The sequence below is a fragment of the Sorex araneus genome, chromosome X, assembly GCF_027595985.1.
Source record: "Sorex araneus isolate mSorAra2 chromosome X, mSorAra2.pri, whole genome shotgun sequence".
NCBI lineage: Eukaryota > Metazoa > Chordata > Mammalia > Eulipotyphla > Soricidae > Sorex > Sorex araneus.
The window spans coordinates 57382116-57454204 of record NC_073313.1 but is presented as its reverse complement, the minus strand read 5'-3'; the positions used below and the strand labels follow the sequence as shown (position 1 = coordinate 57454204).

General features: G+C 39.3%; 2 protein-coding genes across 2 annotated transcripts; one reads left to right on the top strand and one right to left on the bottom strand.

Moving 5' to 3' along the window:
- The first annotated feature begins 21781 nt into the window (after positions 1-21781).
- Positions 21782-52110, top strand: ALAS2 (5'-aminolevulinate synthase 2). The gene is made up of 10 exons (XM_004606482.2): positions 21782-21811; positions 27728-27923; positions 28730-28852; positions 35473-35695; positions 36460-36644; positions 39054-39233; positions 42252-42416; positions 42960-43228; positions 44454-44616; positions 50543-52110. The coding sequence occupies exons 2-10, from the start codon at positions 27743-27745 to the stop codon at positions 50704-50706; spliced, it is 1653 nt and encodes a 550-aa protein (XP_004606539.1). The 5' UTR covers positions 21782-21811; positions 27728-27742; the 3' UTR covers positions 50707-52110.
- A 112-nt stretch (positions 52111-52222) lies between these two features.
- Positions 52223-65808, bottom strand: APEX2 (apurinic/apyrimidinic endodeoxyribonuclease 2). Its single transcript, XM_004606481.2, has 6 exons — positions 65580-65808; positions 64526-64609; positions 63769-63949; positions 62912-63058; positions 62213-62282; positions 52223-53681 (listed from the first exon to the last, which is right to left on the bottom strand). Exons 1-6 carry the CDS (start codon positions 65734-65736, stop codon positions 52764-52766), a joined length of 1557 nt encoding a protein of 518 aa, XP_004606538.1. The 5' UTR covers positions 65737-65808; the 3' UTR covers positions 52223-52763.
- Positions 65809-72089: the final 6281 nt, after the last annotated feature.

The following is a 72089-nucleotide window of genomic DNA, read 5'->3' as shown; positions in this document are numbered from 1 at the left end:
ATAAGAAATGGTAATTTACCTGCTCAAACTCATGTAATCTGAACTACAGAGTTGGTATTTGCATTCAGTACCCAACTAATCAGCTTGCCTCTTAATCCAGTTTACAGAATATAATACACTTTATACAAGAGTCAAACATACAGAAATGGTTGTGTTCTGAGGTATATTGACCACTTCATGAAAATAGTTTGCCCTAAATTAAAAATCAAAATGAACTGAGACCTGGTGAGTAGATTTTTAAATCTCTTGGATTTCTGAGATATAATAAAGGTGTAAGGGTATAAAGGTACAAAGGTATGAGAGATGTAACAAAGGTCAGGAAGATTTGTCTTAAAAAACTCTGACCTTGAGCATGTAACTTGTCCTTTATCCTCACACTTCACATGAGGAAAATAATCTTTGGTTTGCAGGGCTATTGAAAGCACTAGGGAATCTGGCACACAAGAAGTACTCAATTAGCAGTTATTGCTCTTATTGCTGCCCCAGTTCTCACATTAGTGCAGCCCTAACTCCAGATCCCAAGCAACTGACATGACTGGCACCCTGCCATGTTTATGCCTATGTACTTACCCTATCTAGGCTGCCATCAAGCCAAATTTAAGTTAACTAATCTTACTTTGGTAAATATTTTGCAGTGTATAAATATCAAATAACTACAGTGTATGCCTTAAACACATGCACTATTTTTCCCCAGGTTTAGTAAGGAGTTACAGAGTCAGCAACAGAGTTAGTTGCCCAAGATTGGTATTCCTAAATTCAGAGATAAATTTTTTCCTTTTTTTTCTTTATTTATTTTTAATTAGTGAATCACTGTGAGGGTACAGTTACAGATTTACTCATCTTTGTGCTCTTTTTTCCCTCGTACACAGTTCAAGAACCTATCCCTTCACCAGTGCCCATTCTCCACCACCAGTAAACCCAGCATCCCTCCTACCCTCCCCAATCCCATCTCCCCCAAACCCCACCCCGCCACTGTGGCAGGGTATTCCCTTTTGTTCTCTCTCTCTAATTAGGTGTTGTGGTTCGCAATAAAGGTGTTGAGTGGCCACTGTGTTCAGTCTCTAGTCTACATTCAGCCCGCATCACCCTTCCCCCGCATGGCCTCCGACCGCATTATACTTGGTGGTCCCTTCTCAGACATAAATTTTTAATGCTTACTGGTGGATGAAGTATGTGGATAAAGTTTTCTTTTGCATATATTTTTGCAATATTTTTTTTAATTTAAATTTTATTGAATCACCATGTGGAGGGTTACATAGTTCTCAGGATTATGTCAGTTATACAATACTCAAACACCCTTCCCTTCACCCGTGCCCATATTCCATCACCAACCACCCCATTATACCTCCCGCCCCCTCCCACCCTCCCCGTCCCCGCCCTTGTACGTGATAAGTTTCACTTCGTTTACGCTTTATCTTGGTTACAGTCCATGTTTCAACACATAACTCACTATTGTTGCTAGGGTTTCCCCCCAAAAAAGAGAAGACAGTCCCACTGTCAAGGAAGCATTTGATGGCTCTCCATTGCTGAGAATGTAGAGATATTAAGTACCGCTGTTTGTTACATAACTTTTCTATTTTTTTCCCCCCTCGTCCCGCGCCACCGAGATCACGCCTGCTTAGTAATCACCACGCTGCCTGACAAAGGGAAAACAAACCAAAAAAGATGGTTATTTCCCGTCATCAGCCGGCGTGGGGCTCTGGCTTAGTTGATAGTCTGGTAGAATGTCTGCAAGCAGTTTCTGGAACCAAAAGTAATACACTGGTATCGGCCCCGGCTCGAGATTCCACCAGCGTCCCGCTGTTCCAAGTACATAATAATTTATTCCCTTGTATCCCATTCCCATGCCACCAGGTCCGTGTCAGCTTAATGGACATCATACTATGGTTAACGCCACACCGCGTTTCTTCCCGAGAAAGAAGGATATTTCTTCTCAGCCGGCGTGGGGATATGGCTTAGTTCAGTCTATAGAGATGGCTACCACTTTGGTAGCCTTCAATATTTCAGCACAAGATTTACTATTCTTGTTAGGATTTCCCACCAAAGTCCAACCTGTTAAAAAGGGAACCATTTCATATTGGTGATGATTAAATGACAATAGGTTGCGCGGCCATGGCAGCGGCCTCGCGGCTTTATATTTCTGTATAAAGTCCAGGGAAAGTACAGCCAGAAATTACACGTTGCTACAAACTTTAACCCTATTATGGTCCCCCCAAAGTCCAACCCATTACAAATGAACCATTTCATATTGCTGATGATTAGATGACATTAGGCTGTCGCAGCCGCCCGGTTTTGGGTTTCTATATAAAGTCCAGGGAAAATTCTGCCTACAATTCTATCGCTACAATCTTTTACCTTCAACAAAAAACTCAGTACTATTGTTTGGAGTTACCCCCCACGGTAAGCCCTGCCAAAAAGGAACATTTACTCGTTGCTGACAATCAAGAGATATTAGGTCGCGCGGCTGCTATTGGATTTCTATATGAAGTCCAGGGAAAATTCTTTTGGTAATTGCATCACTCGCTGGCAGCGCCTGGGCCAGAAGCTCCGAGCACACAGTTTGGAGGCATTTTGGGGGCGCCGCTCGTGTCCAAAGTGGTTCAGTTGCCTCCGGAGTCGATCTCGCGCGGGGCTGGAAAGGAGCGTCCCCACATAGCTCTGTGCTTAAAAAAATTTTTGCAATATTTTTGTATTACACTTCTTTTTTATTGAATCACCGTGATATATAATTACAAAGTTTTCATGTTTGAGTTTCAGTCATACAATGATCGAACACTCATCCCCCCACCATTGCACATTTTCCACCACCAATGTCCCCAGTGTCCCACCCCATCCCAACCCATGCAATATTAGGCCAGTTATATTCCATATTTTTTAGGAAAATGGGGTGTTTTTCATCTACATTACATGTTTGGTGATAAAACGTTTTCTGGGAAACTTCCTTTCATGGAATTTGGGGTACATGACCAGACAACCACTTCCTAAAGTAATATATTTTAGTTCCAGGCATTGATCCCTATCCCCACAACTAAAGCAAGTGAAATCCCCCTATGTGACATAGTAGTGTGACAAGGTTCACAGGAATAAGGGAAATTAAATAAAAATAATGAAAACTTCATGAAGCAGTTACTATAGTTTTTCCTCATTTTATATAAGAAAACTTTAGGAAACTTACTCAATACCATAAAGTAAAAATGTGGTAGAGGATACAAAAAGGAAGATATGTGATTACCTCCAGAGGAAGAACTTTACAAAAGAACACAAATGCTTCAAGAAGAATACTGAAATATTGTCAGGAGTATGTGAGCTTCAACCTTACCTAACCCACAAACAACCATAAATTAATAATACACGAGTTTTTTTGTACTTTACTTTCTTATTAATCTAGGGTGATCACAGATATTTTGCATCCATAAGAATACAGAGGAAGATGAAGGCTACACACATTTTGTCTTCTCATTTTGGAACATAAAGAGTGTTCTAAAGTGTTATTTACAGCAATTATGTAAGAGTTTGCAAACTCTTAGATAATTGTGCCAAAGTTGCCACAGTAGTAACATGTACAATGTGTTTGAGCCTAATAAGAGCAGAATAGAAATTATTTTAGAAAAGTTAACTCTATTCTTCATGTAAGATAGCAGGAAAAAAGTCATTATGAATATCCTTACACACTTTTCTATACCATTGGAAACCTGTTTAGCTTGGAGGTGTAGGAATTTTCAGAAGTTCAGACTGTGAGTCCTTGTCAAGAACTGGGGTACTTGAATCGTAAGCTCCTCCATCCTACATAGTGAGGCCCTGAGACTCAGTTCCCCTCTCCTTACATCTCTGCTATGTGGAAAATACAGGGATTCATATTCCCTGGCCTGGAAAGCCCTTAACCCCATGTTCTGAACAAGCCACATATTAGGGTAGAGGGAATGGGTGCCAACATTCCTAGGACTATAGACCATTCTATTCCAGGAACAAGTTGTATGATAGGAACAGTAGCATGTCTTTTCCATCTTCTATTTTTTTTTCGTATTCAATACTTGGATGCTTGTAATAATAAAAGAAAGTTCCTCTGAGCTAAGCAACTTACAGTAATAGAACAGAAAGCTAAGGTCAGTTCTCAGGTCAGTTGCAGCAGATGATACCAGCAATGTGTTTTCACCCTCTAGTGGACAGTGCAGAAAATAGTATAGATCTGGATGGGTTCATGGAGTTTGTTGAGGAGGAGATGGTTTAATTAGTCCACCGCTAAGTCTCTGAAGAATACCCAGTTACCATTAGAAAAGCAAATTTCATTTTATACACTACAGTAAATAGATAGTAATGTTTTTGCTTATTTACATTATGAACATATTTCACGTTGCGTTTTTTATTTCAATGTATTCTGAACAGAAATCTTGGTCAAATATATGATGTGCAAATATCCTCTGCTTGTTTTTAACTTACCTTTTTATGATATGTTTTACAAACAAGTTTTTTTTAACTTCATGAATTTCAATTTATCACCTGCTTCTGTTATGGATTGTACTTTTGGTGCCAAGCCTAAGACCTTTCACTAAATCTAAATGTCTCACTTTTATTTTCCTGTCAATGAATCTCAAATTTACAAAGCAAGTCATATCAACCATCTATCTGAGGGTAAGAAAAACATCAATATGACCAAAATATTGATTAGTTTCTAATTTTATTAAAATAGTATTTTATTATTGTTATAACCTGTATCTTTAGCAAGACTAAACATTTGGAGTTATTCTTTAAACTGTTAAGCAAACATTATTCAATAATCATAGAAGATCCCAAGAATCCACATTATAAAAATTTATGAAAATCTAATGTAACTGTACTTACATCAGACAAAACAGAATTTTTTAAAAGGTTACAGTAAAAGACAGTAACAACGATTATATAATGATCAAGGAGACAATCCATCACTATTCCATATCAGTATGGAATAGCAATAGTACAGCGGGTAGGGCGTTTGCCTTGCACGCGGCCGACCCGGGTTCGATTCCTCCGTTCCTCTCAGAGAGCCCGGCAAGCTACCAAGAATATACTGCCCACACGGCAGAGCCTGGCAAGCTACCCGTGGCGTATTCAATATGCCAAAAACAGTAACAAGTCTCACAATGGAAACGTTACTGGTGCCTGCTCGAGCAAATTGATGAAAAACGGGACGACAGTGCTATAGTGCTACTAAAATTACTACACAAACTAAGCTGTTTTATAAATTCAATTCCACCCCCAACCAAATTCAGATGACATTCCGCACCTAAAAAGAAAATAATAAAGTTTGTGTGGAATCAAAAGAGACCACAAGTAGCCAAAGTATACTGAAAAACAAGAATTTGGAAGGTATTCCCAGACCTAATTTGGAACTGTTTTAGAAAGCTATTGTGATCAAAACTACATGGTACTGGAATAAACATAGGTCCTCTGATCAATGGGTCAGAATTGAATACCCAAAACCATAACTTCGTATTTTTGAACAGTTAATTTTCTATAAGGGAGCTGAGAATGTAAAATGAGTCAAGATAGCCTTTCAACAAATGGTGCTGAGAAAACTGGATAACTGTGTGTACAAAATTAAAGCTGAATTTACACCTCACACAAAACGCAATTCAAAGGGGTCTCAAGAAAACTGAAAACATAAGATCTAAGCCACAACCACTGAAACTTCGTAATATGCCTGTGAAATTGACACACAAGGATGGCGTGTGAGTTGGGGTAGGGAAGGAATATGAGAAAGTTGATGGAGTGAAGTTTATACTGATGGTGGGATTGGTGTTTGAAATATTATGTGCCTAAACTCAAGTATCAATAACTTTGTAGACTTAATAGAATAAATAAAATTTTTGAACATCAGAGATATATCAGTTATAAATATGTTGCACATTACAAAGAAGCTCCTAAATACACAAATAAAATATAAACAGGCCTAAAAAACAGTGATACAATAATAATAAAAGATTTAATTTTTTATTTTCAGTCTCATTGTTCTTCTTACAGTGCTTTTATTGATTTGTTTTAATTTTTACTGAGAAATAACTTACAATAGTATTGAATTGATTAGTTTTCAGTTGCAGTGCTATTTCACCAATCCCACCACCAGAGATTCAAGATCACTTCACCACTGTTCCTCAATTCCTATTACTTCCTACCTCCTAAGCCCCTTTAGTTCCAGGTTCACTTGATCGCAACTTAGGACTTGTTTCCAGTGGGGATCATCGAATCCATTTCTTTGTTTATTTTTTGTAACTTTATTTAAAAATCATGGTTCACAAAGTTGTTTTAAGCATTCGAAGTTCCAACACCAATCCTGCCACCAGTGTAACCTTCCCACGACCACTATCCCCAGGTTCCCACCCACCCCCAGAGCTCGTCCCTTAGCAGACATAAAATAATTTATCTTATACTGATTGTTAAAACAAAACGGTAAGTGGAACTATCAAAAACAATCCACTAAAAAAATTGAGAAAATGGTTATATCTCACAATACTGTTAGTGAAGTCATTATCTGGGGATTTATTGAGCTGTTTGTTTTTAGTTGAGCCTTATATGCTATTGTTTTCACTTATTGAGCTTCATGGGCATGCAACTTTCTCATCTAATGTGATGTGCTCCTACTGGTCTGTCAATATTGTGAAAATTGGAAGTTTCGCTTGGCTAATTATGTGTCCTCCCACTCCAGGATCTCAATCCAGGCTCTGTAAAACTGGAATGATTTTCATGGGATTAGATAGGGAGGTAGGGCATTTGCCTTGCACGCACCCAACCTGGGTTAGATCCCCAGCTTACCATATGCTCTCCTGTGCATCCTCTGTCCCCTGACTGCAGAGTCAGAAGTAACTCCTGATCATCGCCAGGTGGTACCCCAAAAGACAATAAATAAATAAATAAATAAACAAACAAATAAATAAATAATAAAACTGGGATGGTTCTCGACCTACCTCTGTCCCTAGGAGGCCCTAGAAGACCAGTGTACCTGTGAATTTTATCTGCTCAACACTTCTGAGATTAGTTGTAAAGCTTGAGTTAGTGGTATCTCACTACAAGAAATAAGTCAGAAAGAAAAAAGGCAAATGCATACCAGATGATCTAGCCTATATGTGGAGTGTAAAGAAGAAAAGAAAGAGACTAGATAGTCTCCAATGTAAACAAACACTGACATACTACCAAAGGAGTAACAAACTAATGCTGTCAATAGGAATCTGTGGGATAAGGGAATCTCAGGAGAATGGTGGGGGTTTATTGACACTGGCTATGGAACTGGTGAAGTAGCATTGCAAATATAAAACAAAACTCGAAAGCTTTTGTAGTCCACATTACCTCATAAAAATAAAACAGGCCTACCAGTAAAAGTTTTCTATGGCTGCAGTGCAATGCATATCAAAATTCCAATGTCACTTTTCACAGAAAAATAACTTAGAATACTAAAATTTTTATGGAACTAGCTGACACCCTGAATAACCAAAGCTATCTAGAGGAAGAAGAAAATGTTGAGGAGATGACATCAATCACTGAATTCAAGTTATGTTACAAAGCTATCAAAACCAAATCAATGTGTTATAGTGTAAAGCAGACACATATGGGGGCTGGAGAGATAGTAAAGTGGATAAGGAGCTCGCTTTGCATGCAGCCAACCCGGGTTTGATCTCCAGCAACCCATATGATCGGTCCTCTGAGCCCTCTAGTAGTTAATTCCTGAGCACAGAGCCAGGAGTAAGCCCTGAGTACTACTGGTGTGACCCCCAAACCAAACCAAACCAAACCAAGCAAAAAGGCAGATACATCTATTAATGAAACAGAAAAGAGCACAGTTAAACCCAAGAATAAATTAATAAGCCAAATTAATTTGCAACAGAGGAATGGAAAATATACAATGATGAAAAGGACAGTACTTTCAATAAGTGGTGCTGGGAAAATTGAATAGGCACATGTAATAAAAAGAATCATGACAAAAATCAACTAAAATTGGTGGATTAACTTGTAAGTCCTGAAACAATGAAGGTGCTAAGCTGATCTATGTTGATTTTTTTTCTAACTCACAGTTCCAGAAGGCCGAATCTAAAAGTTGGACATGGGAATCTTCCAGTGGACAGTTCCACAACAAAATTGACTACATCATATTCAATTGCAGTTTTGCCTGACCGATGTCTCTGTTGCCCCAAAATTCCAAATGGGATCAGACCACCATCTCCTTTGTACAAAATTCTACTTCACGGAGCGGAGAGAAAGGGCTGCAAAGTTTAAGAAGAGAACTCCCAGAATGACCACCAACTGGGAGCTCTTTGGAACTATTGCAGTAACATGGGAAGATGCTATCGTTGATAACATCGATGAGGAATATGATAGACTGGTTCAGCATCTCCATGTTTGTGCGAGGAATGTAAAGAGAGAGAAATCCACAAAAAGAAAGACACCTGTCTGCGGAAACTCTCAAGCTCATTTGCCAACGTGGCTTGGTGCGAGCCTCAGACAATCACAAGCTAACATCCGAGCTCTCAAATCAGTGTAGAGAAGCGATAAAGGAAGACCTCAAAGAGAGAAGAGCAGCAGTGCTGGCCAATGCAGCAGAAGCCGGGAAAAGTATTTGCAACGCCTGCCTGTCCTTTGCCAACTATAAGACCAAGATCACTGCCCTCCAATGTCCTGATGGATCTATCACATCTTCCAGAAGGGCAATGGAGAAGATAATCCATGGCTTCTACTTGGATCTCTTCGATAGCCACGTCCACCTGCCCACATACCAAATTCTGCAGGATGGATATGTCGTTCCCAATGTTCTCCATTCTGAAATCAGACATGCCATTTTGTCGGTAAAGAAGCGAACAGCACCTGGCCCAGACAAGGTCAGACATGAACACCTGAAGAATATGCCATCAGTACTTATCAATACACTGACTTGGCTCTTCACACACTACCTGTCTGAATGCAAGGTTCCTACCCAATGGAAAACCAGCAGGACCATTCTATTGCACAAGAAGGGAGACATCCACGACATTGGCAAATATTGCCCAATCTGCCTTTTTTCCGTTGTCTACAAGCTGTTCACTCAAGTCATCCTGAATAGAATTGGCAGAACACTAGATGAAGGACAACCATGCAAGCAAGCTGGGTTCCAAAAAGGATTCAGCACGATGGACCATGTCCACATGGTGACCAAGCTCATTGAGGTTTCTCGGGAGATCAAGATGCCACTCTGTCTAATGTTCATTGATTTAAAGAAGGCTTTTGATTTGGTTGAGACTGAAGCAGTCATTGAAGCCCTTGCCAAACAGGGCATTCAAAGTCAGTACATCAGGATCCTCCATGAGCTGTATTACCGAATCAGCACCAGGATCTCACCATTCTACAAGAAAGTGATCATTGACATTAAGAGAGGGGTTCGGCAGGGTGATAGCATTTCACTGAAACTCTTCAGTACCACCCTTGAGGATGTCATGCGACAACTGGAATGGGAAGAGATGGGAGTGAAGATAGATGATCAGCAACTACTCCACCTCTGCTTCGCTGAAGACATCGTTCTAATAACACCAAACATTAGTCAAGTGGCACAAATGCTGGCCAACTTCGACCATGAGTGTGAAAAGATAAGACTGCAGCTAAATCTCACGAAGACAATGTTCATGAGAAACGGACTAGTTCCTGACATTCCATTTGCTCTCAAAGGAATGAACATCTCTGAATGCAGCAGTTATGTGTACCTAGGTCGAGAACTCAACATGACAAACAACCTGGCACCTGAGCTATGCAGGAGGAAGAGAGAGGCATGGAATGCCTTCAAGAGCATCGAAGAAATAGCTAAGAGGACAAAGAACCTTTGGCTCCGGGCACATCTCTTCGACTCCACCATTATTCCTGCACTAGCATAAGCCTCAGAGACCTGGGCCCTACAAAAACAGGATGAGAACACTATTCGGGCCTCCCAAAGAGGAATCAAAAGAGCTATGCTTGGAGTATCACACTTCACTCAAGTGAGAGAAAGAATCCCGAGTTCCGACCTCCGTCGATGATTGAGAATCAGGGACGCTGTCTCGTTTGCCACTGTATCACTGTATCACCGTCATCCCGTAGCTCATCAATTTGCTCGAGTGGGGACCAGTAACATCTCCATTGTGAGATTTGTTGTTACTGTTTTTTTGCATGTCAAATACACCACAGGTGGCTTGCCAGGCTTTGTCGTGTGGGAAAGATACTCTCAGTAGCTTGCCTGGCTCTCTGAGAGGGATGGAGGAATCGAACCTGGGTCGAACAATGTGCAAGGCAAACACCCTACCTGAGGTATAAAGAAAAATTTGCACAACTACAGTAATAAGCTATTCTTGTTGGAGGTGAGGCAGCTCTTCCCATGACAAAGGCAAGGACGGATACAGGTATAGGTGAGTTTATAACTAAGTGGGAAAGCAGAAAGTTCAGGAACAGCTTACCAGAGACTTCATTTTCTCCATGAGTGGGAGGCAACAGAATTTACTGGGGTGAGTAGGGCAGAGGGCCGCTTGGCTCTGTGCAGAAGATATACCATTTAATTTTCCCAATGATTTTGCATCTGCTAGCTCTGTCAGTATCATATTATATGACAACTATATCTAACTTTTAAAAATTATCCTATTTTACTCATTCCACAGGAATAAAATGATCTCTTAGTTGGATAGCTACAAGTTACAAGAACAAAAGCTAAATTTTAAAAACTCAAGAGTTTTGAATTCATTGGTACATCTAATACATTGGTCTGTGGGTTCTTAATTAAGTGTGTTAAGTGTGTTCTTAGCTCTATGAAAATGTTACACAATTTCCTAGATATTTTATTTAAAATTTTTCATAACATTTTTTTTCTGGTGCTGGGAATTGAACCCGTGGCCTCACAATTGCAAGGGCTGAGATACAGCCGTGATGCTAAGATTCTAAATTCTACAGCAGAAGGAGCTCACTTTAAGTTTTGAAAGTGGGAGAGGAGGTTGCAATTCCAGAGAATACTCAATCTCTCAATTAAAGAAGACACACTCGAAATTTCTGAGAGGCTACACAGCAAAACTTAGTTGATGGGAGGGACTGTGGGCCACCTTAGACTAATTCCAGCACTTGTTTGAAATGAAAATTTCGACCTGAGCATAAACTATTAGACAAAGACCTCTTTTTTCCGGTGTGGCCCTATGCAAGTCTACATGTGAAGATACTCATTTTCAATTTGAGGGCATAAATAATCTGGCCCTCTACTCTCATATTTATATGGCTGTAGCCTGCGGGGCAAATGGTATAGTTATTTTTCTCTGCAACTAAACAAAGTAAATAAATGTGATATATTGGCACATTGCCCCTGATATGGATGTGGAGTTTGAATAATGATCCCTCAGCATAGAGCCAGGAGTACACTCTAAGCACCACTGAGTATGGCACCAAAATAAAACCAAAAGAAATCCAGGGGCTGGAGCGATAGCACAGCGGGTAGGGCGATTGCCTTGCACGCTGTTGACCTGAGTTCGATTCCCAGCATCCCATATGGTCCCCCGCGCACCGCCTGAAGTGTTTCCTGAGTGCAGAGCCAGGAGTAACCCCTGAGCATCGCCGGGTGTGACCCACAAAGCAAAAAAAAAATCCATGAGATATCTGAGCTCAGTATGATGATGAAATTTTGTTAAGTGCCACATTAGATACCCTTGCCTATAGTCATTCTCCTATGAGATGCCACGAGATTGAGTTATTTTAGTAGATAGTATTTTCAAGGTTTTTTTCTCCCATGAGCCTCTTATACATATTTATTTATATAATTAAAACTGTTTGTTTTTCTAAATAAGGAAGCACATACTATCCTCTTCCAAGCCGTCACTCTGCCTTGCCTTAAAATGCAAAAGTTAGGGTCTGAGAGACAGTATTTGCTTTACACAGGATGACCCTGGTTTGAATCTCAGCACTCCATCTGGTATCATGAGATCTGCCAGGAGTGATACCTGAGGACAGACAGAGGCAAGAGTAAGTGCTGAGAACTGCCGGATATGGTCATAAAACAAATAAAAACCAAAAATTGTTCCAGAGTTGGGAATCTGAAGGAGCACACTGCTGGCAATATCCCCTGAAGTTACTCTCTGACTGCATAACCTTCTCTGGAACATAATTTTTATACTGTAAGTCTCATCATTAAAAAAAAACTTGGGGCTGGAGTGATAGCACAGCGGGTAGGGCGTTTGCCTTGCACGCAGCCGACCCCGGGTTCAAATCCCAGCATCCCATATGCTCCCCTGAGCACCTCCAGGAGTGATTCCTGAGTGCAGAGCCAGGAGTAACCCCTGTGCATCGCCGGGTGTGACCCAAAAAGCAAAAAAAAAAACTTACTATACAATATTTGACCAATTTTTACTGCCAACTCATTCCAAAAAATGAGAAAAGAACTAGATATGCTAATTCACAAGAGGAGATACATAAATGTCCATGAAACATAAATGCACAGATGCTCAATTTGATCAAAGCAATACTCTCATATATTCTAATGACTATAAAATAAAAATAATTTTTGAAAATTTATGAATTTAAATAAACTTTAGTAAACTTATTTCTCTTTGAAACTCAGCACTGTCTCTACAGAAGCATTTGAAGAAAAAAATGAAGACTGGAGACCTGAGAACTAAAAATAGCTACCTAGGATCCTAAATGGATAGGACTCTTTAGGAATAGGAACACATGCTTGGAGACTGAGAAAGATGCCCAAGTCCAGAATACCTAAATAGTGTCAGGAATTTTATTTTAATTGTGAGAAGAGTAAACAAGAAACAAAAGTATTTAATATTCCTTTTTCTTACATGTCTTTACGAAGCATTTGTAGAACTACTGCTATATTACAAGCTCACTTTAGATACTAAAGATAAAAATAAAGTAAAATAACATAAGAACCCAGACCTGCCCTTCAAGAACTTGATGTCTTATAGAACATGCAGGCACATAAACAAAGAATCAAGGAGGCACATAAATCTACACCTGTTAATATAATTGCAGACAAGTTAAAAAAGACTTCTAAGGTAGGTGATAAGGTGAGTTGAATCTTAAAGAACAGAGTTAATAAGCTAAAAGAAAATAACAAACAAAAATGGGAGGGGTTGGAAAATTGTAGAGAATGATAATTCTAGATAGAGATAAGAGTAAAACGATCAGAAGAAAAGAGAGTACAGGCTAAAGAAAATTTACACCGGTATGCTAACAGAATACAGATGGAAAGAGAAACAACTTTGTGAAGGGCTTTTTAGACCCTTTAAAATGACTGAGCTCTTTTTCTTAACTATGGGAAGCCATTGAGGGACTCTTAAGTATAAGAGTTACATGTTAAGATTTCTGGTACAGAAAGGTAGGGAAATACCCAGTGTAGTGGGAATATGATGAGTGAGTAATCCTCACTCACAATCATTGGGAACATTGGATGGTTCAACTTCTATGAAACTAATATAGAGATTTCTTTAAAATGCATTATTCAAACTCCCATATGACCTAATACTACCACTTTATGGCATTTAACTTAAAAAATGAAAAACTTTAATTCAAAAGGATATATGCATACCTATGTTCATTTCAGCACTTAGTACAATAACCAAGATATGGAATCAATCCAAATGTCTAACTACAAATGAATGAATCAAAATATATGGTATATATACAGAGTGGAATACTATACAGCCATCAAGTGGATTAAATAATGAATTTCCCCACTATGTGGATAGAATGAGTGGATATGTGGTATATATACAGAGTGGATTACATACAGTTATAGAGCTATCAAACGGATTAAATAATGAATTTTCCCACTATTTGGATAGAATATGTGGATATAATGAGTGGAGTCAGAAGGAAAAGGTCGGATACAGAGTTACCTCTCTCATATGTGGATATAAAGAATTACACCAAGGAAGCAACAAATGGCCAAAGAAATTGGAGATTGGCCACCAAAACTAAGTTTATGGTGAGCAAGGAGGGAGTGGTGACAGGGGACAGGTACTCTTGTGTTAGGCGTAATGCTGAAAAGGTATTTATATGAGATTATATTAACAGTACTGTAAAACACAGTCCCTCAATAAAGATGATGGGGGTGAGGAGAGATCATGCCAGCAGCAGGAGAATACAGATTATGATGTCTTAATTGATAATAAACCTTCATGAGAAACAAAATTGACTAGAAAAGCATATATAATTGAAACTAAATGAACAGTAAACTTGTTGACTGCTTGTTATATGTCAAGCATTATAATATTACATATATTCACTCTTTTATACATCATAAAACACTAAGCATCAGTATTTCCATATTATCGACAGCTAAATAAAAGCTAAAAGAGATTAAGTAATACATAAAATTTCATACTGTTACTAAGTGGCACACACCAGGCACAATGACTCTAGTATGATCAATGTTTGTGACCACTATTCATTCTGCTAATGACACTTAGAAGAAGTTGAGGTCTTATCCTCTAGAAAGTGACTAAGCAACTAATTCTCACTGTTTTGTTCTCTCAACATCTAGATTTAAGATGTTTACTGTGCCTGAAGTACAGCAAACATCTTAAATTTCTCTTCTGCCTAGATTCCTTCTCTACCTTTTCTCTGTCTACATATTCGTGCTTCAGCACTCAGTTGAAATATCATCTGATATAACACACTGGTAGAATTTAACAAGAAAAAATCCAGCCCCATCAAAAAAATGGGAAGAAGAAATGAACAGAAACTTCCTCAAAGAATAAATACAAAATGATCAAAAGGCACATGAAAAAATGTTCTACATCATTAATCATCAGGGAGATGCAAATCAAAACAATGAGATATTTTCTCACACCACAGAGACTGGCATACATCAGAAAGAACAAGAACAACCAGTGCTGGTGCGGATGCGGAGAGAAAGGAACTCTCGTTGTTGGTGGGAAAGCAGATTGCTCCTGCCTTTTTGTTAAACAATATGGGCATTCCTCAAAACACTAGAGATTGAGACTCAGCAGTGAACAAAACCGGTGGATACCACAACATCGAAGAATACTCCAGGCTCCATACCGAGCCGATATCCCTGGGATCCCTAGATAGAGCAGGTGCTGTCTCCCCGTCTTCTCCAGATGGAATCCCGGTGACCATGAGCATGGCTCAGGTATGTGACTACAGGACTATCCCTCAGAACTGCATGGTGGTGCTGGAACTGGGAAGTTCCATCTGGCTCCTAACCCACCCCTGATGCTGGGAGTCACGCCCTCACCCTTCTCCGGCGCCATCTTGCCACACTCAGCACAGAAGAAAACCGGAGGGCACCAAAACACCGGAGAATTCTCTGGGCTCCATACTGAGCCGATATCTCTGGACCCCCAGATGGAGCAGCTGCAGTCTCCCTGCCTTCCCCAGATGGAATCCTGGTGACCATGAGCTTCTACAAGCATGGCTCCAGTATGTGGCTATAGAACTATTCCTCTGAAGCTATTTCGTGATAATACAAAGTGAGCAATGGAAAATAAATGATCTAGCGTCTGCCCCTGCCCAAAACTAGAGAGAGCGGCAACACGTGGGGCCTCACAGGATGGAGGGTGGAACCGGCCCCTCTCCCCACCCTGACAAGGCCCCGAGTTGCTGCCCACAAACGGCTCCTGGCTCCTGAACAGTCATGATCCCAGAGGCACACAGACCAACATCAGAACCCAGCAGCTTCTGGCAGAAATGCATCTTTACTGAGCACTAACCTATGGCGCCGTGCCTCCCCAGGTGGGGAAAGGTGTCTGTTCCTTCTGCCTTTTCTCTCCAGTGGTGCGATGGCTGCCACCTTTTCAGAGCCTACTGGACATCCAGGTATGAGACTGCAGTGATGTGACATGTGTGGCTTCATGGGATGGGGGAGGTGGAACCGGTTCCTCTCCCCGCCCCAACGAGGCCCGGAGTTGCTGTCCACAAATGGTTCCTGGCTCCTGAACAGCCATGATCCCAGAGGCACAAACCAATCTCGGAACCCAGCGGCTTTTTGCAGAAATCCCTCCAGACTTATTACTAAAATATCTGAAATCTAAAGCGCTCTTCATATAAGCAATAGAAAACAAATTATCTAATGATGCCTTTTTGGCAGGTCTGAATGTTGGGGGAAATTCCAAATAATAATGGTGAATATTTTGTCGAAATATCAAATGTGATCAAAGCGGAGAGAGAGTAAGGTGGAAATCATCTGCCACATAGGTGGGGGGAGGGGTGGGCTGAAGTTATACTGGAGTTCTTGGTCGTGGAGGGTGTGCACTGATGAGGGGATGGGTGTTTGATCATTGTACGACTGAAACTTAGTCTGGAAAGCTTTGTAACTGTTCTCATGGTGATTCAATTAAAAAGAAACACCTAGAGATTGAGCTTCCTTACAACCTAGCAAGATCACTCCTGGGAATACACCCTAGGAGCCCAAAAGCATACAGCAGAAATTCCATCTGGAACAACCCAATTTCAAGAGAAAAGATGACCGGATAAAGAAACTGTGGTAGATCTACAAAATTGAATACTATTCAGTCACCAGGAAAAATGAAATCATGAAATTTGCTTATATGTAGATAGACATGAAGAGTATCATGTTGTTTGAAATGAGTCAGAGGGAGAAGGACAGACATAGAATGATTGCACTCATTTGTGGGATATTAAAAAAACATAATATGAGGCTGATATCAAAGGACAGTAAAGTCAAGGGTCAGGAACATTTCTCCATGGTTGAAAGCCTGCCTCATGAGCTGAGGGAGAAGATAGCTGGAATAGAGAAGGGATCACTAAGTCAAAGATGGTGGAGGGATCGATCAGGATGGGAGATGTGTGCTGAAAGTAGATAAAGGACCAAACGTGATAGCCTCTCAGTATCTGTATTGCAAATCATAATGCCCCAAAGTAGAGAGATAATATGAGGTAAATTTTCTGCCATAGAGGCAGGGGGAGGGGTGGGATGGGGAGAATATTAGGGACATTAATGGTGGAAAATATGCACTGATGTAGGGATGGGCATTTGATCATTGTATGACTGAAACTCAAACATGAAATCTTTGTAAGTGTTGCTCACAGTGATTCAATAAAATAAAATTCTAAACTGTAAGGGAACACAATGTATGAGTATACATATTAAAATACTGACATAAAAATATGAGTAGCTTTTCTTGTCATATATTAAAATACTATTGTAATAATAAAAATAAATGTTAAAATAAAAAAAGGGACCACTATTACTATGATAGTTGGAAATCATCACTCTGGATAAGAACTCGGTGCCGAAAGGAGGAAAAAACGGATATACATGATAACATTTCAATACTTGTATTGCAAACCATAATTCCCAAAAGCAAAGAGAGAAAGCAAGAGATAGAGAGAAGAAAAGTGTCTGCCATCAAGGTAGACTGGCAGAGTGGAGCGGGCAGGGGGGAGGGTAACTAGGAACACTGGAGTTGGGAAATGTACACTGCTGAAGGGACCCGTGTTGGAAAATTGTATGACTAAAACCCAATCAAGAACTACTTTGTATTTCAGAGTGATTCAAGAAAAGAAAAATGTGAAATATATCATTTGGTAACTGTAATGTTTTCTGAAACTTACTAAGCACTTTTATGCTCTTTTGTTTTGTTTAAACACATTGCTGCATCTACCCATAAATAAAGGCTGAGAAAAAAACATGGTTATTGACTAAAGTCTTGTAATAAAAACTAAGAAGATGCAATATAAAATACAGATTATTATCATGTAATTTCTATGTTGTTTCACATTACATGTCACAAAGTAGTGTTTTTGTAAAATATGGCTACATTCTGATCTCTCTAGTCTATGGGCTTAAAGATACACAAAGAGATAGCAACAAAGGTACAAAGACAGCATAGTGGAATACTGATCCACACAATTGAGCTGTGATGAGAGGAAAGGGTATTGGGTTCTTGGATGAGATGGGTACACTGGTGATGGGTATGGTGTTGGAATTATGTTCATGAAAAACCATTATTTATATTATTGTAAACCATATAATCTCAATTTAAAAAATAAATTTAAAAATAAGTCAATTCCTGAAAAAATGCATACACATTCTTTTTGCCATGATAAGCAATGTTACACTGAAAATTCTTATTACTAGCTCACTGATAATATCATAATAAAAGGTCAAAATGCAGCCATTTTAAACAGTTAACTTTACAATATTAGCATCCTTCCCATTAAACAGTCACATAGGATTTTAGAACTACAATGAAAACACAAGTTTAGGAATTTTTCCAAAATGTACTGAAATTTAACATGAAAATATATGAGATTTTGTTGTCCACTTGACAGTACTGAGAATGAAACATTTATCGGATATATTCCAGGGCACTTCTGTATTCCCAATATAGGAAGATATTATTAAGCATATATATGGTTATATATCAAATAAATCATATGATTCTGACATTGAACTTTTGTTTTCTAATACTAAATATTAGAATTCATTAAATACTCCAAAGGGGGAAAATGGACATTAGAATTTAATATTTAGCAATCATAAGAGAATCTTCTATTTTTAACCTAGGAATTACTAACTTCACCATGGAAATGAGCTAAAACCCATATTAATAAGTACCTATGGAATCTATCAAAAAAGTTATCTAAAAATATACCAAGCACTGGGGCTGGAGCGATAGCACAGCGGGTAGGGCGTTTGCCTTGCACGCGGCCGACCCAGGTTCGAATCCCAGCATCCCATATGGTCCCCCAAGCACCGCCAGGAGTAATTCCTGAGTGCAGAACCAGGAGTAACCCCTGTGCATCGCCGGGTGTGACCCAAAAAAGCAAAAAAAAATATATACCAAGCACTATCATCAAATAATTATAAATGATTATAGGCACAAATAATTATACTGGCTGATTCTACGAGTACTAACAAAAAGAAGTGTCATTTAAGTTAAACTAGAAATTGAAAACCAGTCTTACAAGAAGAAGGAAACTCAGCACCTCTAGGTTATGACTCGCAGAAACCATGACAATATATAATGCTCACTGAAAGACACTCCCATATCTGGATAACAGGGGAGAAATTCTTTTAGTGAGAATGACCCTTCAGAGAATAACCTAACAAGTTGTGTGTCTGTTCTTTAACCCCTACTGTCATAGAGGGTTGGGCCCAAAATTACCTGATCAGAATTTTAGAGAAGGCTTTGATAATATGCATGAAAAAACCCCTTACAAATCACACATAGTTTGATCAAGTAATTCCATTTCTTTTAAAAAAATCTGTATTCAATAGCTGTGATACTTGTACTACTCTGTAAACATACAAATGTAATCACTGATTATACACTTAAATTGGCAAACTTTATGGTATATAAGATATACCTCAAGATAACATTTAGGAAACAAATGCTAAGAAAATAAACTAAAATATATAGTCAAAGCTTTAAGCACCATAATACAGTACCACTGCAAAGTGAAAAGTTGTAATACCTAAATTATTGAAGCTAAACATCATATGATGTCAGGTTGTCACTAAACATGAAGAAATGAATCAGATTCTCACCACAGGGACTTTGCAAGAAGGTCAGTCAAGCCACAAATCAAAACAGATAGAGAATGTAGAGGGGGAAATAGGGAAATGTTTTGAAAGATGCTGCCTGAGCACTTTTAACTCACTTCCCCGGATTATATTGCTTCTCATGGAGATCATTCCTGTACATCTACCATCCAAAGAGAAATATTCATCCCTCAAAGGAGACGTAATATCAGGTCCAACCACAGCCACTTATTAATGTGACTATATGCCAGTATAGATTAGATATAGTACCGGGAAGCACAACCTGGGAAGCCTCAAACTCTTTCAGGTACCTAATGTACATTTCTAGAATATGTTGGAGGTTTGCCATTACCAATAACAGGTTGTTTTTTTTTTAAATCTCCCAGATCCTTACCTGGCTATATACACAGAAGTTCATAGATCAGAAAATGTGCAAATACAAGTATATCTAATAGCCCCTCCTGCCATTGGTTCAGATTCTTATTCTCAAATTTCTTAAGATCTGATCAGGGGGCTGGAGTTATAGCACAGCGGGTAGGGCGTTTGCCTTGCACACGGACTACCAGGGTTCGAATCGCAGCCTCCCATATGGTCCCCTGAGCACCGCCAGGGGTAATTCCTGAGTGCATGAGCCAGGAGTGACCCCTGTGCATAGCCAGATGTGACCCAAAAAGCAAAAAAATATAATCTGATTGGGGAGAATGCAAAGACAAGGCACTGATACAAAAGTTTAGTAAGTGATGTTGGCAGGAACAGCAGGAATATGAAAGTTAAGAAAAGGCCCAGACCTAGTGGGGGATAGGATTATAAAGTTTCCAAGAGGTGATGAGCTCAGTTTCCAAAGTGGCAAATAACTTTCTGACGAATTGGATATTGAAGCTATTGCAGATTAATCTGAAATATCTTTCAGAACTAGAGACAATCTAATATTTAGAAAGATATCTAAGAACACTGTGCTGTATGCACTGTCTCTAATTGTATGTAGCTGTATCCCATGAACCTGATAAATAGTAGATAATCAATCTGTGGAATGAATAAGTGGGTCCCGATGGAGCAATTATTTTCAGAGGAAAATAGGCCTTCTCCAAATAAAATGTAAACTACAAATAACAGTAGCTACATTCATCTTAACAATAATCTTATGGGATAGATTCTGATGATCTCATTTTAAAGAGAACTCTGGAATTTAGTGAATCACACAGCTTCTGATTAAGGTAATAGATGTGAATTATCTTTTGGGTGCAACTGACTCCAGACCTTATACTTTTAACATGCTACTCTTTACTTCCAACTCATTCCAAAAATGAGCAAAGAACTAGATTTGGAAATTTACAAGAGGAAATATGCAAAGGTTCATGAAACATAAATGAACAGATCCTCATTTTGATTAGAGTAATACTCTGATATATTCTAATGACTATAATATAAAAATGATTTTAAATTTATTAAAACTGGGCTGTAGAAAAGGTTTAATAGACTGAGCGCATGCTCTGCAAGCGGGAGGCTTGACTTCACAAGACCCAGTATTGCATAGTCCCCCAGAAACCACTAAAAGTGAAACCCAAACATAGAGTCAGGAATAGCCTCTGACTACCACCAGGTGTGGCCCAAAACCAGAAAACATTTTGGGCCAAAGAGCCAGTAAAGAGATTAAAGTACTTGCTTAGCATGAGGCTGTAGTCACAACCTTGGTTCAAATCCTTATACTGGATAGGGTCCCATAAGCACTTGGGGAGTAATCCTTGAAAACAAAACCAGGTGTGAACTCTGAGCACAACCAGGTGCAGCCCCAAATAACTGACATTTATAAGTTGGTGAGTGAACTATTTCTTTGATATACAGCATATTTATGGGGTAAAATGGTATAAAGTTTAAATGATATGGGATCATTACCTTCCATAGTCCCCCCTGCCCGCACCAGGAGCGATCCCTGAACACTACTGTTTTTTGATATGATGTTATTGAACACTGACCTGAATGCATCTATGGAAGCTATGAGAGACTTTTCCACATATTATAGTTACTTCTGAGTTTAATTGCCTTCAGAAAGGTGGTTTTACTCCAGGTTCCCTAATCACATATAGGTGGTTGGATTACAAAACACAGAGGAAGGAGAGAGAAAATTGAAAGGAGAAAGCTAGTACTGGGTGAGGGGAAGAAAGAGAAGAGAGGATTTTATCTTTGGCAAGAGCCTATGATACCTTTGGGGTTAATTTAGGGCCAGGAGATCAGAAGGCGGGTGGGTGGAGTCGAACAAGTGGAAAAGGGATAAGAGCCAAACCCTGACATACAGCACACACCCATCATCCGTTCGTCCTCAGTGCAGGGCAACAGGTAAGAGGGGCTTGTGTTTTGTGTCTTGTTTCTGGCCTGCCAACATAAAGGCTGCTTGTGATGACTCCTGACTGTATTCATTTTTTTCTTAGAACGTATCTCCCTCATATTCTGTCACCCGCCTCTCCTATGTGTCTTCTACTTCCCTGTTTTCAGGTTTTCTTTTTCTTTTTTCTCCCCTTGTTTCTTCTGTTACTTTTTAAAATCACTCATTTCACATCCTCTCCTTGACACTAACTTTGTATTACTGTTCCTTCATCCAATCTCTCTCTCTTTCTCTCTCTCTCTCTGTCTCTTCTCTCTGCCCTTTTTCTCTTCTCAACATATCTACCCTGTACTCTGTATCCCTCGATCTGTCTTTCTCTCTCCCCTTCTCTTCCCCTGTCCATTGAAAATGTCTTGAAATTGATTCCAGGAATTCTCTATCTTTAACTCCTTCTCCTTGCTTGGCTGACAGCAGATTCAGTGCCTGGGAGGTAAGGATGGAAAACTTACAGAATATGAAGATGATAGGAATGAGGAATTGGATAGGAAAATAATTAAGAAATTTAGAGATATAAAAAATATAACAACAGTAATATTGTGTCATTACAAATATGAAATAGCCCCAATTTTGAAGTCATTATATTATATTATATTAAGTACTCTCATTTTAATTAATGAGACTAAGAGAGCTAAGCCATTCATCCTCTGGGGGAAAAAAGAGTTTGAACTACGGGTTTTTTTTGTTTTTGTTTTTGATTTTTTGGTCACATCCGGCGATACACAGGGGTTACTCCTGGTTCACGCACTCAGGGATTACTCCTGGTGGTGCTCGAGGGACCATATGAGATGCTGGAAATCGAACCCGGTTCGGCCGCATGCAAGGCAAACTACCTACCAGCTGTGCTATTGCTTCAGTCCCTGAACTATGATTTTCACAATGTATTCTGGTTTTTGTGACCTTTAAATTTTTTCTTATCCTAAGAATTTCAGATTCCAAAAACAAAGTTTTTTCTCTAACTTTTCCATGGTAATGAGACGGTACTAAGAAGGGAAGTAGATCTGATATTTCCAACTGATAAAGAGAAGTGATCATATCTCATCCATACCAAATTTACTTTTGTAAAGAAGGATCCTTGCAATAGGAAGAGAGAAGATAAGAAATTACTTAATGAATGCTTTCTTACTCTGGCAAGCAATAGTGTTGTGGTTTCCTCTTCTGGTCTCTGGAACTGAAGATTGGTTACTGACATGAGAATATTTTAAGGTGCAAGAAAAAACCCAGTTACGGTCCATCACTTTGCCTGAAATTTGAGTTTCACCTTTTGAGGTGAAAACAGTATTTTAGCAGGTCCCTGATAAAGACTAACATAAGACACATACTTAAATTTTTAAATAACGGAATGGGTGAATGACTGAATGTTCACCAGTGCCTTAAACTCTACTTAAGTTAAAATGTTATTTTTGTGATGGTATTTTTAACAGTCAAAATCAAATATCCGAGAAAGAAGCCTACTAGTGCAGCAAGGGGAAGGGGGGCAGGTGTTAATATCTGACCAGACTTTTAGTAACATCTACTAATATTTGAGTCCTAGATCCACAGTGGTTAACTTAGTATGCTCCAGAGCCAAATTACTTGCTGTAAACTCCTAGTTTTCCTGTGTTCTTTCTCTGTGACCTGGTCAGGTTATTTAATCTTTTGGTTTCTCAGTTTCCTCAACTTTGAAATAAATTTACAAATAATATCTATCTCATAGAATTGTGAATATGATGAGGATTTACTATGGTATTGCATGTGAAACATTTTAAAACAGCATCCAACCCAGTTTAAGTACTCTATGAGTATTTGACTATCTGACCGAGATGTAATATATTATATAGAGAAAATTAGGCCCAGAGTAAAGAGGCAGAATATAAGCTCACATATAAAGTTGTGATGGGATAAAAACAAAAGGACTGAAATAAGAAACAGCTACTCATACCTGGTCTAGTATATTTATGTGATGACTTACCTATACCTTCCTTTAAATTTCCTTGACATCTCCTTTAACTTATCTACATAAAAATAAATAAAATAAAAAAGAACAGCTAAAACTTTTAATATTTTTTCTGGAATAAGCATTTTCTGTATATTTTATATGTATTACTTTACCTAGTCTTCACAACATCCATCTGAATTATATATCCTTACCATCTACATTTTACAGATATAAGGCATAGAGCAGATATGTGACTTTTCTAAGTCTCAGAGATAGGGAGGAGTAGAATCAGAATTCAAACCCAAGTAGTCTATCACCAAAGCCTATGTTTTTAAATACCCTAAATTTTCTAAGATAATTCCTTCACTCACTCCAGTAATATGTTATGAAGTGGTATGAGATGGAAACAGAGCCCAAGATGACTAAGACAAAAAAGATCTTAGTGCACAGACACTAATGTGGGGAAATTTCTTGGAAAAAATTATCAAAATAGCAGAAATTGGCATTAGAGCTTGAAAGACCTTGTTAACTCAACAAGGTCAAATCCAAGAAGTATAGTATTTTTTTTCCAAATGTCTGAGAAAATCATAACCAAAAATCCCTTGGAGGAAGTGAGAGACAGCATTTGTTATTTTTTCTGAGGCCATAACAGCAGTGCTCAGGACTTCTTTCTGGCTCTGCACTAAGGATACTCAGGGGACCAAACAACATATATATGTACATATATATATATGAATAATATACTAAACATTAAGGCAAACTGACTTTGCCTTTAATGTTGGGAATTTTTCTTCTCATTCTATACCCACATGTCATTGTTGTTGTAAGTGTTGTAAAGGATTTTCAGGAACCTGAAACCTGGCCATGCTCCTTGTTTGCCTTTCCTTATGCAATCCAGCCCTCTCTTGCCATCAATAACCAGAGTCAGCCTCAACCAGATGCTCAGGAGTGATTCTTGGAAGGAGCACCACTTCTCTCCCACACCCTGATCTCAGCTTGGAGAGTGGTCAGACCTTAATGAAGATAAACTTGGGGAGTGAGCTTTAGAGCTTTATCTGTGTTCTGCAGGCTCAACCACAAGCACTTTAGTCTTTTCAGGCAGACAAGGTAAAGGAAACATCCCCAGATATAATGCACAAACTGAGTTCATTTAATTACCTATCATATGAGGTAGGCACAAAGAAAGTAGCAGATATTTGACAGCAGATAAAAACAAAGACTTAGAGAGGAAATGTGGTTTTCCAAGAACATTCAATAGGGACTTGACATGGAACTTAAATTAAAAAGACTAACATTTATTGAAAACCTTTATGCGTCAGGCCCATAAATACTTAAGTGCCATTTAGTCCTTTCAGTATCTCTCAGCCTTTCCCAATTCAGGGCCTACATATCCTGGTCAATACACTAATCCATGCCTGTGAGAATTACAAGGAGTTTGCTTGGGGTAGAATAGGAAAAGAGATTGCTTTGAGTTAGGAAGTAGGCTTTTCGTTAATGAGATATGAAAGGGAGGGATGTTCTTCAAGATTTAAAGGTACTTGCCATATGAGAACATAGTAGATAGAGTTGGGGGCTCCCACTGTTAACTTTTAACAACATAAAACCCTGCATATTAGGAGTACTGTTAGAAGGGAATAGATATAGAATAAGCTTTGTCATGTGTGGGACTTAAAAATACACAGCAAGGTAGCAACAAAAGGCCAAAAGTAACACCTGGGATAACTGATCCACACAATTGAATTGGTGGAGGGTTTGAAAGGGAGGAGTGTCCTTGGGGGAGGGATGTAGGTACACTGATGATGGGTGTGGTGTTATGTGAATATGATTTGTGAATAGAATTATGTGAATAAAATTTGTGAATTTGTGAATAGAATTATGTGCATGAGAAACCACCATCATTATCATTATTGCAAAGCACAGAATATCAATCAATGAAAAAAATCTTCCTAAAAAGAAGTACTATTAGGCAATACTCTGTGGTTCTTCTGGTATTGATATGGTCTGATCATAGTCTTGCCACATTCCTCTATCTCTCTCTCATTGTTATATCTCTTGTCTCATATCCTGCATCACCTTCTGACACTCCAGTTTCCCTTTTTTCTCATTTTTTTTTCTGGTGGTCAAGATGTCTCCGTTTATTGGCCCTTACACAGAGGTATTAATACACCTTTTCTTTTTTTTTTTTTGCTTTTTGGGTCACACCCAGCGATGCTCAGGGGTTACTCCTGGCTTTGCACTCAGGAATTACTCCTGGCAGTGCTTGGGGGACCATATGGGATGCCGGGGATCGAACCCGGGTACCCGGGTAGGCTGCGTGCAAGACAAATGCCCTACCCACTGTGCTATCGTTCTGGCCCCTTTTCTCATATTTTTATCCCTCTTGTGTTCTCTCTCCTCCTTCCTTCATCCCACATTCAGTACATATTAGCTACTACCTTAACTTTATCATTTCCTTCTATCACCCAGTTTCCATCTTCTGTTTCACCAGGCCCATACTCCGGTTTCCCTGACTCTTCTTTGTTGCTCTGTAGCATGCCCACAGTGGCAGTATTTCTTCTTTTTATTCCTCACTGACTCTGATGAATTCTCTCATAACGTGCTCTCAGTTTTTTAAGTCTTTGTATGTTATTTGTATTATCCTCATCTCCTTTTACCTTGTGTCCTGCAGTCTGCCTCTGCCAGTTATCTCCACTTCCTCTTCCACATCCTCTTGCTCCTCCTCCTCCTCCTTCTCTCTCTCTAGTCTCTTTCTCTATCCTTCACAAATCCTTCTACATTTCTTATCATATTCTTGAGTTCATTTTGTTTATATGAATCAGTCTTCCTTTCCCTGTCTTTTCTTATCTCTATCTTGTTCACAGTTCTTATAATTCTACAACTGTCACTACATCTTTGTTTCTTCATTTTCTTCTATCTTTCCTACATATAATTTTCTTCCTACTCTTCCCCTATGCTACTCTTTCTTCCATTTGAGTCCTTATTTACATTCATTAATTTACTCCCAAATCCAACACAGAGTTATTGAAGCCTTGATTTCTGATGTTTTCTTTGCCCCTGTTTTTCTGGGGTTTTTTTTGTTGTTGTTTTGAGTCACACCCAGCAATGCTCAGGAGTTACTCCTGGCTCTTCACTCAGGAATTACTTCTGGCAGTGCACAGGTGGACTATATGGTATGCTGGGGATTGAACCTGGGTTGGCCACGTGCAAGGCAAATGCCCTACCTACTGTGCTATCACTCCAGTCCCAATCTTTGTTTTTTTTTGTTGTTTTTATCTTTTTGCTTTTTGAGTCACACCCAGAGATGCTCAGAGTTGCTCACCCCCGTTTCTCTGATTAGCCTCTGCCTCTCTCATTCATCTTGTTTTCCAGTTCCTTGAGTTTTACATTTACATCCTTCTCTGTTTTTCAAAAATTCAGCATCAAATTCAAAGAAAAAAACTGCCACGTCAGTGGCAAGTGGTTCTGTACTTTAATGATAGTCTCTGAGTCTATTTAAGTTTGTACCTGTGACCTCAATCTCTTTCTCCTGTTCTGAGTCCGCTAAAGGAACACTGAATCTGTCTGAATTAACACAATGAATCTTCACTTATCTGAGGCAAATATTCTTAGAAATAGTATTGGTATTGTCATTTTTAATTTTGCCATAAATAATCATTTCTCAATGATCCTGATCATCACAGACTAGGCCAGTGGCAGAGTCTGAATCAGAATTCATGCTTCTCCTCAAGTTAGAACTTCTTTTCTCACTTCTTTGCCTAACGGTCAGTTTACTGTTTGATTTTCTCTGATGCCCGATTGATATATTTAATCACTGGGAAATATTTATCCTACAAGGACAATAAGGACATCTATTGGAGAGAAGCAAACATTGGGTTAAAATCAAAGACTAAAGATCACAGTAATGACCCTTGATGTCCGTGACATCATGATGAAATTCTCTTTCCATCTTATGCAGGACTTTTGGCTCAACATGGCAGCAGCAGCTATGTTGCTACAGTGTTGTCCAGCACTTGTCCAGGGTACCACAGGCCTTCGAGGGAAGATGATTAAGGCTCACCAGTTCCTGTTTAATATTGTACGCTGTCCTATTCTTGCCATTCAAAGACCAACTTGTTCTCAAATACATCTGAATGTAGCAAAGGCTGGAGGAGGTAAGAGGAGAGAATACTAGGGTCCTGAAGACAAGGTAATAGTGACCATCATTCCCTAATAACTTGGAGGGTTCATATAAAAAGTATCAATGCAGACTGAGCAGGGCCCTAAATATACGTGGAATCTGAGTTTTGCTAGAGATTCATTTTCAAGTCCCTCACACCATATAATTCATTTAATGCTGAAAATATTTAAGATTAGCTGGATCAAGTCTACAGTCTCAAGCATTGTGCTTTTGCTTCTGTCAAATGATTCTCTCACATACTTTTTACCAGAATATCTCATACTTTTCATTCAACACTTAACTTCAGCATCATATCCTCTACAAAGCCTTTCAAACCTCTAATCTGGGACCTGGAGCAATAATACATAGGGTAGGTTGTTTGCCTTACATGCAGTCAACCTGAGTTTGATCCCTGGCATCCCATATGGTCTCCCAAACACCATCAGGAGTAAGTAGTTCATGAGTGCAAAACCAGGGCTAATCTCTAAGTATTGTCAGGTTGGCCTTAAAACCAAAATGCCAAAACAAAACAAACTGTTAACCTGTCCAATTCCAATACTGTGACATATCTCTTCAATTTTCTAGTCTTCCATAGCTTATGTGTTCTCTTCCATCCTAGAACTGTTCATTATAAATCTTCACTGTATATCACTACCACAAGCTTAGGCACTTCCCTAACATAGGTACTCCATGTTATTACCATGGTCTGAGATAGAGTTTTGGGACAGAGTAAGTCTCACTACTCATTGTTAAAATAAACTTTATCAATGCACTGCCACTCATCCTGTCATCTTTGTATAGACTCTGCATCATGGGCCAAGAGTCACTGTCCCTTCATGTTGACTGAACTACAGGATGGGAAGAGCAAGATTGTGCAGAAGGCACCCCCGGAAGTCCAGGAGGATGTGAAGACTTTCAAGACAGGTTGGAGTTATGGTTCACCTTCACCTCATTCCTAATACTTGAAACCATTTTATCATCATCATCATCATTAGCAAGGCTAATCCAAGAGCAACTGTACACATTTCACATATCCTATGATGCAAAGTCAATTCATTCCTATACAAATAATGCTAAATTATAGCTAAAACTGCCCTTAAATGCAATACATATATGCATGTGTGCACATATGTGCATATATGCACAGGCTCCTATACCATTTAATCATTAAGCTAAAATAATTTATTTTAGATACTACTCAGTGGTTTCTGGTGGTTTTCCAGCCTCTGCTGAGCTGGGGAAATAGCTTGCTAGGTTGAGCACACGTATGCTTTGCATATGGAGGCCTGCGTTTGATCTGAAGCACCACGTGCAATTGCTCCCAAGGACCTGTGGAAGCATACCCTGAGCACCAAGTCAAGAGCAGTCTCCAAACACTGCTGGGTGTGGTCCCAAATCAAAACAAAATAAAGTAGTTCTTCTTCTCTGCTTTTATTAAATGGGCCTTTATAGGCTAAACTGCCACATTTAAGAAATAGCCTTCTATGACAATCTGAATTTTCATGAGGAGAAGTGTTGGAAGTAGGTGCATCTTTAGAAGGGTAGTCTAACTCAAGTGGCACATAGCACTCAAGATCTTAGAGATGACCATACTGTTGACATCATTCACAGCCTTTTTAGGGTAATTATTTTTATTTTTATTTTTTTTTTGCTTTTTGGGTCACACCCGGCGATGCTCAGGGGCTACTCCTGGCTCTGCACTCAGGAATTACTCCTGGCGGTGCTCAGGGGACCATATGGGATGCTGGGAATCGAACCTGGGTCGGCCATGCACAAGGCAAACGCCCTACCCGCTGTGCTATCACTCCAGCCCCCTTTTCAGGGTAATTATTAAGGGTAATTTTTAAATTTAATTTTAATGGCATTCGGAAAAGAAATGTTAGGCTGTATTTACCTTCCATTTTCCATGTGAAAAATCTAAGGTGGCTTCCCAGTTACTGCTTCCAAATGGGAGAAATACTATTATCTTTCTAGGTTTTTTGACACAGGAGTTTCCACTTGAGGAGATGAGGGGCTCACTTTCTCTCTGCAAAAGGACTTCCTGTTTATAAACTTAACTGTTCATATGTTTCATAAAGAGGATTTCCACATACTTTCCTTTTCCTCTCTTGTCATCATGGCCAATGAGTGCCAAAGTCTCTCAGTCTGGAGCAGGTCTCAACCAGTCTCTGAAAGTCATTTTCTAGTCCCTGGGACCTAGAGCAGATGTCAGAGAAAGTTGCACATGATTCAGAATAATATGACCAGTGAGTTTTCTGAGGTGGAAAAAAAAAGTTAGAAATATAATACTGAATGGTACTAATAGAGTACCATTCATTAAATTTAAATTTAAATTAAATTAAATAAATAAATAAAATTAAAATTTTAATGCTTGTACTTGCTGGATCTGAGTGCTTTGGCAAGTAATTTGCCAAAATGAAAATGAACTTTTATTCAATGAGAAATATTCAATGAAATTTTAACACCTACCTCAACAGCTTATCATGAAGAGGAAATTGTATTTATGGAAGCATTCCTAGCTTGCTAAAGAGTGCTCATTAAACATTATTTTCCCTATTATTTCTTCTCCATGCATCACTTAAAAAATTCTTATTCTTTTTATTTACATATTTTTTATTTTAATGAATCATCATGAGATATAGTTACAGGCTTACAAACTTGCATGATTACATTTTGGTCATACAATGTTCCTCCACCCATGCCCATTTGCTATCACCAATGTTTCCAGTATCCCTCCCGCCACCTGACCCTTTCCCTCCACTGTCTCTGTGCAGGCACACTCCCTCTAACTCTCTCTCTCCTTCTTGGTGTTATGGTCAGAAAGAGAGGGGCAGACATAGAATGACTGCACTCATATGTGGAATATAAAATAACATAATAGGAGGATGACACCTAAGGATAGTAGAGATAAGAGCGAGGAGGACTGCTCCACAGCTTGGAAGCTGATCTCATGTGCTGGGGGAAAGGCAACTGGGATATAAAAGGGATCACTAAGTAAATGATGGTTGGATGACTTCTTTGGTATAGTAGATGTGTGTTGAAAGGAGACTATGGACCAAACATGATGGCCACTTAGTTCCTGTATTGCAAACCAAAATTCTTATTCTTAATAGAGAGGCTTTACTTCTCTCTTTCATATGCTTACATTCATTTTCCATTATAAAATTTGTTTTATGTTCCTATTACAAAAGAAATCACTGTATCACTGTCATGCCGTTGTTCATCGATTTGCATGAACAGGCGCCAGTAATGTCTCCATTTGTCCCCATCGCATGCTAGTGTAGCCCGATGGTGTATTGGAGGCTCTTTCAGAGTCAGGGGAATGAAGACCGTCGTTGTTACTGCTTTTGGCATACCGAGTACGCCATGGGTAGCTTGTCAGGCTCTGCCGTGCAGGCAGGATACTCTCAGTAGCTTGCCGCGCTCTCCAAGAGGGACGGAGGATTTTGGGGTGGCCTCTAATAGTCTTTATAAGTTTTTCCAGTCTATCGGATGTAAGCTTTTGGTCGACTGGCATATAAAAGAAATATGACTGCAAGATATATTTTAACCTATATAGGAAAAGATAGAGTAAATTTAAATAACTCAAAGGTCTACCATTCACCACTGAAAGAAAATATAATTCTGTCCTATTTTCTTCAAGATATTCTCCTCTGACGCAGACATGCACAGGCATGCATGCACATACACAAACTCACTTCTCCACTTTCCTCCATAAACATTTTTTTATTGTAAATGTGATTTTATTCTATCTGGAGTTTATATTTTGCTTTGTTCACTTAATATCTCATTGATATCACTCAATGTCCCTAAACATAAATGTTTAATAATATTAATAGTTGAAGTAGCACTGTAGAACTGTCTTCCTTTTGTTCATCGATTTGTTGGAGCAGGCACGAGTAACGTCTCCATTGTGAGACTTCTTGTTACTGTTCTTGGCATATCGAATACACCATGGGTAGCTTGCCAGGCTCTGGCGTATGGGTGGGATACTCTTGGTAGCTTGCTGGGTTCTCGGAGAGGGACGGAGGAATCGAACTTGGGTCGGCCGCATGCAAGGCAAAAGTCCTTGGTATGTTTCAAAAATATAAAGATGAAAACCTAAATAAAAAACTTAAGTTTTCCTGGAATGAAGAGTGAAAAATTCATTCACTTAACCTCTGGATAGCTCTACAGGCTAAACATAGGCTTCGTACTGAGGTCTACATTTGACACCTAGTACCATGGGATCCTCTAAGAACCTCCACTAGTGAAGTTAAAATTAGAGGATGTGGCAAATTCTTTGCCTGTATGAGGTGTCCTGGGTGTGATCACCAGGCCCTTTCCTACCAATAAAGGATTAATCTCATGTATTTCTTCAAGTCTATTTCTTTATGAACATATTTACTCTTTAACGTAGTACAAAGGCCAGAGATAGTACAGCAGGTAGGGCACTTGCCTTACACATGGTGACCTGGGTTCATTTCCCCAAATCCCATATGGTCTCCTGAGCACCGTCAGGAGTGATCCCTACTGCAGTCAGGAGTATAACCCCTAAGCACTGCTGGCTGTGGCCCCAAAACAAAAAACAATGTGTATGTGTGTGTGTGTATGTGTGTGTTAGTAAAATCTGTTCATCCACAATGCAGAGATGAATTCTGTGACTGATTGAAGTATGTTCTATAATATAGATGCAATATCAGTTAACTAATCAAAAACCTATAATCCAGGATATAGTTTCCAAGTGTATATGTATATTCTTCTAGTTTACAGTGTTTGTTGATTTTACATAAGCATATATATAAGTCACAAGTATTGCTTTAATGTTAGTATGGATATACTATGGACTGTTCAGCTATTCCTCTATAAAGTTGCTTGCAAATTTTCCTATCTCAAATAGACATCCTTAAATAGACACCTCATTACATAGGTAACTGTTTCCCTAGATACTGATAAATAAAAATCTCCATGTACAGGAGACATATACTTTCAACATTAATATTTCTAATTAGTTACATAAGTTGGCTGTACCAATTATTAAGTAATAGCTGTATTTGCATTGTATACCCTGTATAATATCAAATATTATATGATAAAAATTTTATCAAATTTTATTAATTTGATGAAAAGTTTTTGCAGTTTGATTTTTTCTTATTAAGCATATTTCCCTTTAATTTTGTTTATTGAACTATATTCAACCTTCTTTGTTCATTTTACTGGGTAAAAAAATTTTTTACAGTAATTTTTCAGGGTTGTTTATAAATACATAAAATAAATTCTCACTGTCAATTTTTTATTGAATATCTGCAAATATTCCTCTACTATATTAGTGTATAAATTTCAACAAACTCTTGATACATATTCACGAGTATCCCTGCAGCATAAGATTTTACCAATTTGCTATCTACCACATAAGTTTTCATCTGCAATAATCTTAATTTGTTTTATGCATAGAATTCTAGAGTTTAAGAACCCTTTGTTATAGTTTTTTAATTTATCCTGAAAACATGTTGCTCCATTTTGTAGTGTTAGTTATTAAAGAAGTGTATTTTAGATTACTTACTTGTAGGCTATGATGTGTTACCTTGGTTGTAGGATAACATTGGTTTGTCCTTTCTCCCTTGCTACAGAGAGCTTAGGTTTTTCGGGGATGTGTGTAATCTCAGCCACTTCCCCCACTCCAGGGAGGCCGATGGCGATGGGCAGGTGAAGGAAGGAATAAAGGCCAGGCTGGTTGGTGTCAGTTGTAGTTTATTCCGTTCCCATCTCCATGCTCCTTTGATTCTCCTCCTGCTGCTTCCTCCCGCCTTTGGAATTCTCCAGCCCACTCTACAGCCTAGTTAAATCCCAAAGCCTGAAGGGTTGGCGCTTACACATAGGTATGGTAATAATCAATAGGGGTAAAGTTTTTCCCTCAGGGGAAGTTTCTTCTAGGAGAGATTCTCATACAGCAGGACGACTCTCCCAAAACTGAAATTCCAACTATGGGTGTGTTTCTCCTCTCCTTAGTTCAACAAACATATAAACATTCATAATATTAATAATTTTGTATGGGCACAGTAAGAGAAACATTAAAGCCTATAGAATTTCTCTCGTGTGGTCATCTCGATCGCAGACTACAGTTCTCAGGCCAGATTAGTCTTTCCTACCCCTAGAAAGGTCCTAATGTCATTGTTACTTTTGGATCATGACAGATTTTTCCATGACCATGCTCTCAACTTATAGTTGAGTATCATGGTGCTTTGCCCTGGCCCATTTTGATGCCAGTGTAGCTCACAGCTTGTCCTGGGTCCATTCAGTCCCTCATCGGGACCCAGCTTTTGCAGTGCTAAGAACTAAGGGCAACTGAGGCTTAAGTCGAGAAAGCAGATGCCCAAGAGTACAGATTGTTTGGAGACAATTTACTCCCAAGTTACAAAAGCATAACTAACTGTCTTCCTTTGTCCATACAAAAAGGACATTGCTTTAAAGTAAACTATTCAAAAGATACAAGGAGAGGAGAAAGGCAATACTTCACTCATGCATATAAAATTATAGATTTCTGAGTAATCTGACCTTACAAGTTAACAGAAACTGATTAGAGGGGAAAGCTGATAGACCAGTTGGGGAAGAGAGCAGAGAGAGGAATTTACAGACAAATACAGTGGAATGGAAGTGCCTCAGGAGCACTGTGATAAACCTGAGCTCCCTCTGGCAAGGGAAACAGGACATAACAATATTAGGCCTAAAATATTTAGAGCTATATTCCAATAAACACAGAAGAATTGAGGTGCTTCAGGAGCACTGTGATGGCTATCACCCGAAAAACCTAAGCTCTCTGTAGCAAGGGAGAAAGGACAAACAAATGTTACCCTACACTAGGGCAAGTTACCAAAGTCCTCTATATACCATTTTCCTCATTTGTATCACAGCAATACTAAGATGACTGTCCACATAAAATTCCTGTGATGATTAAATAATATTTTTAAAGTTTCTGAGAGGAAATTATATGTAATAGGCACTCATAAAATGTTAGCTATAATAATAGTCAAATATTATGCATTACTATTATTATTACTTCTATGATTACCATAATCATAATTCTTCTACTAATACCATATAACATACATTAGTTTGGATGTGTTACCTTTTGTTTGTCACCAGATACTCATAATTTTCACAAGGAAGATATTAGTCCCATTCCATAGCTATGGAAATTGAAACAAAATGAAAGGATTTATAACTTGCTCAAGGTCATCCAGATAAGAAGTGGTAAAACAAGTAGATATAAAAAGTTGAAACTCCCCACTGAAACCAAAAATAGTAATTTTAATAAGGAATTTTAATAAGCAAAAGAAGATAAGTGGAAATTATACCAGGGTTAAGAAGACTGAATGAATGTATTAAAAAATTACTGAGTGAATGTGAAAATGAGTAATAAAAAGGGATTTTGAAGCAGTGGAGAATTAGCAGTGCATCAAATAAATGAGTAAATTGAAAAATAATTGAAGAACTCAAGAGCATGAATAAAATATACACTAGCAATTTAAAATAAATTGTTTTCATTTTCATTTCCACTCCTGCAGGAAATCATGTCTTTGGTTATGACCAGTTTTTCAGGGACAAGATCATGGAGAAGAAACAAGACCATACCTACCGTATATTCAAGACCGTGAACCGCTGGGCTGATGCTTACCCCTTTGCTCAGCATTTCTCTGAGGCAGCTTCAGCTTCAAAAGATGTATCTGTCTGGTGCAGTAATGACTACCTGGGCATGAGCCGACACCCTAGGGTATTGAGAGCCACACAGTAAGTAGTAGGGTCTGAACCCTGATCTGTGTATGGAGACACATTCAGAGAAAAGACAAAGCCACAAAGAGAAGGAAAAGGCAGAACTAGTAGTGGAAAGCTTGGTTCAAACCACATTCTTTTTTTCAAGGCACTCTATCATAAATTTATCCTCAGTTAGCCAACAAGCTATGTTTTTGTTTTTGTTTTTGTTTTTTGCTTTTTGGGTCATTCCCAGCTATGCTCAGGTGTTACTCCTGGCTCGGCACCCAGGAATTACTCCTGGCGGTGCTTGGGGGATCACATGGGATGCTGGGGATCGAACCCGGGTTGGCCAAGTGCAAGGCAAATGCCCTCCCTGCTGTGCTATCACTCCAACCCCAACAAGCTATGTTTTCCAGACACCTGAATGTCTAGTATTTTACAGGGAGGAGAGAATAGGAGACTGGGAAAGGCACACCCTCAAAAAGCTCTTATTTACTCTGGATGCAAAATGAATATTGTTAGATATGGTGTGGCACCTCCTCTAGATTTTCTACCAAGCCTCTCAAACTTCACCTAACTTTACCCTCCATCTGTGCTTCAGTCTAAGAAGGAGGGTAAATGTTCCTCCATCCTTTCCATCCTGATCTGCTGTTGGTCACATTGGACACCATTCATAAAATATCAACCCCATTTTTCTTCATTAATGGGGATCAACATCATCCCTCATTAAAGAATAAAAACCCACCTACTTAGTTTCTCCATGTCTAAGCTTTTTCATATCTCATATTTTTCCTGGTCAGGGAGACCCTGCAGCGTCATGGAGTTGGAGCTGGTGGCACCCGCAACATCTCAGGTACCAGTAAGTTTCATGTGGAGCTAGAGCACGAGCTGGCTGAGCTACACCAGAAAGACTCAGCCCTGCTTTTCTCTTCGTGTTTTGTGGCCAATGACTCTACTCTCTTCACTTTGGCCAAGACACTGCCAGGTAAGCCTCAGGCCCAAGCTTTGTTCAAAACTGGTATCCTGTGTGTAGCCAAAAGTCTAACTGCCTCCATCAGTCTTTCCTTCTCTTCTAATTTCACTGTCTCACTGACTTTCCTTTTTATCCATCTTTCATTTCTTCTAATACTAGATGTTTATAACCCTCTGCTATTTCTTCTTCTATATTTACATAAAAAATCTCTGAAGAAACGGAGAAATAGTACAGTGTGTAGGGTGTTTGTCTTGCATGTAGCTGATCCCTGTTTCATTCCCAGCATCCCATATGATCACCTGAACATCTCCAGGAGTGGTTCCTGAGTGTAGTCCTAATCATCACCAGGTGTGGCCCCAAAACAAACAAAATATCTCTACTGAGGAACTTGTCTAACCTTACAGAGTGGTCATACTGTAAATTTGAAAACTTAAAATTTTTTTATTGAATTACTGTGAGAAAAGTCATTACAAAGCTCTTCATGATTAGGTTTCAGTCAGAGTATTTCAATACCCATTCCTCCACCAGTGTACATTTCCCAGCGCCAGTGTCCCCAGTTTCCCTCCCATAACCCCCACCCAGTCTGCATCTATGACAAGTGCATTTCTTCTCTCTCTCTCTCTTCCCCCTTTTGGGCACTGTTGTTTACAATACAGATACTGACAGGTTTTCAGGTATATCCCTTTACCTACTTTTAACATTCAGTTTTAGTCTAGCATGATAATTTCCAGCTATTATTGTCATTCTGGTCCCTTTGTAACCTTTTAATTCAATTCAATTATGTTCAAAACACTTTTATAGCTCCACAGTAACTTTTACAAGCTTCCTTCTCCTTTCTAAAATATTTACTTCCTCCTCACTCTTAGTAAATAACTTCACATTTTACATCACAAAATAGAAGCCACCAGACAGAATCTGTTAGTTATTAAACCTACAAATTTATCTGATTGTTCATCTACCCTTCCTCCAATTCTTTCATTTTACAATTGAAGATACATATACTAAAGATAATCAATCCCTTTAATTGTATTCTAGACCCCATCTCTATTCTCTCACTTGCCAGCCAATAATGTTCTCAACTCATACGTGTATCCTTCTATCATATCTCCAAGTCCAGATCAATGTAACATTTCCTTTTTCCTCTATGTCAATCCTAGTTTTATACAATTGTATGGCTAAGAAACACTAAAAAATCCCTGGCCACTAGTAGGGAAATGTACAAAAATTACTGCACCACGTCATCAAATTACTCATGATCCTCCACCACTGTTCCTCCCATCCACCTTTTCAAACTCTCACCCTGACCCTTTTCTTCACTACTTGGTAATCTTACTTTTGTAATACAAGGCCAGTGGTTTCTCGTAATTTGTTGCTATCAATTTCCTTATTTTGTTTTTCTCTATACCCATAAGAAAAATCATATTTTTGTCTTAATTTTTACACTTATATAATGGAAATGCTAAGAATAGCACTTACCCCAATGAAAGTTAGATGAGTTGGTAAATGTAGTGTTTAGAACATGGTAAATAGTAAATAGCAAAGAATTGATTCTGTCCATCTGTGCTCCCAGTATTTTTCAGTTAATAAAACCCTGCAGGAATAGAGTTATAGTACAGTGGATAATAAGGTGGTTGCCTTGCATGCTGTCAATCTGGGTTTGATTCCTGGTACCGTGTATACTCCTCTGAGCCCCAGAAGGAGTGATATCTGAGTGCAAAAGTGAGGTGTAAGTCCTGAATACCACCAGGTACAGCTCAAAAAGCAAAACAAAAACAAAATCACATGCATTTCTCAAGTCCTAGAGAACCTGTAGATGCTTTAGTATCCTCACTTATATAGTAAATGGGTTGGAATCCATGGTTACTACAGTGCTTTCTCGTTCTGACAAGTCATGAGTTTACGATTGTAACTATGAAATTACTATAAGTATTGAGATTGGAACTGTAAGCTGGGAGAAGTACAATTGTCAGAGTACATGAAAGAACCACATACCCCCTATGTATCCCTGGATGCCCTCAAGCATCAACTGAGTGGCCATAGTGTGGTGGTACCTAACACTGCAAAACCGGAGAACACCACATCCTCTGACCCTAGCATTGAATCCCCTACTCCATTGACTGAGTACCACAAAGAACAGTCCTCAAAACAGACTTGAAGACCTCCACTCCATTAAAAAAATCACTTTACTCTAAGATAGTAGTGTCCAGACCACAGTTAAAAAGAATTATAGGTAAATGTTAATGAAAGGGCCTGATGAGTTCCTCCAAGGGAGGCATAATGGCTTTGGGAAGAAAGAAAAACAAAGCAGTGTCTTCAGAAGGAGGCGAGGGTTGATTGATTGCCCCTGTTAAGTCAGTCTTGAGATTTAAGTGGGAGTACTATGACAGAATCTTAAAAATAATTATATATCTGCTTTCTCAGGATGTGAGATTTACTCAGATGCAGGCAATCACGCTTCAATGATCCAAGGTATCCGCAATAGTGGAGCAGTCAAATTTGTCTTCAGACACAATGATCCTAACCACCTTAAGAAACTTCTAATGAAGTCAAACCCCAAGACTCCCAAAATTGTGGCCTTTGAAACTGTTCATTCTATGGATGGTATGTATGTATGTAAGTGTATGTTTACTAATATTGGTCTCACATAAAACCATGAGGATAATTAGAAGGGCTAACATATATAAAGTGTGTATTATGCACTAAGAAAAGAAAAACTATTAGTTTACATGTATTAATCTTCACATGTACTACTTAATCTTAACAAAAAATTGCAAAGTGCAATCTCCTATTATTTCTATTTATATAAAGAAATGAAAACACAGAAGAAATTTACACAGCCAGCAGATGCTTGTGGTTATATACAACAATAACCACTAATCTTAGGCTGAAAACTATAGTTCGGAATCACATTTTTCTTGGATGACTCAGGAAATTGATGCAAAAGTGATTATTTGAGCCCTAGAAAACACTATTCCAATTCATTCACAGGATATTCCCTTCATTAGAAATGATGTGTAGATATAAATCATCACAGTACATAGTTTCTTCAATGGAAAATTTTACAAACCATTGTCTGGTAGTCAAGTTCAGTATGCAGGATTGACTTTCATTATGAAAACAAGTTTTCATTTCAGACAGACCTAGGTTTAAGTCCCACCTTGATACCTATTTGCTGAATGACTAAATAATTTATAATTTGCTTATCTCAGTTTTCCCCAAGATAAAATATTTGGTTGTAATAATTAGAGATAATGGAAGTAATTCTATTAATTATAACTTAATATCAACAAATGACCTTTACCTTCCTACCTCTGTTCTTCTCAGTTAAAACAATGCCTAAATAATTTTGTTATTGCCCTTCTTGAGCAAGAATCATATGTTTGAGACATCACATTCTGGAATTACTAAAGGAAATCACTTTGATTCACATTTTTACTTTGCCAACTAAAACAAAGAGGACAGAATATCTCCAGATTTGCCAGAGTTAACTGTTATCACTATCACTTTTTTATTTTTTATTGTGATGCACGGACAGTGGAACAAGACCATCCATGTTCAAATTCCAGCATGAGACTTACTGGCTTATACACCTTCTTAATTGCTGTGTCTTAGCCTTAGTTGAAAATAGATGTGACAGCAAAAGTGTATCTTTGAGTATATAAGTTAATAAATGTGAAGGAATTATTGCCATGCCCTTCCACTCCTACATTTCTATGACTAGAAATAAAGTAAAACAAACCATTCCATAATTATATTTCTCTCTCTGAGAATAATAAAATTAATTATTTCTCTAGTGGAAACAATGTTGGGATCATTCTACACCCTTCCATTTAAAAATTACTATTTCTTATATTTTTGATAGAAACTACCAAAACTGTCAATGCTGATTCTCACTGTTCTCTTTCTCAGGCTGTACCTCCAGTGGTTGACTTGTTTCATGTTGTTCCTCCAGTTGCTCACATTCTATTCTCACTTGATCTTTTGGTTTGGGGGCTACACCCTGTGGTACTCAGGGATTAATCCTGACACTGTGCTCAAAGATTACACCTTTGGTGAACAGGGGACTATACGCAGTGTTGGGGATAAAAATGGGGGGACAAGCACATGCAAATCACGCACTTAACTCCTGTGCCATCTCTCCAGTCCCTTATACTATCCTTTTTATCAAATAGCCATGATTTTTAAAGTTACTAATAGTTGAGTTTTAGGCATAAATAATTCAACACCAATTCTTCCACCAGTGTCAACTTCCCTCCACCAGTGTTCCCAGATTGTGTTAAATGTATTTAGTATCTTTCCCTTGCCTTCCTTCTGTTGCTATCGTTGCTGCAATGACTAAAGGTCACATACTTGGTTGTGGCCCCCACACACTTCTTTATGGTATGCCAGAGACTGCAACACTTTGCTGTGGTACCAAGGGCCCCAAAATGACATCTCACTGAGATTATCCTAGGCATAGAGATGGTGGCAGGGATTGAACTATTGCTATCACACTTATAAGGTAGACACTCTACCACTAAAGTATACCTAGATCCATTTTTTCAGTCTTTAATCTGGCTTGGAGTGCCTATTTCTACCTGAAGAGTATTCTTCCATAATCCATCTTCTGTATTCAAATTACTCTTTTTAACTATCAGTTTCCAGTGATCAGGAATGCCAGATGGTATAAGTTCTTACATATACAGAATGATCACAAAGTTTAAGATTCACAATCATTTGAAAATTTTATAAGCAATTATCAGCAAAAATGTCTATATTGATATGAAAATCTATGGATCTGTATGGAAAATGGATAAAAACTTACTTCTAATTCACTTTCATTCAACAGATTGGAATTGTGCCTATGGGTATATATTCAGGTAACAAAACTGACAAACAAAGAGATATGCTTACACAAAGACACTGAAAAGACAAAGAGAAGCACAAATAAACTCATAAAGGTATGATACAAAGAAAGTCTGAAGCAGAAATAGAGAGTTAAACAGAAAGGAATACAAATAGAAAAGAGGAGAAAAGAAGGAGGAAGGTTAAGGGATGCAAGGAAGAAGAGAAAATCAAAGGCATCATAAGGGGAGGGGAAAGAAAAAAAGCAAAGAAAAAATAAGACATAAAAACAAAGATGCAAGGAAAGAAGAGCAGGGAAAGAGAGCCAGTAAAGAGTTAAAATATTGACAGAACTGCCAATAGCACCTGGCTGAGAGGGTGTATGAAATCTGAACTCAGTTCCTGGATCAAACGTCACTTTTTCAACTTATTAAAACAAAACCATCATATAAAGCTAGTGTCAACCCGACTTGTAAGTGAAAACCTGTAGGAAAACCACAGACTTGTAGGTGAAAAATAAACAAAGAAAGCAGAGATATGTTGAATATCTAAGAAAAAAGAACAAATATTTTGAGAATGATGTTAAAATACAAAGACAAGTTTTGATCACAGGCTAAGGATAACACACACACTTTGAGTTTTAGTGGAGTGAACAAAGTCCCCTTAAAAAAAGACATCTAGAGTAAAACTAAGGGTGTACGCCCTCCCAATTTACCACCCAAAATTGTGGGTGGTAAATTCCAGACTGAAGAAGCAGCTAGGCGAAATCATCTCCTAATTCTTGGCTTTCCTCAGGTGCTATCTGTCCCCTTGAGGAGTTGTGTGATGTGGCTCACCAGTATGGGGCTCTGACCTTCGTGGATGAAGTTCATGCAGTAGGACTATATGGGACCCGGGGAGCTGGTATTGGAGAGCGTGATGGAATTATGCACAAGATTGACATTATCTCTGGAACTCTTGGTGAGTAAATGCCTTGGCCCACCCTTATATACAGCCTCTTTGCAAGCTTCATCTTCCTCTTTCCAAAAGCTGCAGGAGTTGTTTAGGCATAATTCACAGTTCCAGTGAATTCCTGGGCTCCTTTCTTCCAGCCTCACCTCATTATAGAATTGATGAGAAAGTCTGGGCTCGGGTGGAGTATTATGAGAAGACACCTGAACTTAGTCGCAACCAATTTAATTAGAGAGCTGTGGTTCTAATCCCCTCAATATAGGATATCTACCCCATAACAGTCCCAAGATTCATCTTATAAGGCTCCTTCTCTCTCCTTTGGCCCTAACCAACTGAAATTTCCCACTGAAGTTGCTACTTATCAAGTCATTGCCTATGGCAGGTCTTGAACGTTTTATCTCAAAGCAGCAGAATTGCCAGTGAATAGGAGATAAGAGTAGAGGTTTGGGAATGGAGTCTGGAGCTCCTGGTATATCTCAAGCTGTCTATGTCATGATTCTGTTCTTCAGGGAACTGATAATGAGGTCTGCATATCCTCTTCCCTTTCTCCAGGTAAGGCCTTTGGCTGTGTGGGTGGCTACATCGCTAGCAACCGTGACTTGGTGGACATGGTGCGCTCTTATGCTGCGGGGTTCATCTTCACCACTTCACTGCCCCCCATGGTGCTCTCTGGGGCTCTGGAATCCGTGAGGCTGCTCAAGGGAGAAGAGGGCCAAGTCCTAAGGCGGGCTCACCAGCGTAATGTCAAGCACATGCGCCACCTACTAATGGACAGGGGCCTTCCTGTCATCCCCTGTCCCAGCCATATCATCCCTATCCGGGTGAGTGTCTCAGCATGCCTATTACCCTCTTAATGAATCTCTTCCCACGCTGAGCTGACCAACACTTGGTTTTGTTATCAATTCTTTGCTTTCCTATTAACCATAACCCTTAACGCTTGCTTTGTTACTCCTGTTGAAAAAGTGTAAGTTATTGTGCCTTGTCTTTTTGGCACTTTCTATTATCTCATGCATATTTGACTGTCCTGATAAACTGTGGATCAAGACCTCTCATGTACACAAATGTTGGTGTACAACAAGAACAGTAAAGGGTAACAATTTATGATAGTTGTTTCATTTTTGTCTGTGTATATGTACATGTATATGTGTAAATGTGTATAATGCTATAAAATTATTTTTGTGAATTACAAAAATATAAAATCAAAAACCTTGGAAGCCAATGCAAGTTGTCTGAGTCTGGTCCTTCTCCCCTTATGGTACACTGTGCATTGCTAGTAGTAGGCCCAGGTGTACCACCTCCAATCTGCCCAGGTACTACAGGGACTGAGCACCATCAGTAGTGGGCTCTATTTTAAAAAGTAATGGGACCTCTCATTAATGCTGGTAACCTTGGTTCCATCCCCAGCATCACACATGGTCCCTCGAGCACCACCAGAATTGACTCCTGAACACAGAGCCATGAGTAAGCCCTAAGCACTGCCAGGTGCAGCCCCAAAATTCAAAAAACGAATGGGACTAGCTGTTACTTTGGATTTCCAAGTACGTTTAAGTGTTTATTCCTCTTAAAAATGAACTCCTACCTCTTAAATGGTATCTATTTATATATGTTGTAAATTTAGGTGTGGGAATGATACTTTTCTATGACACTTAATGAATAAGAAGTCACAATTATTTTGTCTAATCCAGTATTTCCTTAAACAACTGCTTTTAAAATGTTTTAAATAAACTCTCAGAAGTAGTTAAGGGGATTACCTAAAACCACCCAAACAACATCAGTCACTTTAAACCACTGTGCATGCTCTAAAGCAAACAGTTTCAAGACAAAGTCCCTGATACTATCTCTAACTTATCCCTTCAAATTTGATTGCTACTTCTGAGAAAATTATTAATATTTTAAAGTTGCCTCTGACTGGGTTCCTTATAGAAAAAAAATCTGTCCCAAATTAAATGGTGTACTTGTATCCAGTTCTATCTACCCGCATATTGGACCTACTGATATTGTGGTTAGGATGGCAGAAACTAACAAGCATGTTTTTCCTGAGCCCAGGTAGGTGATGCAGCACTCAACAGCAAGGTCTGTGACCTCCTGCTTTCCAAGCATGGCATCTATGTGCAGGCCATCAACTACCCAACTGTCCCTCGAGGTGAGGAGCTGCTACGCCTAGCACCCTCCCCGCACCACAGTCCTCTGATGATGGAAGACTTTGTGGGTAAGTCCTCATTATAAAATATCTATAGCACTTTCCCTCCCTTCAACCCCCAGAGTCTGAGGAAGTTGAGGTCATGGAAGTCATAAGTTTCAAATATTTTTCAATATCTATTATGTGTCAGACCTTGTATTAGGGTTATAGATGAATGACAAAAGTTCACAGACATTCAGAGTTTCAGTTTTGCATGTGTGGAGGGGGAGCATAGTGCACTCTAACAGTGACTTCAAAGAGTAATGAATCAAAATTCTACAAACTTCAGTGCACAACAGGAGGGGCCTGACCCGACCTGATGAACCTAATGAAGTTTTTCCAGTAGAGCTACAAAGTGAGTAGTATTAGACCAAGAGGAAACGAGTGTTTAGAGGGTTTAGAAGGGTTATTCATGGGGAAGAGCATGAATAAAAGACAAGAATTGGAGTGAGAATCAGCTGGAGATATATCAACAGCAACAAGCAGGTGTTACTGGAATTTAGAGTGTTAGGAATAGAGCAGGGAAGGGTAATTCAATCTATGAAACTAGAAAGGAACTGAATTGAAAGATTTAAAATGTTGACTGAATAGTTTGGGCTTTACCTGAGAGACTCCAGTTAAGTCAATTTTTCTGAATGCTGGTAATTTGCTGGATTCCTGTTGGGTGCAGTTTTTAGTGGAGGATCTGCATAGAGCATGTTTTTTGAGCAAAGGCAGACAATGGTCTAGCAGTCAGTAACAAAACATGGAATGGCATCAAGTCAGCATAATGAGTTTCAGTATTCTAGAAGCTAGAGTGAGTAAAGCCCATTTATGGCTTGAGAAGGTAGGAAGTGTAAAATTGGAAATGCTTTCTGGGTGAGTATGTCCTGTGTACCTTGAAGTACATGTGATACATAAGATAAGGATATTCCAGGATATAGGATTTCATGAGCAAGGCCTAAAGATGGGAAGACACAAGACATGAGCCGGGAACAATTATTCGGTTTTTTTTCTGTTTTTTTTTTTTTGGTCACACCTGGTGATGCACAGGGGTTACTCCTGGCTCTGCACTCAGGAATTACCCCTGGCGGTGCTCAGGGGACCATATGGGATGCTGGGATTTGAACCCGGGTCGGCTGTGTGCAAGGCAAACGCCCTACCCGCTGTGCTATCTCTCCAGCCCCAACAATTATTCTGTTTGGAGCAAATAAGTATAAAAGTTCAAAGAGGACAAGTTAGGTAGGTGCTACACATTCATTTATTCATTCATTCAAAACATTAAATAATCTTAGATAGCATTTACTATTTACCATGTTCTAAACACTTTACATTTATTTTATTTTTTTATAATTAATTTATTTATTTTTAATTCGTGAATCACCCTGAGGGCACATTTACAGATTTATACGCTTTTGTGCTTATGCTTCCCTCATACAAAGTTCGGGAACCCATCCCTTCACCAGTGCCCATTCTCCACCACCAGTAAACCCAGCATCCCTCCCACCCTCCCCGATCCCATCTCCCCCCACCCCACCCTGCCACTGTGGCAGGGCATTCCCTTCTGTTCTCTCTCTCTAATTAGCTGTTGTGGTTTGCAATAAAGGTGTTGAGTGGCCACTGTGCTCAGTCTCTAGCCCTCATTCAGCCCGCAACTCCCTTCCCCCATATGGCCTTCGACTACATTATAGTTGGTGATCCCTTCTCTGAGTTGCCCTTTCCCCAGAATGTGAGGCCAGCCTCCAAGCCATGGAGTCAACCTCCTAGTACTTATTTCTACAATTCTTGGGTGTTAGTCTCCCACTCTGTTATTCTATATACCCTAGATGAGTGCAATCTTTCTATGTCTGTCTCTCTCTTTCTGACTCATTTCACTCAGCATGAAAATTTTCATGCCCATCCACTTAAATACAAAATTCGTGACCTCCTTTTTTCTGACAGCTGCATAGTATTCCATTGTATAGATGTACCAAAGTTTCCTCAGCCAGTCATCCGTTCTAGGGCATTCGGGTTTTTTCCAGATTCTGGCTATTGTAAATAGTGCTGCGATGAACATACATGTGCAGATGTTGTTTCGATTATACTTTTTTGCCTCTCTGGGATATATTCCCAGCAGTGGTATTGCTGGGTCAAATGGGAGCTCAACCTCTAATTTTTTGAGAGTCGTCCATATTGTTTTCCAGAAGGGCTGAACCAGTCGGCATTCCCACCAGCAGTGTAGAAGGGTCCCTTTCTCCCCACATCCTCTCCAACAGCGGTTGCTTTTGTTCTTTTGGATGTGTGCTAGTCTCTGTGGTGTGAGGTGGTATCTCGAAAACACTTTACATTTATTAACTTATCTAATTTTCATTGGGGTAGATACTATTGTTAGCATTTCCATTTTATAAGTGTAAAAATTAAAACATAAAACATGATCGTTCTTATTGGTGTAGAGAAAAACAAAATAAGGGAATTGACAGTAACAAGGGAATTGACAGTAACAAATGATGAGAAACCACTTGCCTTGTATGACTAAAGTAGGATTATTGAGCAGTGAATGGTGGGTGTGGGAGGTTGAAGAGGTAGACTAGAGAAATGGTGGTGGAGCATTGTGAGTAATTTAGTGATGTGGTACAGTCATTTTTGTGCAATACTATAAATGTTAATACTACTGTAACCATGTTACTTAATTTATAATAAATTATTAAAATACCCACGAGGAAAAAAATAATGTAATGACTAGCCCAAGATCATATTGTTATTAGATTTGAACTGGGGAGCCCCCTACTTTGGCTTATGATCCTCACTTCTGGAACTTTTGGTCATGTCTCTCAGTGGCTTTGAGCTTCTGTTACAGAGCTCTCATATTCTCACTTCCAAGAATCTCTCAGACGAGGGTAGAGATAGTAAAGCAGGTAGGGTGTTCGCCTTGCTGACCCAACTTTGATCCCCAGAATCCCACAGGCCCCCATCACTCCCCCAGGAGTAATCCCTGAGCATAGAACAAGGAATAAGACCTGAGCACTTCTGGGTGTGGCCCAAAACACAAACAAAATAAAAGACAAGTGTTTCTCAGACTCTAAGTGTTCATTTATGATAGGCTTATATATACAGAAATATTGACTCATGCCAATATTTTCTACACCAGCCATATCTCAAAGCCAACCCACCCACCCATATATCCTATAAATGTTCTCTACAATATCTCAAATATGTTCACTTTTCTCCTTTTTCACTTCTTTGGTCCATGTCAATATCATTTCTTCCTAACTTTCCCACTCTCACTTGCCTTTTTATCCAAAACTGTCCATAAGATATTTTGGGTTTTTTTAAATGATACCATATAGCTCCCTTGCTTAAACCTCTGTTTCCCTACTGTCTTGACTACAGCAGTGGTTTTCAACCATTTTACACCTGTGGACCAACATGAAGTCTAAACCACTGTTCTAGAGCAGTGGTCCCCAAGATATAAGATGTTCCAGAGTAAAATGAAGTACCAGAATTTTATATTTACTTTTTTGGGGGGGTCACACATGGTGGTGATCGGGCTTATCCTTGGCTCTGTAGTCAGGGCTTACTCCTGATGGTGCTCTGAGGACTCCAAGAATGAAAAACTGGAGTCTGTGCTTACCATGCAAGTATCTCAGCTCCTATACTATCTCTCCACCTTCTATTTACCTTTCAGTTTGGAGGGACCGCTTTTTTTTCTTCTTGGGTCATACCTGGCATTGCACAGGGGTTACTCCTGGCTCTGCACTCAGCAATTACTCCTGATGGTGCTCAGGGAACCATATGGGATGCTGGGAACCAAACCTGGATCGGCTGCGTGCAAGGCAAATGCCCTATCCACTGTGCTTTGTTCCAGCCCCAGGTTCCACCCAGGTTGAACGCAGCTGACCCAGGTTCGATCCTTCAGCCGCTCTCAGAGAGCCCGGCAAGCTACTGAGAGTATCTCGCCCGCACGGCAGAGCCTGGCAAGCTACCCATGACATATTCGATATGTCAAAAACAGTAACAAGCCTCACAATGGAGAGGTTACTGGTGCCCACTCAAGCAAATCGATGAGCAATGGGATGACAGTGATACAGTGATATTTAACTTGTAACTAAAATGTAGTATTACTCATGTTCATCTTTAATCTATAAATTGACAATAATATGTCTATATGGTACTTAAACTGAGATACATTTAGAAACATTTGTACTGATAGAATAAACAGTCAAAAAAATTGAGGTTATTGGCTTGTAAACTGTGATATTCCTTCATAACATTCACTTTCAATACGCTGATATCTATATCCTTACCTCTTTACCACATTAATTTTATTTCTACAGTAAATTACTCATAATTCCAGTAATTTACTCTTTCTTACCTCTAGGGCTTTACTGATGTCCTACCTAATTCTGTCTTCTAGATTACTTCCTTTTTTCTTCCAGAATTAATGACATCTTTTCATTTATTCTTTCAACAAATATTTATTAAGTCCTCCTGCATATTATACATCATTCTAAGTGCTGTACCTAGAACACCACAATCTAGTAGTAAACAAAATACAAAATACACATCTTTTTGGAGTTTACATTCTAGTAGAAGGATAGTTTTTAAAAATTAAAAAAAAACTTATATAGCTTGGCAGGTAGATCTAAGTGCTATGGGGGTGAAGAATAAGAAAGAAATTACAAGTAAAGAGTAAGCATCGGAGGTGGAGCAGTAGAGACTAGTTTGTAAAACACTAGAATGTTAGAATTATAGAGCATTAAAATAACAGTTGGGGAAAGATATTAAGGAAGTAAAGGTAGATATGTAAGGGAACGTCATCCCAGAAAGAGGGAATAGCTTAAGGCAGAAAAGACCCCAACATAGGAGTATTCATTTTGTATTTAAAGGATGAGTGGTGATGAGAGGAAAAAAGAGAAAAAAGAGAAGAAGGCAATGTACAGACCCAGAGGCAATCTATGTAGGATAAGAATTAAATGGCCGACAATATCCAACAATGGAGAGGAGAGTCAATATATTAAAGGATTTGAGCAGATGAGTATTTCAGGTTTAATAGAACCATTCTATTTTCTATGTCGAAAATAGAATGAAAGAAAGAGTGGAAGCATGGAGATTCACTAAGGAGCTACAATATTATACGTTAGCACCGACTTAATAACATCATAGTAACTGGTCAGATATTCATTTTGAAGAACCATTGCTACAAACTGGTGAATTAGATATGGCAGAAAACAAAGGATGGCTCTGAAATTTTTGGACTAAGTAACTGGGATTGCCATCAACTGAGAAGGAAATGGCTGAAATAGTCTTAAAGATTAAAGAGATCAGTTGTTTTTCACATGGATGTTGATCATGTGAAATTAGAGATGTCAGTTAAACATCCAGGTGGATCAATAGAAAAAATTGGATATACAAGTCTAGAAATCAGGGGAGAGGACTAGGATTGAGATTTTTAAAATCTCGTAATTATCAGCATACAAATGGTGTTTAAAAAAGATGAGATCACCAAGGGAGTATGCGTTAAACAAGGGAGATAGCCCTGGCATACACCTTAAGTACTTTAGATAGTAGCATCATATTGTCTCCTCTGGTTTGCACCCACTCTAGTATCAGAGGTCTAATACCCCGCCCCCACTAAACCCTCACTTTTCACTCAAGGCGCCGAGGTTATGACAGTGATTAAACTGTGTGGTGTCAGTGTCTTTTTCCTTGCTAAGCTAGGAGTTTGAAAGTAGATGAATTAACTTTTTCATTGCAGAGCATCCTAAATTTGGGAGTTGTCAAACTTAGGAGTGGCCAGCACAGTTACAAATTAAATCAAACTAGTCCTTTCCGTCATAGTTCCCATATATAAACAATAGTCACAGCATACAATATCTCCAGTTCTGAGACATTTTGAAGAGGTCAAAGGGTAAATTTCATGGTAGAATTCTCTCTTGACACAGTGATTTAAAGAATATAATCTGACAGTTCATTCCCTTCTCTCCCTAACCACCTTCAGAGAAGCTACTGATGGCCTGGTCTGAAGTGGGACTGCCACTCCAGGATGTTTCTGTGGCTGCCTGCAACTTCTGTCACCGTCCTGTGCACTTCGAGCTCATGAGTGAATGGGAACGTTCCTACTTCGGGAACATGGGACCCCAGTATGTTACAACCTATGCTTGAGAAGCCAGCTGCTTCGCATCAACACTGCACCTGAACTTGAGGCTACATCTTCTCTTCTCTGCTTTGTTTACTTTCTTGTTGATTTGAATCTGAAAATAAAGAGCAAATCGCAACATTTGTAGCCTCTTGTTGAACAGAAACAAACAGTTGCACTATAACTTGTACCTGACTCCCTCAGAAAACTGGCCATGAAAAAAATATAGGTCACTTGCTGGTTCAGAATTTTGTGAATAGTGGAAACGCTGGTTTCCACCCACTCTAGTATCAAAGGTCCAATATCCCACCACAACTAACCCCCACCTTTCAATCCCTGCTCCCAGGTCACAACAATGATTAGACTGTATAGTGTCAGTGTCCAGAAAAAGATACAAAAAAGATGCCCAAACACCTCTGCTACTTGTGCAAAGAATCTAGATGCTTAGTAATTTTGTTTGAAAATGGTTTCCAACAAAAATCCAGGCACTTCCTCTTCATTGGGAGATCTGGAAACCAAGGTCCCAGAGTAGGTTCTGAAGCCATAAGCAGTCTTTAGTCAAAATGCCTGTAGGAGTGCTTCTCCAAAATTTGGAGGCATTTTCCAGGAAAGGGAATGAATATCTTCCCCCCTCAGTCCATTCATTGCATTTTCTCCCATAGCACTTTACAAAACAGAACTTACCAGCTCCTCTTTTCATAAACAGGAGACAGCTTGGCTCTATATTTTTGCTTTTGGGCCAATACATGGTAGTGTTCTAGGTTTACTCCTGCTGGGGCTCAGGGGAGTGTATGAGGGTCAGGGATCGAACCCAGGTTGGTCACATGCAAGGCAAAACACCCTAACTACAGTACTGCCCCTAGAGCCCCATAATAACTTAAGACATTGCTTCCAACTTCCCAAGTCCCACCACACAAAAAACACTTGAATAGCACACTTTGGTAAACTAATATACTACCTGCTTAGAAAGTACTCTTTCCTTAAGTATAATTCTAGGCCTTGCCTGGCGATTCTATGACTGAAGAGACTAATTTCTTTCTACCCTGTAATCCATTTGTGGAAGCTATAGGCCATAGCACTTGGGAAGAACTAGTTTAAGATAAAGTACATATGAGTACTTATGTGTGTATATATATATATATATGCTGAAATATACTGTATATTCTGTCCTATGTCTACCACCCTAAATAGTGCACGGCACCTCTAAAATTCAGAATTCTTTGTAAGGAGCACTCCTTCCTTCCCTTTCCCTACAGGTTTTTATCAAGGTACAGGCCGATCTTAACATGGTATTGAGATTTAACTCAATTTAACACTTAACTCATAAATCCAAAATATCCACACAAAACAAACTAAAAAGACAAAGACATGTGGGCTAGAGTACAGGTTGTCACTTGCCTTACATGCAGCTGACCCAGGTTTGATTCCCTATATGATATGGTCTGCATATGGTCTCCTGAAAATATCCAAGAGTGATCTCTGAGCAGAGTCAGGGGTAAACCATGAGTGTCATATGTAGCACAGATACCCCCACTCCAAGGATAAAAATTAAATACATAGACTTTATTTTGGCATAAATACATTTCTAGCCAGGAAGGGAAGGGTTTAAAAATCACAACCTTCTATTGACTGGTTCTGTGCACTGCTAATAAGAAGGTGAGAAGAAAGCTGGGGAACTGGGTCACAGCATTAAGGTTTAAGAAGTTCACCAGTTGGGGCTGGAGCGATAGCACAGCGGGTAGGGCGTTTGCCTTGCACGCGGCTGACCCAGGTTCGATTCCCAGCATCCCATATGGTCCCCTGAGCACCACCAGGAGTAATTCCTGAGTGCAGAGCCAGGAATAACCCCTGCATTTCCAGGTGTGACCCAAAAAGCAAAAAAAAAAGTTGTTCACCAGTGAAGGCACAAGTAAAAAGGAGAGGAAGAGAGGTGCTGGAGGAAGAAGAAAAGAGAAAAATACAAATCCTTGAGGAAGGTGTAAGGGAAAGAGGTCTTGGTGGAAGGTAATGCAACCTAGGAAGAAGCAGGCCTCAGATCATTTACAGAGTTGACCATACAAGACATCCCTACACCCAGGTTGGTTCAGGTAGGCTTGCACCAGAGAAAGAAGTTGCAACGGGAGGCGGGGTCAGTGGGAGGACCCTGGGGCCTAGCACAAATGTAGAAGTGGCGACCCAAATTTGGTCCTGGTTTCTTCACAGTTCTCCTCACACATGGTTCCTTGTGACCCCCACAGAGGGGCAGGGGCAAGGGCCCCCCAAGAACAGATTTCCAGAATGAGGCATGTACCTCCTTCTCATCCCTGTTCTCTGAATCTGATACCCCGGTCTGTCCCTCCCCAACTTTGTCCATCATCACTTCTTTCTGCATTTTTGGAGTGACAAAGGAACTCAAGGAAGGAAGTTCCAAGTTAGGAGAAGCTTCGGAACAGCGAGAAGATGGCAGGAAGTAGCTCTTCAAGTTTTTCTGGGCTCTGATGGAATCAGCCTGACTTTGTCGAGGCCTGGTTAATCGCGCACGAGCTTTATTTTGCTGTGTCTTTGTCTGTGTTTGATTGCAGAGTGGCAGCATCGACTGCTTAAGCACAGAATCTTGATCCAGACGAACAAGAAAGTTAAGGATCTTGAGCTGGGTGCCTGCAAACTCAGGAAGGAAACGGGTACAAAGAGATGGACACTGCTTTGCAGGCACAGGGGATACACTCATGACCGCACCTACAGGGCAATGGTCAGAGCCCATAACCTCAGGCAGCAGGAACGAAGCCTTGAAAGTGTCTATCACCAAGTTCCTGTCCCCCAGTACATAGTCAATCCGGGAACCATAGTTGAAATGGCGGGCGCCAGTGATGGTTGACCAGCAGGTAAAAGCCCCCTCTTGCTCTGGGTGGAAGTAGCGGTAGCTATCAATGAAGAGCCCTATGTGGTGGGACTCAGACTGGCACTCCAGGGTACTGAGCAACTCATTCATCCATTTGCGCCCTGGGTCCTCTTCAAAGGATTCCTGGAGAAGGAGGAAGGAAAGAAGTGAGACGCAGAACCACAAACTAGAACTGGAAGGTACTCAAACTAAGTGCTTCATTTTACAGACAAAAAATATGTGGCTGCATCAAAGAAGTCTACTGCTCAATAAACACCTGGCAACTCTAGAATTTTCATTCTAATGTAAAAGTCTTTCCTTGTTGTTTACTCTGCATCAGGCTATATATACTTTGCATTAGTCCATAAATGCTAAGTATGAAAGCTTGTTATTTGCTTAATCACAGCAATTTTCAGAGTTGCTTACCATTACAAAGGAATGAAATATAGAAAATTAAATGTCTCTAATAAGTGGGCATGAGCAGTTAGAGACCACTGCCTTTTTCATTTAAACTATCTAACATGATTTTGTTTTTGCTATATGTGTCAGAGCTCTTATGAACCAACCATACTACTCTCCTAAGTAAAGGGATCCAGTCTTCAGGGTCAAATAATATAGTGAGTACAGCAGTTGCCTTGCATGCAGCTGACCAGGATTTTATCTCTAGCACCACATGTAGTGTCTCAGTCACTGCCAGTAGTGATCCCTAAGTAGAGAACCAGGAGTGGCCCCCAAAACAAAAACAGAAACAAAACACAAAATACTTTGTCACACCCAGCTATTTCATTATACTCATGTATCAAGGGCTCCATCTCCCGTCCAGCCCCATGATTATTATGCTGGCTGTCACTATCCCGGACTGAGGAAGCCCTTTCCAAACCACTCTCAAACCCATGTGACTCCCCTAAGGACACAGAAAGCTGATGTGAAATTAGCAATGCAGGCCTATATCAAGAAAGAAAAAGCCCGTATCTACAACCTAAACACACATCTCAAAAATCTGGAGAAAGAAAAATAAATCCACACAGTAGCAAAAGGAGGAAAATAATAGAAACTAGAGCAGAAATCAACAACACAGAAAGTAATAAGAATCAATGAAACCAGGAGCTGGTTTCATCATATGAAAAAATAAACAAGAGGGTGAATCTCTAGCTAGACTTACAAGGAAAAAAAGAGAAAATGTTCAAATAAATCACATTAGAAATAAATGGGGAAAAATTACAATGGATCCTTCAGAAATTCAAAATATAATGAGAGGTTACTATGAACAACTTCATGCTCTTAAGCTGGAGAACCTAGAAGAAATGGATTCTTAGGGTAATGTAATCTCCCAAAGCTTAACAATGAGCATGTAGAAAACCTAAAAAAAGGCCAATTACAAATAAGAAAATTGAAACAGTATTTAAGAATCTCTCTAAGAACAAAATTACTTGTCCAGATGGATTCACTGGTGAGTTTTATCAAAGCTTCAAAGAAGATTTGACTGTTTAAGCTCTTACAAAATATAAAGTAATCCTTCCTAACACCTTCTCTGAAGCTAACATTACATTAATACCCAAAGCAGACAGAGACACTTTGAGAAAAGAAAATTTTTGACCAATTTCCCTGATCAAAATCAATGTAGAAATCCTTAACAAAATCTTAACTAATCCAATCCCAAAAAATAAAACCTCCTGATCAAGTGGGAATCATCCTACAGAAACAAAGATGGGTCATCATATGCAAATCAATTCAATACACCAAATTAATAAAATATAAAAATTATATATCATATCAATTGATGGAGAAAAAGCCTTTAATAAGATCCAACATCCATTCATGATAAAAACCGTCAAAAAATAAGAATGGAAAGAAACTTCCTCAAGATAATAATGGCCACCTATAACAAGTTTACAGCCAGTATCATCCTTAATGTTACCAAAACTTAAAGAAGTCCCTCTAAGATCAGGTCCAAAATGAGGATATCCACTTTCTCTACTTCTATCCAACATAGTATTAGAAGTTCTGGGTACAACAACCAGGCAAGAAAATCAAATCAAAGGGGCCCAAAATAGAAAAAAGAACTCATGTTATCGCTCCATGCAGATGACATGACTATAAACATAAAAGCCTAAAGAGTTGACAGAAAAACACCTAGAAACAATAAACCAATACAGCAAAGTGGCCAGTTACAAAGTAAATATACAAAAATTGGTGGCATTATTATATACAAAGAAGAATGCGATCAAAGAATCTATTCACTTAAAATAGTATCCAAAGACACCAAGTATCTACGTATCACCGTAACAAAAGACATGGAAGATCTATACCATGATAACTTTAAATTCCTTTAAAAAGAGATAGAAGACTTTAACTGTATCATTGTCATCCCATTGCTCGTCAATTTGCTTGAGCGGGCACCAGTAACATCTCCATTCTGAGACTTGCTACTGTTTTTGGCATATTGAATACACCACGGGTAGCTTGCCAGGTTCTCTGAGAGGGACGGAGGAATCGAACTTGGGTCAGCCATGTACAAGGCAAACACCCTACCCGCTGTGCTATCACTCCCGCAAGAAGACTTTAGGTAATGGAAAAATATCCCATGCTCATGGATTGGAATTTGAAACAATATTATTAAAATGACTATCCTACCTAAGCAATTATATAGAGTCAATACAATCCCCATCCAAATTCAGAAATCACGATTCCAGGATTTAGAAAAATCATGTGTTTGGAATCAGAAAAGCACACAAATAGCCAAAACTATACTGAAAAATAAAAAAGGAGGTACTTTATTACTGAATTTGACTGTATTATGAAGCTACAGTCATCAAAACTGCATGGTACTGTAACTGGCCCTGTGGTCAACAGTTAAGAATATTCAATGACAAAATCCTGTAGTTTTGACAGTTTATTTTCAATAAGAAAGCTGAGAACATGAAATGCAGTAAAGATAGCCTCTTCAACGAATGGTACTGGGAAAACTGGTTAACTGTGTGTAAGAATTATAGCTGAATCCATATCTTTCACCTGACACAAAAGTCAATTCAAAGTGGATCAAAGACCCTGAGATCCAGCCAGAAACTATAAAGTACATTAAGAAAAATATAGGCAGAACACTTCAAGATTTGAACCTCAAAGGCATCTTAAATAATGCCCCTGGCAAAAGCAACAAAATAAAAAATAAGCAAAAATAAACATAAAATTGAAAAGCTTCTGCATGGCAAAAGAAACACAGGCTAAAACTGAGAGACAGCTAACTGGATTGTAAAAATATTTTCATTCAACACATCAGATAAAGGTTTGATAAGCAGGATATATAAAGTACTCACAGAGATCAACAAAAAATCCAAAAACCCTATCAAAAAGGAGAGAGGAAATGAACAGGAACTTCTCAGAGGAAGATAGCCAGATGGCCAGTAGGCACATAAAAAATGCCTGGTACCACTATCATCAGAGAATTCCAAATGAAGATGACAATGAGATACCATATCAAAAATAGCAAAAAAATCTGTGTTGGCTGGGATGTGAGATAAAAGGAACTCTCATCCACTACTGGTGAGAATGTTGTGTGGTACAACTTGAGGAAAACAGTATGGAGTTCTATGTAAACTTAAAATTGAGTTGCCATATGACCCCCTTTGGGACCTCTACCCCCAGGACATGAAAACACTTTCTCAAAAGGACATATATATACCATTATTCATTGTTGCACTCAGTACAATAGCTAAGATATGGAATCAATCTAGACATCCAACGACAGATGAATGGATTATGAGGATTGGTACATATACAAATGGAATACTATGCAGCTGCAAGGAACAATGAAATCATGCAATTTGCTGCAACATGGTTGGAACTAGAAGATATTATGTTGAGTAAAGTAAACCAAAGAAGACAAACACAAGTTGATCTCACCTTTGTATGGAATATAGAATACTAGATGAGGAAACATATTGTAGTATAAGGGGAGTGCCTAGATCACCCTTCATCCCAGTATTTACAGAGAAGGAAAGAAATCAAGAGAAGAGAACAAGAGGTAATGGGTGAACAGGCATGAGGACTTCAGTTATACTGGTGATATGATACAGTAGAGCCATATAACCAAAACACAGAGTAACAACACTGAAAACATGAGATCTAAACTGCAACCACTGAAACTTTGTAATGTGCCTATCAAGTTAACAGGAGAGGATGGGGTGGGGATTCAGGAGTGGGGAGGGAATATGGGAACACTGGTGGAGGGAAGTTGACACCTGTGGTGGGATTCGTGTTGAAATATTATATGCCTAAAATCCAACTATTAATAACTTTGCAATTCACAGTTATTTAATAAAAATTAAAAAATACTTTGTCACTATCTCCCGATCCACTCTACTTAACCATGCATTCAGCGTAACAAATGCTCAAAGAACAAGCATGTTAGGAATTATGCTTGGGACAAAGCAGGAATATGATTTCATACTAGGTGTCCTTTATCACAAGAAGAGGTATAAAGCTTGAATGTTAAGGTTCAGCAGGAATAAACCAATGTATGCTAAAACTGAAACAACAGTCTCTGCTGTAAAACTATTAAGGGAGCATATATGAACACCTAGTACTTGAAGGGGAAACAGACTAAACATGATTAATGCTTAAACTAGGATGATTTAAGAGCAAGCAAAGAAAACTGAAATTAAAGGTTGATTTGGAACTCAACACTACTTGCTAAATTAGATGTGGGAATAAGAGGCAAAGAACACTACTAAGAGAATCAGGGTTTCTGGTTAGAACAACCATGGGGTGCCACTTCAGTGAAATCAGAAGACTAAAATCAAAAGACTAAAATTCACTGCTCATGGGAATGCCCACTGGTCCAAAGTTCCACCGGTCTGGAAAACAATATGGACATTCCTCAAAAAACTAGAAATTGAACTTTCATGCTACCCAGCAATACCACTCCTGTGAACAAACCCAAGGGATCAAAAAACACAATGCAGAAAAGTCTTCTGCACTTCTAAGTTCACTGCAGCACTATTCACAATAACCAGAACCTGGAAACAACCCAAGTGCCTGAGAAGAGATAAGTGGATAGAGACTATGGTATATCTACATAATGGAATCCTACGTAGCAATTAGCGAAAATGAAGTGATGAAATTTGCTTATTCACGGATGGACATGGAAAGTTGCATGCTGAATGAAATGAGACAGGGGAAGAGGGACAGACATAGAATGATCACACTCATTTGCAGGATATTAAAACTGAAAATATTACTTAATTACTGTATATTAATTATTTTTCTGGAATAAAAAATGTAGGAGATACATTGGAGAACTAACATGGTTCTAAAATAAGGAGAGATGGCATATATAACATTATCACAGGAAGCATAAAATATGAACTGAGGGCCAGAGACATAATTCAGTTGGTAAGTCATTTGCCATGGAAGCAATAAAGCCAGGCTCAATCCCTAGAACTCTGCATAGTCTCTGAGCAACGATAGGAGCAATCCCAGAGCAGAGTCAGGAGTAAGCCCTGGGCACTGCTAGTTTTACCAAAAACCAAAAGAAAAAAGAGGTGGCTTAGAGAAAGAGTACAGAAGTTAATAAGCTTGCATTGAACACTGCTAGCTATGTTTCCCATCCCTGGCAAAGCATATGGTACTCAAGCACCACCAGGAGTGGCCCCTGAGCACAGGGCCAGAAGTAATCCCTGAGAACTACTCAGGGATTTCTGAGTATGGCCCCCAAAATGCAAAAAAAAATGAGTATAAGAAAGTATGCAGGGGCTGGAGCGATAGCACAGCGAGTAGGGCGTTTGCCTTTTACACGGCCGACCCGGGTTCTATTCCCAGCATCCCATATGGTCCCCTGAGCACCACCAGGGGTGATTCCTGAGTGCAGAGCCAGGATTGACCTCTGTGCACCGCTGGATGTGACCCAAAAAGCAAATAAATAAATAAAATTAAAAAAAAGAAAGTATGCAAAAGGCCTCATACTTAGAGGTATGTAATCCCTTACTATACCAATATTACCATTCCCTAGTTATGTTATTCCTATTTTCCTCGCTGGAAGTCACACATTTCTATTTATGTGGCTCATCAGCAAACTAATTGAGAAATACGCTTATAACACCTTCCTTACGTTAAGTCCAGTGCTAAGCTAAATTATGCAAATGTAGTTAATGATCATTGCCCTCATATGACAAACCAAGTTAAGAACTAGCTCTTAGAAGGGCTGGAGTGATAGCACAGCGGGAAGGGCATTTGCCTTGCACACGGCCGACCAGGGTTCAATTCCCAGCATCCCAAATGGTCCCCTGAGCACCGCCAGGGGTAACTCCTGAGTGCAGAGCCAGGAGTGACGCTGGGTGTGACCCAAAAAGCAAAAAAAAAAAAAGAAGAACTAGCTCTTAGACAATAAGTAAGTATCTCTCAAACCTGTACAATAAAATCAGTACAGTAATTTTTATAACATACTGCTACCCTGGTATTCCATCAAATTCTGATTTTAATTGGTTTGATGCATCTCCAAAGTACTGATATCATTGTAAAAAGTCCCTGTTCTTATAATGCCCAAAAGTAGAGAGAGAGTATAGGAAATATTGTCTGCCATGGAGGCAGGGGGAGGGTGGGAAAGGTGGGGGTGTACTGGGGATATTGGTGGTGGGGAATGTGCACTGGTGGAGGGATGGGTGTTTGACCATTGTGTGATTGTAACTCAGACATGAAAGCTTGTAACTATATCTCATGGTGAATCAATATTTTTTTTAAAAGCCCCTATTCTAATAAACTGTCAGGAATTGAGAAAAACTGAAACAGAGGGAGTGAGTAATGAAAGGCTCATTCAGAGACAGAAAGATGGGTCATACCTCAACTCAGGGCACTGAGAAAAATTAAAATGAGAATAGCTTTCACAACGGGAAAAGAGGGGGCAATCTAGTGGTAGAGAAAGTACACAAAAGTACAGAAATGGAAGCAAAAGAAAGACCAGAAAGAACTTAGAAATCTAGATCTACATGTTCTCTCTGCATCACAGAACAAATGGGTTTGTTCAATTCAAAGCAAGAAGTATAAAGGGTGAGAGAGACAGTACAGGGGTTAAGGCTCTTGTTTTGCATGCAACCAACCCATGAGTGACCCATGAGCACAGAACCAAGAGTAGTCCTAAGCACATCTGGGTATGACCCAGAACAAGAAAAAAATAGAGGAAACACAGTAACTTAGAGAAATGATCAAGACAGCATGGCGTTCAAAGCTCTCAAAGCCTGACTCCTACATAGGGTTCTAGAGCCCTATTTCTTGGCATTCAACTTCCTTCCCATGTCACCTCTTAAAACTATGGGAATTGCAGTTCCCCATGCATGCTAGGTAAACAATCACTCTGCAGCCTTTGCTCATGCTAGAATATTTTACTTCCCCTACTCCAAAACACTGTTTTACTTAGCTTCTTTTTAAAAAAATTCTTGAATCACTGTGAGATAGTTACAAACTTTTATGTTTGGGTTACAATCACACAATGATCAAACACCCATCCCTCCACCAGTGCACATTCCCCACCACCAATATCCCAGGTATACCCCCCCTTTCCCGCCCTCCCCCTCCCCGTCTCCATGGCAGACAATATTCCCCATTCTCTCTACTTTGATGCATTATGGCTTGTAACACAGACACTGAGAGGTCATCATGTTTGGTCCATTATCTACTTTCAGCACACATCTCCGATCCCGACTGATTCCTCCAGCCATCATTTTCTTAGTGATCCCTTCTCTATTCCATCTGCCTTCTCCCCTCCCCTCATGAAGCAGTCTTCCAGTTATGGGGCAAACCTCCTGGCCCTTGTATCTACTGTCTTTGTGTGTCAACCTCATGGGATGTTATTCTATACTCCACAAATGCGTGCAGTCCTTCTATGTCTGTCCCTCTCTTTCTTTCTCATTTCACTTAGCATGATACTCTCCATGTCTACCCATTTATAACCAAATTATTTTTTTAATTTATTTTTTTTATTAATGAGTCACCGTGAGGGTATATTTACAGAGGTTCGTGCTTGTGTTAAGCAAATTTCATGACTTCATCTCTCCTAACATCTGCATACTATTCCATTGTGTATATGTACCACAGTTTCTTTAACCAGTCATCTGTTCTAGGGCACTTGGGTTGTTTCCAGATTTTGGTGATTGTGAACAGTGCTACAATGAACATACAGGTACAGATGTCATTTTTACTGTGCTTTTGTTGCATCCTCGGGATATATTTCCAGAAATGGTATTGGAACTTAGCTTTTAAGACACAATCTTTTCAGACAGTGCTTGCCTGATGTCCATTCTAATAGAGGAATCCCATTTCTGGGTTTCACTAGTCTCCTAAGCAGCCATATCGATATCACCATTGAAGACACCATTCTCGCCACTAGAACCTCAGAAAGTGGGTTATGTACTTATAGCCGACTACCACCGTAATTGTCTCACATACTCTGAGAGGGCAAGATTTCGATACGACTGGTTAACTGAGTCCCCACATTACTTAGGGCGAGGCAAAGGACAATGTCAATAATGTCTCTTGCAAATAAACAATCCTTGTACTTTGAGAATAGTAAATCAAATTCTGCCTTCCATGAAAGAAGTTACCCTGACCCCAAAATTCAGCACTGGTCAGCTGGCTAAACAGAGTAACAATTAAGAGTAATAGAAGGGGCCTAGAGGGAGTCTTACCAGGTTACCTGAATCCCAGTGATCAATGGAGCGGTGGGCTGTATTCAGGTCACCCAAAATAATCACATGGCTGTAAAACATGATATGGAGTCATTGACTCAATTCAAGGAAGGGAAGTAGACCTGGTTGATCCACTACTGCAAACTCAGATAGGCTATCTTCCACAGTGAAGCCAAATGGGAACCAACAGAGCAGATTCTCTCTAGTTATATCACAACCATGCTGCCTTTTATACCCAGCCAACCCAATTCCAGGAGAGATAGTGCAGTAGGTAGGGCACTGGCTCTGCACACAAACAACCAAGGTTCAATTGCTGAGACCCTATAAGGCCCCACAGCCCTGCTAGGAGTGAAACCTGAGTGTATAGCCAGGGATAAGCCCTGAGAACAGCTGGGTGTGGCCCAAATATTAAAAAAAAATTCCGAGGTAGGGACTGATATATTCATTTGACAAAAGAAAACATAGGCATGCATTGGGGATCATATTGAGTGAAAAAGACGCCTGGGTACAAAACCTCTAATGTTACAACACTTAGTCTTCACAGCTCTTAGAGAACTGGGTTTATTCAGGTGAGCATGCTAATGTCACCAACCCCAAAGTCAAAAGCAGAATATCCCACATCATTTTTAATAGAGCTTCACACAACACTAGGAATCCAGAAACAGTTTGAGGAATTCTTGCTGCCGTGGTTTATATTACCTGCCAGCTGCCAAGAGGGCTTCCGCTCGGATCTGTAGTAAGCGATAGAAGCGTATCTTAAAGGACAGACGTTCAGGATTCCCAGGGTCTGCATGAGGGCAGTACACATTGATTAAGATCAAGGTCTTTTCCTTTCCTTCCTGTGTGCTGCAGAGAAAAAAAAACCCAGGGGTCATTTTCAAGCATCCAACTACTTTCCTTCTTAAAACTCTGTAGCTTCCAATTAATGACTATCTGTGGAATAGAAGAACAAAATATGAATGAGATGGCATGCATAGGACTCAAGACTGAATATAGCTGAGGAAGAAAAAAAGGCATTCTAGATGATCAATTTAAGTAAACTAGATGATGATGTTTTCATTTACAAAGACAGGGCACTAAAAAGAAACTTGAGGGGCTGGAGCGATAGCACAGAGGGTAGGGCATTTGCCTTGCATGCAGCATCCCAGGTTCGATTCCCAGAATCCCATATGGTCCCCCAAGTACTGCCAGGAGTAATTCCTGAGTGCATGAGCCAGGAGTGACCCCTGTGCAATGCCAGGTGTGACCCAAAAAGCAAAAGATAAATAAAGAAAAAGAAAAAGAAACTTGAGACAGTGAGTTTAGCACTACCTAAGATTTTTTTGAGGTTCCATTGGTAATAAGAGAGCTGTATCTCCAGGTAACCCTCCTCCCTCTCCCCACTGTAGAGATGGAAAATTTAAGGTTCCTGGGGAACATGATTTGGCAAGGGTTATATTGGACTAGAGTTCAGGAAACACAAGTTTGGGAACTTTTTCATAATAAATGTCTGTTTATAGGGCAAGCCTTAGAATTATCACACTCTGTGATAATGACAAGGGAATAGGGACTATTACCGAATCTTGTGCTGTGTGAGGAGAGCCCGACCTTCGCTATCCAGATCCCGAAGCTCCTCTTGAGTGAACGCATCCATGTTTCCATAGCAACCCACATTCTCACTCTGGCTGGCAAGTAAGCCACTCAGGCCTTCTTCAGCAGCTACAGGGGTAGCACTGTCCTTACAGAAGGTGGCTACACCTAGAGATAGATACAGTACTGAGTAGGCCTGACTGTTGAGCTCACACAGGTCACAGGAGTAATCAAGTGTGATTGTACTGACAATTCTCCCAAACCTACTCAAACCGAAACCCAAAAACTGGAGTCTTGGTTCCTTTTATCTGAAAAAAGTTAGAGTAACTTCTTGAATTCTAATTTCTGTATGGTAAGTGCTCAAATGTATTACCTATTATTATCTTCATCACATAGATTAATTTAATATTAATCCCAGGAAGAGGGCATCATACACATTTTCCAGCTGAAGAATTTGAAGCATAAAGAGTAACTTGCCAGAGGGTCACAGCTAGAAAGTGAGCAAGGGTTCAAACTCATGCAGTCTGGTTTCAGAGATCATACAAAAAAATCACCACACTACTGTGATCTAAGGTCCAGCAGGAATATATACATATATATATATTTATATATATACATATATATACAATTATCCTTCACATGATTTTATATGGCTTCAGTGCTACCTTTTTATCAAATATTAGAAATTCTTTCTGCATTAATTGATGCTGTAACTAATTTAAAATTCCCCAAAAGCCCATTTACCAGAATAGCCACTTCGGTTGCGGCTGAAGCTGAAATAAGAGTTATAACCTTCAACGATAGCCAAGGGCTCTGTCAGCGCATCCCCTGAAAGAAAGATGCAAGATTGTCAGAGATAAAATCAAGACCCAGGACACATAAAAACCTGGGATTACTGTTGTATACTAATTCTTTGCACACATTAGAACCAGAGTTGGATGGAAAATAACATACCTGTTATCAGAAAGGAGAAAACTAGAGATGCAATTAATATTAGAAATAGGGAGTAGACTATGGAATGGGAATTGGAAAACTAGGTGGGGGTGATAATTAAGAGGCTGGAGGCTGGATGACCAGTAATAAAAGAGAGCTAGAGGTGGGCAATGGCCATACAGAATCAGCAACTGGGAACGTGGGCTAATGATCTAGGAATGAAGATATTTGAGGATCTGAACAGGAGACGAAAGAATAATGGTTAGAACATCTCAAAAAGTGGTGAGTAGGAGAGCAAAGGAATCAGGAAAGCAAGGAAAAATTGGAAGATGGGTGGAAGAAAGAAGGAATTAATGGGTCTAAGTTTGGGGTGGGGCATGAGGTAGGAATTATGACAAATTGTGAGCATGGAAATGGGGTACAATTAAAGAACAAGAGATAGAGTAGTAAAAAGGAACATATTATGGAGTCCGAGCTGAGGTCAAAGATAGAGAATCAGTGAATCTGAGGTGGGGACAGGAAAGGAGAATTGGAAATTTGACTTGGGAATGAGATAGACTAAGGCGGTATGGAACCTGGGGGACTGAGTTTGGGGCAGAAGAATGCGTGGGAATTCGAGAATCTAAGTGAGAATGGGAGTTGCAAACGGGGCAACAATTGACCTGTTCCGTGAAAGACAGGAGATGACGTGAGAACGAGGAGATCTAGTTGTGAGAAATAGGGGCTTATGCGGAAGGGTATAAATGAACCAAAATAGAGGGCTCAACTTAATAAAGAAATAGAAGTGTGATATGAGAAAGGGAAGCGGGCAAATGTTGGCGCGAAGGGGCAAGCACGATAAGATTCTGTATACTTGAGCACTTACTGGTCACTTTGGTTTCCTGGAGACAAATTATATCGGCATCAAGTTTATCCAATATGCGTCCCAAAGCCACAGTAGAACAGTTGCCGGGCTCCTGGTTAAAAGCTCCTGGCAAAGGGCTCCGAATGCCGTTGATATTCCAGCTAACGATACGCAACATCGTACCATGGAAAAGTTAACCCACCCAAGTTTGCGACAGGGCTGGGCGCCAGCGAATGCGAAAACTCCTAACTTGCCAAGATCATACTTCAGCGCGCAATCGCACGGGAGTCACGAGGGCACATCACGCAAAGGTCAGACGCACGTGGGCGGGGCTCCAAGTACCTCCGTTCTCATTGGCTAGAGTAACAGCCGCAGTGACACGGGAAGGTCTTCATTCTAAGGATTCCGATTGGTTCCTGCTTCTCTCTCCTCCCACCGCCCCCTCCCGAGCCTGCGGTTCGGTTTTGTTCAAATATCCTCTTGTTGCTTCCGATCGATTATAGAACGAATTTTGCCACTCGTTAAGCACCTTAGCCTTGTTCCGAATTGCTCCCGGGCCCGAAGCCCCGCTTGTGTAAATGCCCGGAGGACACAAGTACCAGGCTTCTCGTGAAACTGTAGGAGGAAACAACAAAATTTTTTTCTTGAGGACAAAGGCTTAAGGGAAGGCCTCCGACTTTTATTGGAGGTGGGGGTAGGGGAGGTATTTGTCTCAAATGGCCCTGTAGTAAGGACCTTTTGTGGGGCCCTAAGGATGTGGCCTCAGACGTACTTTCTGCTGACTTCATTTGTTAGATGCTCAAAATCAATGCTCAGATTTTAACTTTCACGCCAGCAGCGTCTCCCTTTGTATTCCATAGTTTTTTCCATGTTTTGTTGCCTTCTTAGGCCAACTGTATAAGATGGCCTTTCTCTTAAGCATTTGTTCTCAAGACTTGTTGTTGCTCCCTCCTCCAGTTTCATGTGAAGCCCCTTCCACAGAAGCACAGTTGCATCTGCAACACAATTACATCAGATGCTTGTGAAAGTAGAGCTTGAATTAATGAACTTAATATGTTGACTTAATGAACTCAAGGAATACTTTCTTCCTAACTGGGCATCTCCTCAGTTAGATTTTTTTCTCCTCGGTTAGATTTTTTCTCCCTGGGATCTCTCAGCACCTTATAATCCTTTCTGTCACAGCACTTAATATAGCTTCTACTTCTTTTTCATTTCTGTCACTAGCTGCCAAAACTTGAGAATAGTAAGTTCTGCTTTTCTTGTTGGCATCATCCCTCAACGTAAGCCACAGCCTATATTAGGCGTCAGTGAATAAACAATTGGCAGTACCAAGAATATCAAAAGAATCACCAGTGAGTCTCCAGCCTTCACAGAGAACCAGCAAATGTCTCCAGACTTACTACCCCTTGGACAGCACCCTCGGTAACTTGTCTTAGGGATCTAAATACAAGAGATCAGAGTGTCCTCTGGGATATTCTCAGATAAATAGAGATGGAAGAAAAGTCTCCCGTAGAACAGGTGAGACAAGAGGGTAAAAGATATGAATTGTATAAATCTAAATTTATTCTTTGGGCTATCTGGATAGTTTTCTTTACATGAGTAGTCACTTGAGACGTTCATTAAAAGATAAGGAGGGGGCCGGAGCCGACCCGGTTCGATCCCCGGCATCCCATATGGTCCCCCAAGCGCCGCCAGGAGTAATTCCTGAGTGCAAAGCCAGGAGTAACCCCTGAGCATCGCTGGGTGTGACCCAAAAAGCAAAAAATAAATAAATAAATAAAAAATAAAAAAAATAAAAGATAAGGAAAAAGTTGGGGGTAAGATGCTAATTCTACTTACCTAATATCAAATTACCTGTCATCTATTTTAACCTTTTGTGGAACATTAACCCAAAGGGAAACTCCATGACTTCTTTAGACATCTAATTTAGTACAATACCGTTTTGAAAGAAATGAATGATAGAGATTAAGTCTCTTATCTCACTAAGGTAAGTGGGATTGTTTTGCTACAATAAATTGGACAAGATTCTTTTTTCCTCATGGGTTTCAATAGCCTCTTACTAAAATTGAAATTCTTTGGAGATTTTTGTGGCATACATGCTCTAGATTAATGATTCTGATTTTTTTCTCTAGCTTTCATATATGATACCACACAAAATATTCTATCTGGGCTGTGGATTAACAACCCTAGGAATAAGCTCTAGTGAATCTTGACCCTATCCAGGCACCATAGCATTATCATCCTGTTGTTTATCAATTTGCTTGAGCAGGCACCAGTAACGTCTCAATTGTGAGACTTGTTGTTACTGTTTTTGGCATATCGAATATGCCACGAGTAGCTTGCCAGGCTCTGCTGTGCAGATGAGATATGCTTGGTAGCTTGCCAAGCTCTTGGAGAAAGACGGAGGAATTGAACCCCGGTCGGCCGCATGCAAGGCAAATGCCCTACCCACTGTGCTATCACTCCAGCCCAGTCATGGAAATGAAAATGTTGGAGGTGAGTGTGGCTCAGAGTAGTGGCTAAGGAGAAATTGTATCCTATATTGCTGCCATGGTAGGTCTGATATTTTTATGTAAGCACCTGACTAGTATGCATATGGCCAATCTCCCCTGTGCAACTTAACCCCTATAAATGTGTTTATACCCACACACTTCAATTATCTCACTTGTTATTTTATTAATGATCATTACTTGTCTTAACACTCTTTATGGAAGTCTGCTGTATATCCCACAGCTTGGGAAAGTGCTCAGGATTGGAGAGTTTTAGGAAGTCACACAGTATGATTTTCCTTCCCAGAAGTAACCCCATTTTAGAATTTGCAACTCAGGGAAGATTTTATTCATTTGCTTATTCTGTTGTACCCACTTCTCATGGTTGAGAATTTTTCAAAATGCTACATTCTAACTTCAGGTTACTTCTCCACCAAGTTCTTTGCATTTACTTTTTCAACTTTGATTATTTATTCATATGTTCCTCTCATGTAGGACAGAGTACAACTGCTAATTTTTAATCAATTGTTTTTAATTATTATTGGTATTTTTCATTATATTAATATTGATGCTTTAGGTAGACCATGTTACTATACCCCACTCTACACCAGAACACTTATTGCCCAAGATATTCACTGTGTGGAGTCTGAACTGAACACTGGAAACCTAGATAAAAAATAATTAGTATCCAGTTCCCATCATCAAGAGCACCAAGACTGTGATTCTAAATCACAGTCAACTGGGGATTTAAAACAGTAAAACACAGGTGGATACATGCTCAAATGAAAGAAGCATATGAGCAGAATGAGACTCAATATCCTGTAACAAGACCTAATATCCTGTAACAAGTATATTAGGGAACCTTCCCCAAGGATGCAAATGTTCTACTGGGCCTTGGAATTGAGTCACAACTCACTGTGAATGGACAGAAAGAGAAGGCATTTCAGGCTGAGCAAAGTCCCAGATGCCAAAAAAGTAGACTGTGTGCTTTGGACCCCCAAAGCTAGCTTGTACAGTTTTAAGTGTAGGGGTTTCAAAGACTGACATGACTGGAAATATAAGTTGGTACTTGACTAAGAAAAACAAGATTGAAGCTTTTCCATAAAGCCTGTTTTACTGCTTCTACGTTGAGGATTAGTAAAGTGATTTAAAAAGTAGGTAATACCAGTCCATTTTTAGTTTGGTTATCAAATTTCAACTGCAGGTTTACTCTTTTAAACATTGCCAAAACCCCAGTAGTCTCATATCTCATATTTCCTGCTGCTAAAATTATCTTTTCGCAGGGTCATGAGGACAAAAGTGTAATAACAGGATGGTTGGTGTGACTGGGTCAATTGACTTGGTAAAGCCGTTTCCCTTTCCTAGACCTCTGTTCCTGAGAGACTATGAGGATGTTTTAAGATGCAAGTTGGAAAAAATGTGTTGCTGCTTTGTGGGTCATTTAAAATGCATATAACTGATTAATAATATTATTGGCATTAGTATAATTATATCAGTTATGAGACTAACGATGATTAAGAGAGTTTTATCTTACATAGTTCTGAGATTTAGAGGTTCTAAAATAATCTAGATGATAATATTGTTAAATAAAAATAGTTTTATTTATTAAATAAATGCTCTAGAATGGGATAAATGAGGTCCTCAGTACTCTTCTCCTGATTTGGAATGTCACATGACACACATGACACAGTATTTCAGAAAAAAACTGTTTTCTTACCTGAAAGATTGGATGAAATTATTTCTAGGGAATTTCTGTATCACAGAAAAGTGAATTCATTTTTCTAACTAAGCAGAGCTCTTTATTTATTATATGATATTTGACTAGGTGTTTCCTGTTTGCTTGGTACCAGTTACAGATTAGCAAAAGAAGTGATCAATAATTTGTTTCAAAAAGAGAAATACTACATTAGATAATATATGAATATATATTTAACACATTGAATATTCAACAGCGCTAAGAACGTAGATATTCTTTAACAATTTCATGTTCCTGTTAAAAAAAACTGAAGCACTGAAAAATTGTCTTCTATACAGGATCTTACAACAAGGGGAGGAAGTGCTATGCCACAGAGCACATTGCTCTGTTTAAAAAAGTTTTATTTTAGACATTGTACTTTAAAAGACTGTTACTGTTTTCATTCATAAAACATTCCGGCACCACACACTCTACCAGAGTATCTGCTTCCATCCACCCTTGTCTCAATGTATCCTCTGATGCATCCCCTCTCTTGGTAAGCTTTTAACTGAAGACCAGTTCTCAGTTTCTGCTGTCTTAGGTCATTTGTTATTCAACGATTATGTTTCCTTATATCCCATAAATTAGAGACATTATTCTGTGTCTGTCCTGCTCTTTCTGACTGATTTCACACTCAGCATGATATTCTCCAGATCCATGCACAAAGCAGAAAATTATATGATTTTATCTTTTATAAAATTCGAGTAGTATTCAATTGTGTCTATATACCATAGTTTCTTTATTCACAAAGAAATTATTGGTTGTTCAGATATTTTGGTTGTTTCCAGGTTGTAACAGCATTGATAACAAAGAACAGAGGGTGAAAATATCTTCTTTGAATAGTTTGTGGGCTTTTTTTTTGTGGGTTATATGTCAAGAAGTGGAATTGCTGAGTCATAAGGAAACTAAGTTACTAGATTTTTGAGTTCCTTATCATTTCCCAAAAAGGCTGGACCAGGCAACACTCACACCAGCAGTGAATGAGGGCTTCTTTTCCCACATATTCATGCCAGCACTAGGGTATTTTGTTGTTGTTGTCGTTATTTTTCATGTGTGGCATCTCACTGGTATGAAATGCATTTCATTGTTGTTTTGATTTGCATTTCTTTGATGATAAATGAGCAAAGCAATTTTTTTAAACTGCCATTAAGTCTCTAGGACTAGAAGGGAAAATGTATGTTGAATAAAATACTGGCAAGTGTGTGGCAAGACTAGCATTGTTAGTGTATTTTCTTTGGTGATTATTGCTGTTCTAAACTTTGGTAGTTATCAGCAAGAAGCACTGAATCATGAAGCATAAAGTACCCATACAGAATTCCTATCATGATCTCCTAAAAGCAAATGGCAAAATTCTAGCAGACTGTCTTTTGGTGAGCAAAGCAATTTTTAATATACCTTTTGGTGATATGTATGTCTTCTTTGAGGAAGTTTTTGTTTATTTCTTTCCCTTGAGTTTTGGTAGTTTTATTGTTTTATTCCTGTAAAGTTCTATCAACACTATATATCTTGAATATTAATCTTTTATCAAATTATCAGTGGGCAAATGCTTTCCCATAGTCTATGGGTATCTTTTTATTCTGATTATCATTCCCTTTGTGATGCAAAAGCTTTTTAGCTGTTGAAGTATTAAATATTTATCTTTGCTTCTCTTTGCTGGGTTAATGGCATAAAATCTTTGAAGATATCTCAAATTTCAATGTCAAGAAGTTTTCTACTTAAGTTTCTGGTCTTACAGAGAAATACCCCTTCCTCCCCCATGTGGTACTGGAATAAGGACATACTCTTGGACCAGTGGAACAGTACTGTTTATAGACAGATCCACAGGTATACAGACAGACAGAGAGAAAGAGAGACACAGAGAAAAAGAGCAAGGGGAAAAAGAGGGAAGGGTAACTCTAGAAACATTGGTGGTGGAATTGTACACTGGTAAGGGGATAGATATTGGATCATTGTGTGACTGAATCCCAATCATGAGCAATTTTCATAGCTGTGTATATCATGGTGATTGAATTTTTTAAGTGTGGGAAAGGAGAGTTACAACAGGTCTTCTAAATAGACTTGCTTTCTTTAAATTTTTTCCTTGATAATAATTGTTGAGGACATTTTCATGTGTTATCTTGTTGTCTTGATGTGTTATCTTGTTGTCTTTTTCAGAGAAATACCTGTTCATTTCTTCCATACTCCCATTTTTAATAAGGTTTTTGGAGTTTTCTGTCATTGTTGATCTTTTTTAGTTGTTAATATAGCATGCATACTAAATTTTGGGGAAAGGCACAGGGCTTACTCCTCATTGTGAGACCAGAGATC

Excerpts from the sequence above, each read along its gene's own strand:
- ALAS2 (XM_004606482.2), top strand. The coding sequence starts at position 27,743 with ATGGCAGCAGCAGCTATGTTGCTACAGTGTTGTCCAGCACTTGTCCAG. Across the intron at positions 36,645-39,053 it reads TTTGGCCAAGACACTGCCAG|GATGTGAGATTTACTCAGAT; the intron begins GTAAGCCTCAGG and ends CTGCTTTCTCAG. Across the intron at positions 42,417-42,959 it reads CATTATCTCTGGAACTCTTG|GTAAGGCCTTTGGCTGTGTG; the intron begins GTGAGTAAATGC and ends CCCTTTCTCCAG.
- APEX2 (XM_004606481.2), bottom strand. The coding sequence starts at position 65,736 with ATGTTGCGTATCGTTAGCTGGAATATCAACGGCATTCGGAGCCCTTTG. Across the intron at positions 63,059-63,768 it reads CTCACACAGCACAAGATTCG|CACACAGGAAGGAAAGGAAA; the intron begins GTAATAGTCCCT and ends TTTTCTCTGCAG. Across the intron at positions 53,682-62,212 it reads ACTGGGATTCAGGTAACCTG|GAATCCTTTGAAGAGGACCC; the intron begins GTAAGACTCCCT and ends CTCCTTCTCCAG.